General features: G+C 42.0%; 3 protein-coding genes across 4 annotated transcripts in view; all 3 read right to left on the bottom strand.

Moving 5' to 3' along the window:
• Positions 1–17,890: 17,890 nt before the first annotated feature.
• On the bottom strand, positions 17,891–44,084 carry rbm26 (RNA binding motif protein 26). 2 transcript variants are annotated; one of them, XM_080729298.1, is made up of 22 exons: positions 43,640–44,084; positions 43,038–43,156; positions 42,407–42,537; positions 42,196–42,287; positions 40,852–41,126; positions 37,163–37,444; positions 36,086–36,328; positions 33,963–34,109; positions 33,680–33,811; positions 33,138–33,249; positions 31,919–32,078; positions 30,291–30,482; positions 30,092–30,193; positions 29,929–29,997; positions 29,575–29,673; positions 29,371–29,445; positions 27,150–27,317; positions 26,297–26,401; positions 25,792–25,995; positions 25,465–25,551; positions 24,297–24,410; positions 17,891–21,535 (listed from the first exon to the last, which is right to left on the bottom strand). In XM_080729298.1, the coding sequence occupies exons 1-22, from the start codon at positions 43,696–43,698 to the stop codon at positions 21,446–21,448; spliced, it is 3,057 nt and encodes a 1,018-aa protein (XP_080585424.1). In that variant the 5' UTR covers positions 43,699–44,084; the 3' UTR covers positions 17,891–21,445. The 2 variants fall into 2 exon arrangements, with proteins under 2 accessions (XP_080585424.1, XP_080585425.1); XM_080729299.1 differs by having other exon boundaries at positions 30,092–30,190.
• Positions 44,085–47,375: 3,291 nt separating this feature from the next.
• Positions 47,376–67,725, bottom strand: cyp27c1 (cytochrome P450, family 27, subfamily C, polypeptide 1). The gene is made up of 9 exons (XM_080729302.1): positions 67,631–67,725; positions 65,100–65,290; positions 64,244–64,443; positions 63,641–63,850; positions 62,263–62,426; positions 53,742–53,908; positions 53,417–53,495; positions 52,964–53,167; positions 47,376–50,018 (listed from the first exon to the last, which is right to left on the bottom strand). Exons 1-9 carry the CDS (start codon positions 67,706–67,708, stop codon positions 49,884–49,886), a joined length of 1,428 nt encoding a protein of 475 aa, XP_080585428.1. The 5' UTR covers positions 67,709–67,725; the 3' UTR covers positions 47,376–49,883.
• A 3,367-nt stretch (positions 67,726–71,092) lies between these two features.
• The window catches only part of LOC308287958 (general transcription and DNA repair factor IIH helicase/translocase subunit XPB), a 12,850-nt gene continuing 11,853 nt past the window's right edge, over positions 71,093–72,089 (bottom strand). The window contains exons 14-15 of the mRNA XM_080729300.1: positions 71,910–72,056; positions 71,093–71,758 (exon numbers count right to left, since the gene is read on the bottom strand). Of these exons, the coding sequence (XP_080585426.1) occupies positions 71,624–71,758; positions 71,910–72,056 (282 nt within the window). The 3' untranslated portion in view covers positions 71,093–71,623. The remainder of the gene's footprint in view (positions 71,759–71,909; positions 72,057–72,089) is intronic.

The raw sequence follows: 72,089 nt of genomic DNA, 5'->3' as shown, positions 1-72,089 counted from the left end.
CCACTATTCACCAGCAAGCGCGCATTGTACCGCTCAATGTTTCATATAATTCTATTTCATGTCATTCCTGAAATTACAAGCGTAAAATCTGGCGTTGTTTTCCGTAAATAAGTTACATTTTTTGAGACAAAACTGCAATTCAAAGAACATACTGCTCTTTGGAATGCTGGGGTTATGCGTTTGTTTCTTCTGAATGTTCCTTCGTTTCCTCTCAGTTCTCCCATACAACGGTGTATACACAAAGTATTATTGCCATTCATTTTGGTCTGACAGTCGCTGAGAGTGTAACAACTGACTGACCTGTCTGTCAGCCCGTTTGTCTGTCTGTCATCCCTGGTCCACTCCAGTCCACGGTGTCCATCTGCGTGTCACCTCATTTGAACTGATCAACAGGGACTAAAGTTCCATTGTGAGGGCAGGTGTTGTCCAGGGACGAAGGTGACACAGGGACGCCATGACCAATTTGCTGCGAACCCCAATCAATCTCTCTATAAAACACAAAGAAAAGAATGTTAATATGTTACAACACACAGGTTTCAATGATGTTTATGACATTTTGCCACAAGGACAGTTCAGCATTCGCAAAGTATCAAAAATGAATTGCACTGTGGATTATCGTGTAATTACAAATCTTTCCAAAAGTCTGATAGAGGAAAATTGAGCCCTGAATATTTCATAAAGCATATCACCCTCTTTGTAGAGGAAATAATTTAGGAATAGCCGGCTAATTTGCAGAATGGATAAAGGTCCATTCTGTGGCACCATGAGCGCAGTAATTGGAAATCTCCAGTGACTCACAGGAGTCATTCAAAGATGAGCGTGTCTGCTCTATCAACGTGCATTCAACACGCCATTAACCCTGAGCCAGACATCTAAACAACTATCAATGTCATCCACACCTCTCATCAGGGGTGTCGTACCAAATTCTGGGCCCTGGGTACAAGGATTCACTGCGGGCCCCCCATGAATGTTCTTTATAGGGGGAGGGGGTTTAACCCATTTAGACTGGGAACGCATTATTACGCATTACTTTGTGCTTAAGCTATTGAAAAATAGCAGATCTTCAAGCTCACAGCGCGGCACCGAGTGCCACGCTGCGAGCTTGTAGATCTACTATTTTTTTTAAATCACGATTTTCTTTGTCTGTGGTGCTCAAACCTTTTCATGTGAAGGACCCCCAAAATGATATGTATTTGGCCACGGACCCCCATCTCAAAATATTTAGTTCCAGGGACCCCCCTAAAGCAAAATTTGAGTTATGTTCACTTAGAAAATACATAATATAGGCCGGGGGCCAATTCTGAAATTGGCACAAAATGGTACCACCCAAGGTGACCGTAAGTTTTTTACATTTTTGTCTTCGTACATGTCTCTAGTTTAACTTTTGGTATGATAACTCTTCCAATCGCCCAGCTTATTGACAGTTATCACTCCCTAAACAAACCAATATCCATATGAAACAGTGATGAGTATATAGTGTGGTACGATGTGTACTTCTGTAGGATTTTTGTGCTAAAATTGATTTTTTTGCAGATCCTGGTTCTATAGAGTCCAAACTATGAGAAAATGATGGGTGTCAACTTTTCCGGACCCCCACCCCCTATCTGGGGGTCATCTAGTTTGGGGCCTCCCAGAACAGTACGCCAGCCAGTTAATGTCCAATTTTCTTAATATTAGGGTTGTTTTGTAGGTTTTAAAACATTCTGAGTTCATTTATTACAATTTTGAAGCAGCCAGAATAACCTTTCTGACATTTGCTGGGTCACCTGGGACCCCCCAGATGGACCCCTGTGCCTATCTCAGTACTCGCTCTGCTCCTGCTCCAGAACAATGTCATATTAGATCATAATTGAATAAATGTTTTTGTTGCTGGACTCTGAAAACAAAAATGAGTAGTAGCAAATACCAGGGGTCTTCCACAGGGGCTTCGGGACCCCTAGGGGGTCCTCAGAGTTACTACATAGTGTACTTCTAATTATTTTTTTGCGTAACTTTATTTTTTTTACTGCTTTGGCTTTTATAGGGACCAAACTGTCAGAAAATGATGGGTGTCAGATTTTCCCAACCCCTGCCCCTTTTCTGGGTGGTCATCTATTTTAGGACATTGCAGAACAGTATGCCAGCCAGTTAATGTCCAATTTTCATAATATTAGAGTTGTTTTGAAGGTTTTAAAACATTCTAAGTTCATCTATTGCACTTTTGAAGCAGCCAGAATAACCTTTCTGACTTTTGGTGGGGGTCCGGAATGACTCCTGAGCCTATCTCAGTACTCATTACAGTCCTTGCTCTGCTCCTGCTCCAGAACAGTGTCAAATTAGATCATAATTGAAGCATAAAAGCTTTTGTAGCTGGGCTCTGACAACAAAAATGAGTAGCTAATACCAGGGGTCTTCCACAGGGGGTCTGGGACCCCCAGGTGTCCTCAGAGTTACTACAGGGGGCCAGCCAAATCTCTGGTCACCCCAACCTCCCAGTCAGCCAAGACATCTGACTGGAAAATACCCTCCACTCTCTGAATTCCATCCATTTTCTTCAATTGGTGGAAGCTCAGGGCAATTTGTCAAGTATCATTTATACTGCATTGTGATGTAGCTGGCATGGATGATATGTGGTAGCAGTGCAGCTCCAAGTTCTTTGACTGAAATCCCATCCCATTACCCTGCATTATCACAGATGCAGGGTTGTTGGACCAAAGTGCTCCAATTACTCCAATGTTGATGGAAATAAGTAAGCCTTGCCCAGCCCTGAGGCTCATAGGTCAGGAGTCTATGTCCTGTTTCAGTGAGGCAGCTTGATGGACAAGTACCCCTGGACAGTGGACATGATAATAGTTTGTCACAGGGACATACCCCAATCCAGCCTTTCATGCTGAGGTCATACATTCAAGATGTATGACAAGGTGTGTGTGTGTGTGTGTGTGTGTGTGTGTGTGTGTGTGTGTGTGTGTGTGTGTGTGTGTGTGTGTGTGTGTGTGTGTGTGTGTGTGTGTGTGTGTGTGTGTGTGTGTGTGTGTGTGTGTGGACATGTTGCGTGCCCGCTCTGACATCACACTCTGGCTTCACTGTGATGGCACACTAACAGAATCCCTTGAGTTCCTTGATGTCTTCAATATTAAGCCCATATCTAACAGGACTTCATATGGGAATGCCCATATATGGAGGCCACATTGGCCACATACCACACTAACAGAATCCATATATGGCCAAGACTTCATATGGGAATGCCCATATATGGAGGCCACATTGGCCACATACCACACTAACAGAATCCATATATGGCCAGGACAGCTGGCCAAGACAGCCCATATCTGTGTGGCTGGTTCTACAGACAGGGATCTCCATGAAGGGTATGATGTCAGTACATGGATCTGTACATCTGTACACCGATATACATCACTGGTCAGATGGCAAAGAATTGGCGCTGAGGCATCTAGTAAATAATACTGAGAATACTAATAAACCATCAGGTACACTACATAAACCCAGGATGCATAAAACTAACAGTTTCTAATATTAATCAAAAATAGTTAGCAAATTGCAGAACTGGTTGCAAGAATAGGGCCAAAACTGGAATAGTCATTTGGCTGGCCCCCTGTAGTAACTCTGAGGACACCTGGGGGTCCCAGACCTCCTGTGGAAGACCCCTGGTATTAGCTACTCATTTTTGTTGTCAGAGCCCAGCTACAAAAGCTTTTATGCTTCAATTATGATCTAATTTGACACTGTTCTGGAGCAGGAGCAGAGCAAGGACTGTAATGAGTTCTGAGATAGGCTCAGGAGTCCGGGAGTCCCAGGTGAGGAAAGACCCCCATCAAAAGTCAGAAAGGTTATTCTGGCTGCTTCAAAAGTGCAATAGATGAACTTAGAATGTTTTAAAACCTTCAAAACAACTCTAATATTAAGAAAATTGGACATTAACTGGCTGGCATACTGTTCTGCAATGTCCTAAAATAGATGACCCCCCAGAAAAGGGGCAGGGTTTGGGTAAATCTGACACCCATCATTTTCTGACAGTTTGGTCCCTATAAAAGCCAGCAGTAAAAAAATAAAGTTACGCAAAAAAATCATTAGAAGTACACTATGTAGTAACTCTGAGGACCCCCTAGGGGTCCCAAAGCCCCTGTGGAAGACCCCTGGTATTTGCTACTACTCATTTTTGTTTTCAGAGTCCAGCAACAAAAACATTTATTCAATTATGATCTAATATGACATTGTTCTGGAGCAGGAGCAGAGCGAGTACTGAGATAGGCACAGGGGTCCATCTGGGGGGTCCCAGGTGAGGAAAGACCCAAACCAAATGTCAGAAAGGTTATTCTGGCTGCTTCAAAATTGTAATAAATGAACTCAGAATGTTTTAAAACCTACAAAACAACCCTAATATTAAGAAAATTGGACATTAACTGGCTGGCGTACTGTTCTGGGAGGCCCCAAACTAGATGACCCCCAGAAAGGGGGCGGGGGTCCGGAAAAGTTGACATCCATCATTTTCTCATAGTTTGGACTCTATAGAACCAGGATCTATAAAATCTATTTTAGCACAAAAATCCTACGGAAGTACACATCGTACCACACTATATACTCATCACTGTTTCATATGGATATTGGTTTGTTTAGGGAGTGATAACTGTCAATAAGCTGGGCGATTGGAAGAGTTATCATACCAAAATGTAAACTAGAGACATGTACGAAGACGAAAATGTAAAAAACTTACGGTCACCTTGGGTGGTACCAATTTGTGCCAATTTCAGAATTGGCCCCCGGCCTAATACATAATAAGATTTGCACACATTTTCACTACTTTTCAAAAATAGCAGATCTACAAGCTCACAGCGCGGCATTCGGTGCCGCACTGTGAGCTTGTATATCTGCTATTTTTCAATAGATAAATTAATGAAGGCCCCTCCACCTTGAGCCCTAGTAACTCAGTCCCACTTCCCCCTTCCTTGTGACGCCTCTGCCTGTCACATTGGCGATTTGCACAATATATATATATGTTACACACGCAATCATCCTGTCAAATATGCTCTTGTGTTTCTATCTTCAGATGACAGCTACCACACTACTGTACTCTCCCAGCCTCAAACACCAGTGAAGGATCTTGACTTTCAGTCAAGACTCCATAAGGTTTGTTAACCACTTACTGTATATATACACTGTACTTTATTGTGCGACAACTAGTGAAAATAGCCAATCTACAGGCTCACAACGCATTGTGATATGACGCATTGCAAGCTTGTAGATCTGCAATCGCTGTTTTTTGAATATTTTAGCAAAGCTTTACTTTTTGGGGCCTATGAAAATCCCAAAATAGGGGTTCCAGGTTGCAAGTGGTTAAAGAAATCAAGCTAATATTAATTTAAGGTAAAGGATTGTACATTGTCATAATTATAACATTTTCACACATCGGTATATAACACCATAATGTGAAACAGTGAAACAACGCAAACTAAACAATTCTAGGTTAGATAAATTAGCCATTTTACAAGAACACTCTGGGATGTTAAAGGATATTTTTTCACTCTCAGAAAACATATGAAGAAATGCCAGTTTTGAAAAATGTTGTCTTTTAAAAGGCAAATCTAAATGTCAGGGAGACAGATACTTTACACAGCGCGCTGCCTTCTGGGTGCAACACACGAGGCGTGAGAATAACATTTTTCCCAGTTGAAATGAACCGCAATTACCCAGCATCAAGCATACAGAACAGAACAGTGGACTTATATTTACTATAGCCTGGAGACGAGCCCGGTCAGCCTGTGTTCACTCCATTAGTCAGGAAATAAAGAAAGAACAACGCGTTCATTTTAACAGCATGTCTGCTCCTGTCTGCGAATCAAACTGTGCTGAATTGTAATGAATTTATTTCCAATAAATCAAATGTGAAATTAATGATCATATTGGCGCTGGTCTTTTGTCGATATTTTATTTTCAGTCTTTGCCTGTTTTTACGTGAACTATATGCACAGACTCAGCGCAATATTTTCCTGTGAGATACCGTATGTATGTACAGTATATACTATATACACACGCGCGCGCACGCACGCACGCACGCACGCACGCACGCACGCACGCACGCACGCACGCACGCACGCACGCACACACACACACACACACACACACACACACACACACACACACACACACACACACACACACACACACACACACACACACACACACACACACACACAGAGTACATAGGCTATTATACTGTATTATAGTATACTGTATATCGTCATTGTCGGGTGGAAACCTCATATCTCCAAGTTTCAAATGTGTACGTTCTTTTGCAAAGTAAAGCCCTGCTTCATCATGCAAGGCCGTCACACAAAAGAAGTTTAAATCATTTTTGGAGCTGTGTGGAGCTCCCTATACGTGGCCGTGTGTGTGGGTCTGTCTGTCTGTTTGTCTGTTTGTCTGTCTGTCTCCGGGTATGTAGCCTGCAGTAACCTTTTCTGGCCACACATGTTAAGGGAGGGGCGCTGTTGCACACACACACACACACACACACACACACACACACACACACACACACACACACACACACACACACACACACACACACACACACACACACACACACACACACACACACACACACACAGCTCCACTTCGAACAGAGGTTCGATTTTTAAAATGATAAATGCAAAACGAACAGTTTTGGACATACAAGGTTTTCACCCTACAACGACGATATATGCAATGATTTTTCTTTTCTTCTTTTCGTTTCAATACATTGTGTAGATAGCACTGCAAAACCACAGAACGGTTGTGCAGAGTCTCACGAGTGGTGCTCAATTTATGCTCCACCGTACGTCGCGAGTACTGTGTAAATTAGGCTTAAACATGTTCATCCAGTAAGCTGGGGGCTGCACACACACGTGCATCATCTATTTGAGTGCTCACACAGTACTTGTACTGTATGTGCTGTTCTCCAGTTTATCTCTGTGTTGATGAGAGCATGCTATTGGCCAGGAGGAGCCAGGAGGTCACAGAAGAAAAGCACAGATGAAGCAAGTGGAGCAGCAAGCCAGGTGAAGGTCTAAATTCTGCATGCTGGGGAATGTCAATCTCATGAATAAATGAGGGAGAGAGAAAGGCTTCCTTGGTGCTCGGGCGCCCGATTGTTTTTTGAAGTTTGCCTGCAAGGAGAATGCCGGTTCTTCTCAATGGGGGATAGCAGCCAGGGCCTGAGAGGCCTGGCTCACATCCTCCACAGCAAACCCAGCTACAGGTAACGTACCAGAATACTAAGGAAGCCAAGGAGAGGGGGAGGAACGGGAGGGGCAGAAAATGTGGAGGATGTAGATACAGTATGAGCACATGTAAAGCCATGTGCTTATAGGATCCATCCCATTACATACCGAGATATCTATACTAACCATGACCCGAATTGTTAAATTGACAATCTGTATTTTGCTGTGTAGTCATGCAGATACGAACACACACACAATTCTTCTGTGTCCCAGATAGGGATGGAACGATTTCATATCACGATTATTGTGACAAAATAAATTGCGATCTACAATATTATCGCGATAATCAAAATCCATTATCTTGGGGCTGAACATTTGCCCAAAAAATAGCAGATCTACCAGCTCACAACGTGTCGCCTTGCGTTGTGATAGAGAGTGAAAAAAAAAACTGTATCAAGTATGTATATTAAGTACCTTTTACCAATTATAGAGGGTTTAAGTGGTACCGGATATGCAGCTCGGCAAATAAAAGGTGACTTGATCCCAGTTCATGACGGAGGACGATATCACGATAAATTCAATCTCCACGATACGATTATCGTGAGGGTTTTTTATCACGATAAACGATAATATCACGTATCGTCCCATCCCTAGTCCCAGACCCACGTTTTTTTTAACACTCATATAGTTAGCGATAGTTGTGGTCATGCATGTCAGCAGGTCAGGGTGAGCAGAGCTGAGCTCAACCTCACCCCGCAGGGCATTTCGGTATCAGAGAACCACCCGGCTTCTTCTCCCAGAATGCAAATGAGACAGGAACAAATGTCCCATTGCTGCCGGGGCTCCATGTCCCAAAGTGCTTAACGCTCTTCCTGTCAGCCCCCCCCCACCTCCACCCCCCACCCACTTTACCCCAGCCTCCTCAGCACCACCACCATCACTGCACACCTCCTTCACACTTTTTTTTCCTCCCTCTGATGTTCTTTAAATGAGCTTTCCAACTCCACTTCTTTCTCGCAATTCAATTTTACAAGGCCATTATCCCGGGTGTAATGTGGAGGTTAAATATATCAGGGCAGACGTTATGTGAAAATAATTAGCGCTAATGAATAATGCACTCATTCAGCTGATGAGGGATGGTTGTCAGGGTAATGGAGTGCAAGGGATGGGCCCCTCTGACAAATGAAATTAAAATATTTAAACACTGTTTTATGATATTACCAGGGTCCACACGCGATTTCCCCCGTTACCTACCCGACTGCGGGGTGTGGCTCGGCCCTCTGACTGCGTGACATAATACAGGTTAATGTGATTGCCATTAGTCATGGCAAAATCTATCTCAGACGAAGACAGAACTTATACAGCAGAATGAAATGTCACCCTGCACATCATCTCTCCCCTGGTAATCACTACATCAGACACAGTGATCCAATCGACAGCCTGTGTGTCTGACTGCAAGGTTATATTTGCTCTCAAGCTTCTTACGATCTCATTCTGCATCCATCATCTGACAATGAAGGATCCGAGCCATAAATCCACTTGTTTATGGTGCAGTCCCAGCCAATTGGCCCACTAGAATCAATAACGCTGGATGGAGCCCTGTGTGACTGATAAATGGTGCAGTAGTAACTTAATTCATAGGATAGGACGGCCAAAAAGGAGTATAATAAAGTGCATTTGATAGGGAACAAAGATCTCATTGGCCTCAAACTCACATACTCTGAGTAGTTGATCAATTAAAAATAGCAACAAAGAAAACTGCTAGACTAAACATGATTGATGTTTTAAATCAATCGTTGTAATCAGAACATTTTACATGAGGGCTAAATTAAGAGTTATGACTCATTTATTATCAGCCTTTCTCATGCAACTAAGAGAACATAGCCAATCAACTTTGTTTTTTTACAACAAGGGTTCATATTTTAGATAGTCATTAGAGAAAAGAAAAGATGTTTTAAAACATTTTCTTTTACTGCTTTCTATCGCTTTAGTGATTTTAACTATATTGATTTGCATGCATGCCCCCAGGTGACGCAAGTGGCTAAATATGTCCTTTTAGACACAATAAGCCCATTCCCAAGATGCACCACAATCTTTCATGGGCAGATGTGACTTATGGGGGCTGGTGTCAATAGTAACAAAGAAATTGTCAGCTTATTGTGTCTAAAAATACATATTCAGCCACTTGTACGCATGCCCCCAACCACTGAAATCAAAATACTAAAATGGCTAAAATGATAAAGCAGTAAATTAAAACATTTTAACACTCATCTTTTCTTTTCTCGAATTACAATCTAAAATATGAACCCTTGTTGTAAAAAACTAAAGTTGTCCTTTAACTGTTTTTCTTTTATACATTTCCTTGTTTTGAAGATTTCTGCCTATACTGACATGTCCAAAATAGGGACTCCAGGTTGGAGGTGGTTAAGACAATGGGTAGCCATAATATAATACAAAGGTGGCATTAGAAGAGCAGAGATGGGCAGCTTGAATCCTACAGCCGAGACACCTAACATAGCTACAGTAATCTGCTGCATTTGATGGCATTTATTAGCCTCATAATTCCCAGGCTAGAGACATCTGCATTTGACTTGTAAAGCAGACCTAATTACAGGGTCCAAAGTACGCAATCTACACATCAAACAGTAAGTTACAGTAAGAGCCTCTCATCTCTCTCTCCCTCCATCTGTCTACCTACCCCCCCCCCCCCTTTCCATGCACACCAGCAACACTGATTATAACAGGGACATTAAAAGGGAATTACAGCGAAACAATTTACACTTAATGTAGCAGTCATATGTGCAGGGGAAGAAGGATGGACGGAGATATGGCAATATTAATAATACATGCTTTAATTAAGCGACTGGGAATGCGTGCAGCAGGACCCAGGCACGGGGAGACGCGCAGAGGGAACGAGAGATGAGTGGCGAAGGAGAGAAACGACAGGGTGAGTGAAAGAGAGGGTTTAGAGGGAAAAAGGGGAACGAGAGCAAATGACAGAAATGGGTGATATAGAAAGGAGGGGGATGTGGGCTTGGAATATACGTTGCTGTGGGTTTTCCGTGCAGGGGTGTCGCACCAAATTCTGGCCCCTGGGTACCGGTGCCGGAGCTTGTAGATCTGCTATTTTAGAAAAATCCTTTGAATATTTCAAATCCTTCTAAGGTTTTTTGATAAACCTAGGTTTCTATGTCAGTGGTGCTCAAACCTTTTCATGTGAAGGACCCCCAAAATGATATGTATTTGGCCACGGACCCCCATCTCAAAACATTTAGTTCCAGGGACCCCCCCAGAAGCTAAATTTGAGTACAAATGTTAGCTTAAAAAATACATATATTCAAAGATTTGCACACGTTTTCATTACTTTTCAAAAATAGCAGATCACCGAGTGCCGCGCTGCCCCTCCACCTTGGGCCCCAAGTAACTCAGTCCCACTCCCCCGTCTCCCCCCTTGTGACGCCCCTGTTTCTGTGCAACGTGATTCATGGGCAGTAAATATGCAAAGGCTGATGGCCATAAGGCAATCAGAGCAACGCCACTCATCTGCATGTTGCAAAGCGGGCCATAATCCATCTGAGGGCCAAGGAATAATGATAGCAGGAAGCTAGAATAAGAGCAGGGTCTGTTTATTACAATCTCCTACAGATCCATAATGTATGTACAGATGTGGGAGAGGCATTCAGCAAGGCAGCCTCTGGACAGAAAACTCTATAGCAGTGGTTCTCAACCTGTGGGTCCGGGACCCCCAGGGGGGTCCCCAAATTATTTTGGGGAGGGTCCCCAGATGATTAACTTAATGTGCATTGTTGTTTTCTTAGTAAAACAAACCAACATAAGGTTTGAGTGTATAGAAGGTATCTGCACATTCTATAGTGGCAATTTAAGGAGTTTTTAATACCTCTAAAATGACAAATTAAACATTGGCCAAATGGTCAAGTATTAAAGGCAGAAATTGTGAAAATAGCAGATCTACATGCTCACAATGCCTCGCAATGCGAACATTTTGCTGGGCAATTAGCAACTCGGCTTAACAACAGGGTCTCCAGAAAGGCAGAACAGAATATGTGAATATTCTTATAGTGAGAGGTTTAGGTATTCTTAATCTATCACAATAAGGGATTGGTGACTGAGTTTTAGAGCTTAAAGGACAACCAAGGGTTCATATTTTAGATTGTAATTAGAGAAAAGAAAAGATGAGTGTTCAATTGTTTTTATTTACTGCTTTCTATTGATTTAGCAATTTTAATGACTTAGTGTTTGGGGGCATACGTGCAAGTGGCTAAATATGTCTTTTTAGACACAATAAGCCCATTCCCAAGATGCACCATAATCTTTCATGGGCAGATGTGACTTATGGGGGCTAGTAGTGTTACTGTAAAGAAATCGCCGGCTGAGTCTAAAAAGACATATTTAGCCACTTGCATGCATGCCCCCACCCACTGAAATCAAGGTAATTAAAATCGCTAAAACTATAGAAAGAAGTAAATGAAAACAGTTTAACACTCATCTTTTCTTTTCTCTAATTACAATCAAAAATATGAACCCTTGTTGTAAAAAAACAAAGTTGTCCTTTAAAGTAAAATTACACTTAATGTAGATGTTTGGGTTGTGTAGTTATCTTGCCATGGTGTAACTCCCAAAAATCGGGTAAGACAAATAGTCAAGTCGCTTGTGTAATTTCGTTCAATTTTTCTGGGGATTATGAAAAGTATATATTTTTGGAAACTTCAGAGTATAACAAATCAGAAAATCCATGATTCCATTTGCAAAATCCTTAGGGGAATTTTGACAGCTGCTGAAAGTGTGTCTCATTCACTTACTATACACTATACTATAAAGGAGAAAATACCCCCCAAAAAATCTGCTTTAAGTAGCATGTGAGGGGTCAAACTAGGGGTTTTTAATGATTCTGAATTTGCTTTAAAAATGTACTATTAATTATGAATGTTAAGACACCATACACTTGACATGGATTGGATTAATGTGTTGGTATCATCCCATTTACTTGTCTCTTTTACTTGCTACACAATGAAATCCTTTCTGTTAATTTACCCATTTCCCTTACATCCTTGTAAAGCATTTGGTTACATTTGTAAACTCTAAGAGTGAAATGAACATGGATTTCATCATGTGAGAGCACTTGCATGCATGTGCACACAACGCAGACACACAAAAGCACACAATGTAAAAAAACAGATCCCCTCCTGTGCTGTCTCTTTAGAGAAAACATTAACACTGTGTTCCTACTGGTATTGGCCAGAGTAATAAATTGTGGTGAACCTTGATAAACTAATGCAATTACCTGCAGGGGTAACCAAGTCAGCTAATTTAGAGATACCAGGTTCGTTCCCAGTGGTGGGGGGGGTCTGAATGAGCCCCAAGGGTGAAAGATGGCCCCTTTATTACATGTGAGAGGTCAGCTTGGTAGCACTGTATTAGGATTGATCTTTTGATCCCTGCCTAGAACCCCCATACTGTACCTTCCCTATCTAGCTTATCTGATGCAAAGGGTTAACTCCGCCAGCTAGGCAGCCTAATTGAGCGCCACACATCTAAACTACACAGCAGAAACAAGAACCTAGAGGGTCGTAACAAGCCAGGCATGACTTATTCCCATAATAAACCAACCAGATATCTAAATGAGCCATTGAGCTGGCCAGAGGGAGGGAGGCCATTAGGCTATGTGGACCGTGGGTACATATTTGTATATCTACAAATGCCCTATAATTTGCATATCTGGCCAGCAATAGAAATGTTACTCTGTGCTTGCACCCAGGGGTCTAATGACAGAATGGAACAACGCTGTATTCACTCACACAGTCAAAGCCACGTGCCTAGTCTCTCAAAGTATTATGTGCATAATCTAAGTTATGTTCAAAACAAGGCCATCAGGGGTCTGCAACTTTCTGAATTCCCACCAATAGCACAATTGTGCCAACACAATGGCACTCATATTAGTCCTAACCACTCCCCAAAGGTTGTGGGTTCATTTAACACCATAATTCAGTCCATCCTTACAATGAGCCTTTATGGAATAAAGCGTAAAAATAGTTTGGCTAATACTGGGATAAAGAGTTTGTGTCCCACTGGTTGACTTTAGAATTTCTTTGGACAAATTGGACCATTGGACTATTACAGTTAAACAGCAACACTTTCACAATGATTTGATAAACCATCTTGAAGTTAGGAAACATTTTGATTCGATATTTGTAACCCATTTTTTTCACTTAGTGTCAATTATCTAATGTAATCCTTGGCGTTACACTCCCTCTGCCAACCTGGGGAGAGCAACGGACTGCCTCATGCTTCCTTCTATGCATGAGGAGTTCCTTTCCCCTCCATCAGGCGCCCCAGCTGGCCAGGGGGAGGCAGTATAGAGAAACCAGGATTACTGCATGTTTTTGTGAGGATACCTATCCTAGGACAGTGTTTCTCAAATGGGGGTATGTGGGGGTACTTGATAAAAACTAGAAAATGAGAATATGTATTTTACTGTTATGGTTAATGACAGAGTGTGTGAACCTGCTCATCTGTACATTTCTAAACCAAATTACATCAATTACTTGACTGTAGTAACTGTTATTGAATAGAAAACAATGTTTATTTGCCATTATGCCGTTTTATCTTGAACGTGACATTGGAACTGGACGTTTGATGTAAATTTTGCTGTAGTCAGGGGAAGGGGGTACTTGGCTTCGGAAAATCAGTCTAAGGGGGTACTGCAGCCAAAAAAGATTTAAAACCACTGCCCTTGGAGACACGGGGAGAACAGGCAAACTCCACACAGAAAGGCCCTTTTGCCAACCCCACCTAGGGTATGGGCAACGATGACGCAGGAGAGAACACGCCCCCAGCGCCCACAGCATCCCAAGTAGGAATCGAACCCAGGACCTTCTAGCTGTGAGGCGACAGCACTACCGACTGTGCCCCCAACATTCCCCCTATATAACAATCAGGTCCAAACAGGTTTTGTGTCCTTCTATCCTCCCTGGCAAATTTTAGTTTTTAGCCCTGTTGATGACGTGGCTCTAATGGCAGTCGGCTGGTCGGTCCATACTACAATTTACTCACAAAAAAGATATTATAACTACTGACCGGATTGCCACAGAATGTGCATGCCTAAGTACAAATGCTACTATTATTGTATTTTCTTTATATTAAGCACCATCTGTCTTGGTTGTCTGATTTGTTTACCAAGAGTCCAGCTAAAGTAAATACTTCAAATGTGTTCTTGGGTGGTGACTGGTGAGGAACTTAAGCTGGAACTTGACCTCCATGTCACATTGGACTTAATCCTAACATTTAAAATTCAAATTCAAGAACTTATCCAAAATTACTAATTACTATTAGGTTAAATCTACAAAATCATAAACAATTCAGGCCTTTCCTGACAGGCCTACCTGTTGATGCCACTAGGGCGTATTATTGCAATGCCTGATTTTATTACACATTGACTACAGTTTCACAAACAGGTGTGACGACACTCAAAACCATGGAACAGTTTTGAATGTATCCTATATTAAAATTGGCAGCCTGGAGGGTGGGAGGACTGGCTGGACCAGCGGACCACGGCACTTTGACATAAACCCTAAACAAACTATGGCTCTGGACAAGATCCAGTTGTCCAGAGCCATAGATCCGACCGCTATGCCCATATATGGTCATTCGCATATATGGGGAAATTACTCAAGGGATTGCAGTGCCCACTGCTGAGTCCTTTCAGATATGCGGTTGATCAGAACAGCCGATCCGACTGATATGTCCATATATGGGTATACCGGTATATGGATATCCAGCTGTAGAGAACAACCAATCCAACCAATATACCCATATATGGGCATGCCACTATACAGGGTATGGGCATTGGGCATATACTAATGACATCAGGGATCTCCATATATTGGGGGGGTTCATTGTAATGCAATGTTTTTTGTGGGGATTGCGGATGAATTAACATCTTTGCTAAATCTGGTTTATTTACATATCATAATTATGTACTGTTCATTAATATGCACTGTTCCGTTTAAATAAACAAATAAAGTAAAGTATTATACATAAGTTTGTCTTACTGTTTCTCCCTAGTTCTTTCTTAAATTTCTATTCCTCCTATACTGCACTTAACCAGCATTTGATGTTGTACACAGTCAATTAACACTGCACCCTTCCTTCTCATTCTACACTTACAACCTTCTACATATATTAGACATGTCTCTCACGTCAACCGGCTCAAACAATAACAGAATGCTGTCACTAATCCGCAGAGTCCTCTGGTGAGGGGTCAAGGGTCAGTCTATAATGTGACCTCTGACACATAATTAAATTGCCATCTTTAACCTCAGTTACACCCTGTCACAGAGCATTGAATTACATGCTGCAAATCACGGCGCCAATCAATGATAGGAGGAAGGGTGGAAGCAGGGGCGTCACAAGGGGGGGAAGTGGGACTGAGTTACTAGGGCCCCAAGGTGGAGGGGCCTTAATTATTTTATGCTTTACCTATTGAAAAATAGCAGATCTACAAGCTCACAGTGCGGCACCGAGTGCCACGCTGCGAGTTCGTAGATCTGCTATTTTTGTCATGAAAATGTGTGCAAATCAAATCAAAACATTTTTAACTCATATTTTGCTTCTGGGGGGTCCCTGGAACTAAATATTTTGAGATGAGGGTCCGTGGTCAAAGACATATAATTTTGGGGGTCCTTCAAATGAAAAGGTTAGAGCACCACTGACATAGAAAAATAGGTTTTTCAAAAAACCTTAGAAGGATTTGATTAATTCAAAGACTTGCACAAATGTGCAAGATTTTTCAAAAATAGCGGATCTGCCATTTTTCAATAGTTAAAGCTCAAAATGTGAGTGAATCCTTGTACCTGTACCCAGGGCCCAGAACTTGGTGCGACACCCCTGGATGGAAGGCAGGAGTTGGAATGTGGCGCACGGTGCCTGCCTGCTGCTTCACTATGCAAAGAGATTATCATTAATGAGGTTCAACTGTACAGTGATCAGTTTAGTGTGCAGGCTAATTATGTTGTAAAAGACTTACCACAGTACCAAACCTATCCTCACAGGGGACAGGAGGAAGCTCCAGTGCAGATAAGGCAAAAGGAAGAAATATCTGAAACAAATACAAAAAATAGATCACACACTTAGCTCTTCAAGTGTCTAATCTACACACAGTATGATCATTTACACTAGTTTACACTGTATTTAGGCAGAAATTTAGCAGTTGATTTAAAATTAAAGCCACCCTGGTGTGCATAAGAGCATCAGAAAGGATTGAGAGCATACCATGCACTTGCACCAGCTTAGGTTCGGTTTACAACATTCTATGCAACTCTCATTCTCTTTCTCCATTTTCCTGACACATACCACAATAGACTGCACATAAAAATAAGGTTTAAAAAAAGAAGAAGAGAAACTTAAAGATGAGGGCCATTCCATTCTAAGCATACTACTGAAAAACAAATCTTCAAATGTCCCCATGCTTTCAGTTGTAGGCTACTGCTACAGGCCGGGGCAGATGCATCTCTCTGGTGTTGTGAAAGAAAGATTTATCGTGATCTGGTGGGCCAGGGCAGCTACATCTTGATTTATTGATGGCATTGCCCTGACTAGCAGGGTTACCTGGGATGTGTGGTCCAACAAAGGCTAAGTCTCGACCCAGCAGCATTTCCTGTCAACATGCCCACTGAGCAGGCAAAGAGAGATGGAGAGTGTTTTTTAAAAGAAAGGTTTGTGTCTTACGGCAGAAAAATAACAATGGTTTTCTTTGAAGGAAAACCAAATGATTCTGGTAAAGCTAACGACGGAATGCAGTGCTCAGTGCTCACTGCTCACACAGAAAACCTTCCTCCCAAAAACTACAGCTGGTATCACAGAAAAAAATGGGTCCCCAAACTCAAATGATTTGGAATTACTATGTTGATTATGATTTAGGGGCTGCTAGTTTTGTATCAAACTGTGCTCTGCTTTGTGGCTGGGGGCCCTGTGTTGTTTAAAGGGTTGTCGGGGTATAAATACTAAATTAATCATGCTTTGGCTCAACTTGCTGGGGACTGAAATTTGCTTATGGAGGCCCATGATCACATAAAATATTAATGGCTATACAGAGAACTGGCATAGTAGTGATGGGAGCAAGGAGTCTGAAAGCTGCGAGGGCTGTGTTGGGAGGGGTCACTGTTTACTTGAGACCAGCATAACCTAGTTTAAACCTGAGATTTTATCTTACAATGTTCAAATCTACCCAGCCACAAATTGCTTATTTTCTTGAAGGCCTATATTGAAAAGTAAAAACGCCTTAGGCGATGTTTTATTTTCTTAATTTCATGCGATAACCAAATTGCTTAATTGGTGTATTTTCATGTTGTGAAAATGTGACATTATTCAAATAACTTTGAATATTAAAATGCATCACAATTAATGTGCAATTTTATGACTTGCCCCAGTTGCTGAATATCCATTTGACCGAGTTCTAGAGACCCAGAGGGCTTCAACGAAAGAAACAATCATACATTGATCGATAGCTTATTCACAAACAAAAGTGTTACATTTAAACTAGAAAATCCTCATGTCTTATTTTTTCTTTTATTTACTTTTTGTGGCCCATTAAGAATTAACATTTTCTTTCCAGTTTAGTTTTTCATCCAAATTGAATTGCATATTCTGAATAACATGGAAAACATCAAGAGAGCTCGACAGAATTTCATCCCATTTGTCTCTTTGACATAAATCGGAAAGTGAGGATCTATATAACGCATGACAGTGATGCTGTAAACTTGTTAGCCTATATTCTCAGAGCTCACACAGAGCAGAAAAACATCCTCTTCCCACTGAGACTCAAGGGGAGGCAGACTAATCACATCACTGCAGTCAACAGAAGCATACCAACGCACATGCATAGGCCTAGTCAAGATTCCATGAGCCCCGATCAGGGCTCTTTCTCTACATTGATCTGTGCTATCAAATACCTCTGAGAAAAATCAGAAACACAAATATTTGCATTTCAACAGGGGAAAAAAGCTACAGGAACATGGAGCACAGTTTAACACTGGCTCAGGTTGTTTGGTCATCTCCAGTACCTTCCACTGGTGTTTTGAGTAGGCCTATGGCAATGCCCCAGTAGGTAAATGAGGCAACGGGAGGGGGCATTTCATTTAAAATTCCCTTACAAAGAGATGGCAGGGTGGGTGGGTGGTTGGTTGAGTGGGGGAGGAAAGGGCAACATAAAAGGATCAAAATGATAAACAGCTTATAGACCACAAGAACAAATCTTATTTCTCACAATTATCCACACAAGCCCAACAAGCACAAGGGGTGGCCTAGCCATACTGAACATGTAGACAATATCTGGTTATTTGTCCCATTATTCAAATGAGATGCCTGAAGAATGCAGGGAGCTGTGCAGTAGTGCTTCTCTGCAGGTGGATAGTAACTCTTTACAGTCATTCACTGGCTTACAATGTGCAAAAGATTGCAACAGACATAACCTATTGTGTAAACAATGAACAGATTGACCATTTGAAAAACTACAGCCTGATAACATTGTCTAAAGGATTCAGAACAACAAACAGGGGATTTTTTTTCTTCTTCTTTTTGCTGAATGCCATACTAGGAATGCTTGTTACAGTAATGAGAAAAGGATGCAGCCACCCTGGAAGCAGATAAGGAAACTGATAACCAAATGCATCAAACTGCCGTGATAAAATAAATAACTGCTGACCACCTGCCTTCTTGCTTACTGGTCCCTGAGCATTGGCAGGTCATGCAGGCCTGGTCTGGGGTCATCTATTCCTTGCAGACAGCATGGTTTGTTCTCTTGTAGGCAGCCGTAGTGATCACATCTACTGTGAGTGATCCTGACACATTAACATAGTAAGTGCAGAATATGTGTTCAAAAACAAACAAAAGTTCACTAAAATCAAAAAAATACAAAAATGTGTTTGTTCATTTTAAGGGTTGACCTGATGGTGGCACCAGAGGACAGGTCATGGTAGGATGTTGGTCAAAAGTATATAGACCATTCTGTTTGTCTAAATTGAAAATACTAATTTATTATGAAGTTGTTCTAAAGAAATTAGGGTTTACATGAAATGTATCTTTTGGCTCAGATTAGGCAACAGATTAATTGCATGGTCAAATGAACTGATGATATTGCAATACAAGTTTCCAGTAAGACACAGATTATACATAACAGTGATTCTGAGTGCAGAATGCAGACTTCTAACAGTGTATTATTAGCCAATGCTGATGCACATATTAGTTCAAACTTGATTATTACTTATTTTTCTAACTTGTTGACCGTTTTGAAAGATGCCTAAGAATACACTGACTGGACTAGCAGTCTTCATCTCAACAGGCTTTTTTCCAGCTTCATAAACACACATTGATATAAAACTCCTGCTAAAACAGATATTTAGCTATATTGTATTTTTAAGGCACCAATATTGCAAACGGACATGAGGATCCCTACCTTTTGTGTACTAAATAATCTACTAAATAACCTATTAGTTACTTCCAATATTGTGTGTATGGCTATGCCGCTTTAAGAATGTGCAATTCAGATACATTTCAAATTATATACGCTTTTGTTTTTCTTCCTATCCCTGAATCAGTTAAAAATCTGTCAAAGGAAAAACTCCCATGGAAAACCCAAGAAAGAAACCTCAGAATGGATCAGAAATGCAGGGAATCCCTTTCAGGATTGATAGGACTAGGTGAGCAATCCATCAGACAGGTGATGTCTCACCCATAGCGACAGCTTTTAAATATTTAAAAAAATATCTATTTCTGACATGCAGCTTGATATTCTGAGCATTGCCATACTATGTCTATAGTAGTTTATTGAGCATGAGAGCTTTGTTTAACTCCAATGTACCTGCTCTAACCTGCTGCAGATATCACATCAGATCCAGATTCGGCATTTGCCGGTATGGTATACATCTACATTCCAAAAACGTTGAATATCGTGGGATTTCTTTTTTCTTTCCATTATTCACTCAAGATTTGTCATGGGGCACCTTTTAAACAAAATACTACATCAATGCAAGTGTGGCATGGAGGTGATCTGGAGGTTGCTTTGATAGCAGTTTTCAGATAGTCTGTATTGTTTGGTCTGGTGTCTCATCTTCCTCTTGACAATAACCCATAGACACTATGGCGGTTCAGGTCAGGCGAGTTAAATTCTCCATGATATTCAACTTATGGAAATACCTGTCCTGTATGTACACCTATACAGGTCCCAAGTCTGGCACATGTACTAAACAATTACAGCACATACAACGTTCATTCTTCACACGTAATTCTTTGTTCTCGTCATGGTTGAGGCCTCTTGTGATAAGGTGCCATGGTGCTGGTAAAATCCTGCTGATAAGACTGCACCTGTTAACACAATGCACAAAGTTTTCATTAGCTTTGTTGTTATCAAAATTGACGCCATGTCTTTTGTTTAAATGCAATTCCCTTATGACGTTATAAGATTCCAAAAGCTCTAAATAAAGTGCAGTATTTGAGATCAGTGGTGGTGCTATTCTCTTACCTTGACACGAAAATGATACAGAATACCTTCTCTTACGGATTAAAATAAAAAAAGTTTGTGGAATTTCTTTAGGAATTTACTCTTTTTGGGAAAAGGAAGGGTGTTTTTGAAATGGTCTTCATTTTTTCCAACTTTTTTTTCTTAATATCATGTTTTCATTGCCGCATCTTTTTTTTTGTTTTGTTTTTTTGCAGCTGATATTTTTTTCAGACCATTTCAATTCTTTATTTTTTTTTTTACAATTCAAAGAAAAGCCAAAGAATTGAGAAGCATAGCTGTCATACAAATCATTAAAACCCATACATAAAATATTTACACATGAGCAACTATCCAGTGGTCTAAATACTACAGATCAAAACCAATACAGTTGCAACATGGTTTCTTTTGTCTGTTAACCTTGATCGCTTTGTCTGTCATGTCCAAACAAATACCATTTCTTTAAGCAAAAAAAGAAAAAAAAATGTCTATTTCTACAGTGTAAGAATAAAAATTACCATTGCAGTAATTGATAAACACATTGTACTGAATCAAACATACACTTGGTACTTGTGACGGTACATAATTCTGCCAAAAAAAAAAAAAAAAAGTTAAAGTCTATAGCCAAAAATCAAAAGTGCCTAGTCATTTTAAAAACAGGCATTGAAAACGTGTGAAGTCGCTGCATCAGCTGCTCTCTTCCACACAAGTGCAAGCTGCAGAGGGGGTCAAATTATCTTCATCTGCGCCATGGGCGAGGCTCATTGTCGTCTTCCTCCTCGTCATCATCCTGAAGCAACGCGTCGTCACTCAGCGACTCTTCCTGGAACTGTTGGAAGAACACAGACTCAGCTCAGTGGTTCATCTTGCTGCATTCTGTCTTTATCAGTCTGTCTCTGTATCAGTCGGTCTCTCTGTATTTATAGCTGTAGCTAGCTACTTTGACTAAGATCTGTAAGAAGCGTTGATCAGGGTATGATGTGTCTGTAGTGAGGTGAGAAGTATTTAGTGAACAATTACTATTCCAGAATGAGAAGTAGACTAAATGTGTTAATGTTATACTGTTTCCTTTGTTCACTTTAAATGTAAGTCTTTTTAAGACCATTTTATACCATATTTAAGAGCAATTTACCAGTCATTGTTAAATGTCAGCAGTATTCCTTACCATTCATAAAAATGCCAATGAAAATGTGCCAACTTTTTAGGTACAGTATTGGTCGGCCGGGTTATGGCTGAACAGATACTGTATGTGTACTGTACACATAATGTCAACCAGGACATTATACAATAACAAGTCAAAATATAGCAAGCCCAAGTTATTTATCATCATTTAAAGGTTTACTGACAATATTTTGATTATGAGTCACATTGTGTTTCCACCTTGTTTCTGTAAATCTCAAATCGGCTGCCCTTCATGTACTTCTGACTCCCAACTATACAGCACTTGCTTCTTATCTCTTTTTCCGCCGTCTATATCAGCCATACGGTTACAATCTGACAAACTATTATATTTCTACTGGTAATAGCTTAGAGTTACTTATACAATATACTAGAGAATTAGCTATTATCCCAAGTTAAAAACCGCAACAAGCTTGTTTCAACTGTTCTGACTACAAAGTAAAATGGAACTGGAAAAACAGACTTCACATTTACTTTCCACGCTTTTATTGAAGCAAGTTTCATATATTGTTAACTGTCTCTGCTGTACAATACGAGTGTTTCCATGTGCAGTGTGATTCATTTACATGTTTTTGTGTCGAGTACACTGGATCTTAAGTATGCTGTTGTGCACTCGTATGGGCCACAGATCTGTGTTATTAGAATGCCTTATAGTTATTCTTCATGCAAAATAAATTACAATAGTGGCTCAATCCTCAAATAAAATGTTTCTGTGCCCAACATTTGCTTGGTATGGACATGATGCAAATGATGTAGATTTGTATTTATTTTTCAGTTTACACATTTAGAGCTGGACCAATGCAAATGAGGCATACACGAACACATAGTAGGGAACTTACAAACAGATTTGTAAATGAGGCAATGTGATCCATGTGCAGAATGCTCCTTAGCTAAGAAAACAAATGAGGCCCAGTTCCCAAAAGATACAGTGCATTGATTGACATTAGGACTGACCATGTATGCTCATTTATTCATCACACCTAACGAAACTGAGTATTCCTTTAACTAATAGAACAGACACAGGGAAACATTTTTCCTTCAGTACTAGGCTTTGAATCTAGAATGCTCAAATTGTCACTTTAACATGTTGTAACCCTTCAACATATTACAACATTACTCCTTGTCAGTTGTAGATGCCTGTATGCACATAGTGTACCTTGTTGTAAAAGAGACGTTTCTAGAACCCTGTATCAGCCTCTACTTCAAATGGGAGGGATTTTCAGCACCGACTTCCATCAGCTGCAAGACCCACCCCAACCCAAACGTTTCTATTGGATTAAGTTTTGGGGCTTGGTTTGGCCATCCCTTGAACCGCAATTTCATATTTTTGAGCCACTCTTGTTTTTGAGTTTTGGGTCATTGTCATGTTTAAATGTCCATCTTAACCATTCAGCTTCAGCTTTTTGATAGAAGACTCAAAGTTTTGTAGGGTGAGGAATTCATGGATGATGCGATGCTTGCCAGTTTCTGAGGCAGCAAAGCAGCGCTAACTGTAATGCGCTGCCTCGAACATGCTTTACAGTTTTAGGTTTTCACCAAATATGACACAGATTCATCTGTCCAGATCACATTGTCCCACTGCTGCCGTTCTTCACCCAAAGGGCTGTCAAACAAACCTCTGCCATGCATCTATACTCCTTTTTTGACAGCTTCTTCTTCTTGCATGACCTCCTATGTGGATCAAATCTGTGGAGTCTCTTTGTGATGGTGGACTCATGCACTTTGACATTGACTGAGGCCAACGTTGCCTGTAGATACCTCTGCATTACCCTGGGGTTCTTAGAGATTTCTCAGAGTATCTTTTAGTTCTTGGACTGAACTAGACTGGACAGCCTAGAGAGATTTCCAGTTGTCTGAAATCTTCTCTAGAGATGATGTTTCGGACAGTGGAATGATTAACTTCATGACTTATTTCTGGGAAATGGTTTTAAACCCCTCCCATACAAATAAGCATCAGCAATCACTCCTCTCAGGGCCTCCGATAGCTCTTTAGATTTTGGCATGGCGTAACAACACAAGTCAACAGCAACTAAACCAGATTTGCATGATTATGAGGCAGCAAATGTCATAATTACCAAAGGTAGAGCTTGCATACGCATATTCTATCGGGTAATCAGGTAGAGGACAGAATAATAGAGTCGACACACTCAACTCTCTGCCACGTTGTGTTAACTGACAAGAGATTAACAGTTTGTACATTTAGGCTTGACCATATTACTTTCTTTAACGATGCTCTTATCTGCATCTGTTCTGTGCACCTGCTTCAACTTGTAAGAATTTGACATGTTAAATGTGTTAGCCAAGTACTTGATTAGAATATCTTTCTTCATTAGGTTGCATTAGGAATATTTAGAATATCTTTCTTTTGAAGTGGTATTTGCAAAGTCAACCAAACTGAAATCTCCACTGACCTCATCATCCTCTGGCTCCGCTTCATCTACATTCGTGTTGCCAAGCGTCAGTGTAGGCTTATGCCAGGCCAGACGCAGAGGCTGGCTGTTCAACGTCACTCCGTGAAGCGCCGCCTGAAAGGATTTAATACAAGAAATGTAGAAATCGAACATTACGTACAGGTATGGGGCTCTTAAGTCTGACATCATTTTGTAGGCAGAGGAGAACTTTTGGGGCCAAAAGGCCCCAGCACCCATGAATCTTTTTACTATTTTTACTATTTACTAATTTGTCTTCTATTTCTTGTTGACAGGAAAGTGGTAGAATTATACTTTAGTCGTTATTTTTGTCTCGGATCTGTTGAAATAGCGAGGGACACATATTGACAATAAATCTGCTTGGAGGTCTGACTACAAAATGATGTCACGGCTTAAAAAGCCCATATGTGTATGCATCTAAATGAGTAAAGTATTGTAAGAATAATCGGCCAAGAAAATACAAAAGCTTGTGGTGTATGTATACAGGTACATGTATAAGGGGGTATGTGTTCATGTCAAAACATTCCAAAATGTGGATACCTTAAAGGACAACTCCGCCCTAAATAAAATCAATACTGTGACGCTACACTGCGCAGCCGCCCGCAGCCGGTGTGTGCTCCCCTTTACACTGCCTGCATTATGTGTGGTTCAAAGCAGAGGTAGTGCGATATGGATCTTTCAAGGCAGATACCAATTCTGATATTTTATATAACAGGAATGACGATAGGCTGATATCAACCAATGATTTTCTTTATTCTTCCTAGCAAAGACTCCAATATAACGGTACATAATTAAAGCAAGAATGTTGTACTATAAAAGGCATCCGATTCCACTGTCTGTGCATTTGCCTTTCATTCTAGACAAATATTTTCTTCTTTATAAATTCAAAATACATGTTGGAAAAATTTTATTACAACAGATAATTCAATTGTTTTAACAATGTGCATAAATGTCTACTTTTAACAAAAAAATGTAACAAATGGAAAATACATTTGAATAAATCTGCCATTATCTGCAGCCTTAGCGGCCGATGTACTGATATGGTATAAAATGTTCGGTTAATCCAATATATCAGATTCCCTTGAATACACTAGTTCAAACCAAGTATTTCCTGTGTATGTGCATCATGTGCATGATGTTGGGAGCTCACCTGCTCTGCTTCAGCTCTGGACCTGTAAGTGATGACTGCATTTGGCGCATGTTCATCAATCTGGCAGTCTTCAATCTCTCCAAATTGCTTCAGAAAGGAGGAAAGCATGAAAAAACAAATGAAGATCACATGTAGCCTAATCAAACTAGCTATACACTTGTGCGGTTCCTGCTCAATAAAAGTAAGACCATCATTGAAAATCACTTATTTACCCCCTCGATCAATCAAACAACCCCTAAAGTGGGGTTTTCCATCAAAAGGCCATATTGGTTCATAACTGGATATCAACCCTTCCACTCCCAGTAATGCAGTTTGAAGGTCACTTACAGCAAAATGTGGCAGCAGGTCTACGCGGTCTGCATCAGTGAAACCAGAGATCTCCAGCGCCCGTGGTCGATGGTCCACAGTTGAATGCAGCGACATGCCTCTTCCCCGTCCTCTGGAACCCCTTCCCCGCCCTCTGAGGGAACCGCGACCCCGAGTTTGGACTCCCCTGCCTCGACCTGGAGCCAGGATACCCCTTTTGGCCGCCTGGGGCAAGAGAGGAGGTGAATGGAAGACAAAATTAAAACAAAGAACACAAATGCCTTGGCTTTTACCAGCAAACCTAAGTTATTTTAGTCAAGGTGGCTCAGCTACAACATTCATTAAAAGCACAAAATGAATTGTGATAAAATGCAGTTTAGCGCCAACATTCTTTTGGTTGCTTTAAAAAACATTTTCAAGCTCATTGATTAGCGCATGAGCGCCCCCAAGTGGCTGCAATGTGAGTAGCCATGCTTTTCACACAAAAAATGTGTAAAGCACTGCCCTCTATTTTGACACTCCTTACCTCAATCTGCAACTGAGTGTATTTAAGCTTTAACATAGCAGTGTCCTCTCCAGCTTGCCCCTTATTGTACAGGTCCAGTTCTGCATCCAGCAGTTCCTTCTGGGCCTGAACACAACAATACCATGTACAATCACAAGTAGGATGATTGACTTAAAACTCAAGACAATGATATATAGAAACAATATTGATTTATTTTTGACTTGTTGTATTCAGGTCAGTAGCCTAATTTTTCAAATAGATTAAACTAACTTCCATTTTAGTGCATTCAATTTTGTCATTTCAAGTAATTACAGTACAAGCGAAATCTTTGTTAATTCCTTTACAACAACTGGCTTTTGGGTAGAATATTTGAACTGCTCTTATTCTAATTCGGATTTAACATGAATTAGGGATGGGACGATGCGCAATATTATCGTTTATCGTGATAAAAAACACTCACGATAATCGTATTGTGTAGATTTAATTTATTGTGATATTGTCCTCCGTCATGCACTGGGATCAATTCCCATTTTATTTGCCGAGCTGAATATCTGGTACCATTTAAACCCTCTATAATTAGTAAAACTACATGGAAATAACGTACTCGATAGTCTTTTTTTCACTCTCTACCAAATGTCTTTGCCGATCTACAAGCTCACAACGTGCCGCGTTGCGACGCGTTGTGAGCTTGTAGATCTGCAATTTTTGGCAAATGTTCCTCCTCCGGATAATGGATGTTGGTGATTTTTTGATCATCGTGACAATATCGTAAATCACGATTTCTTTGTTCACAATAATCGTGATATGAAACTTTCATATCGCCCCATCCCTAACATGAACACAGTGCTGGGACAAGCCAAGCCTCCTACAGTACCTGGGCCTTGCTCTTGGCTACGCGCAGAGGGTTGCTGCTACCAGAGATGGCCTTCATCTCCTCCTGCAGTTTGGTGATGCTGTTGCTCAGAGTGCCCAGTGTCCCCATGATCTTTGCCTTGTCCTCTGCTTTCATTGCTTTGTTCTTCTCTAGCCGGGCAATGAGCAGCTATGGAAGATGAGAACAAAACTAACGTCACAAGGTGTTTTTACTTCAAATGTAGACATCCCAATGTAATCTTAACCCATTTAGGCATAGAATTATTGAATGCTTTAACTATTGAAAAGTAGCAGATATACAAGCTTGTAGATCTGCTATTTTTGAAAAATCGTGAAGATATGTGCACATTTTTCAATATATATTTTTCAAAGGAAACTTTTGAGATGTAGTGCGGGGCGTTAAGGGGAGCAAATGCTAATTTCGTGCAAATTTGTCTTAAAGCGCCAAATTTTGCACAGAAGTAGCCCAGGGCATGCTCTAATGATTTAGCTAGGGCGCCCGATTTTGCGACCTTCGGGGTCGCCACAGTGGCCAAATCAAGTTGGGCTCCAGGAAAATACCCAGAAAAACATTTATTTTCTGGGTATTTAAGTAGGATGGGAGGGGTCTAACTAGGGGTTTGTCATGATGCTTTAATCCATTGCAAGCATTTCTTTGTTTTGCACAAAAAACATTCCTTGGGCTACAAATGGCCCCAGAAAACGATGGTTTAGTGATGAAAAGTGATGACTTATCACTAGGGTTGGAGGCGGTAACCGCCGTACCGCGGTATGCCGAGGTCTACCGCGGTGTCATTGTGCTTACCGCGGTAAAAAGACAAAAAAAAGGTCTATTTTTTATTGGAAAACAAGCGAGTTTTAAAACGGGGGAGAAGCGAGGACCGCATGCGCTCCATGCCGCTCTGCTCTGGGCCGTGTACCACACGTTGGAAGCCACATACGTCACTCACACACAGACCTGCACAGTGCACACAGTGCACGCAGGGCAGTAGAGTACGGAGCACAACTCTATGACGGAGCAGCATAAACTTTCTCTGTAATCCACTCGACACAAGGATGTTAATACATACCTTGTGTTGTGGCATATCTTTTTTTATTCATACGGATTACTGGCGGAGCGCGGGCTGCGTGGACTAAAACCGAAAATGAAACTATTTTACTTTCTCCACCGCGTCGCACGTTGTGCTCCGTCCAGCGGCGCGTCGGCGATTTTATAACCTTTCTGTCAAGTCTTGTAACTAAAACCTGTATATAGCAGCACTCAATCACTGCGATTTGAGACGTGACGTGAGTTTACAGAATCACTGTACACGATCTGACTACCCGTCCTCTTCTGGTTTGTTCACACAGCTGTGTCTGAAAAGCCCAAGTAGCTAGCCTACGTTACTATGGTAACCCGACAGTGCAGATCTAAAAGCTCAGAACGCATCGCGGATGCGATGTGTTGTGAGCTTGTAGATCTGCTCCTTTGAAAGCCAGACCCGCTGTGCTGTACGGAGAAGTATAACTCGGGCAGTCAGGCTGTGTCGCCTCTCCACTGTGGAGAGGCGACTTTTGGGAAGATGATTGCAATATTTTGGCTTATCGCCGAACCTTAATTAATAGATACGGGGGTGCGGTAATTACCGCAGTACCGGCGGTAAATGGGAAGACGGTAATCGCGGTAACAAAATGTCCATACCGCCCCAGGCCTACTCATCACTTTTCATCATTAATCACAGTTTTGTGGGCGTTTTCTGGGGCCATTTGTAGCCCAAGGAATGTTTTTTTGTGCAAAAAAAATTGCACGAAATTAGCATTTGCTCCCATTAACGCCCCAGGGTCTGAGGGTCTGCGGCCAAATAAATGTAATTTCGGGGGTCCTTGACATGAAAAAGTTTGAGAACCACTGATTTAGAGGAAGGATTTAGAAGTGGGGTCAAAGATCCGGGCACTCGGTGCCGTGCTGTGAGCTTGTATATCTGCTATTTTTCAATAGTTAAATCATAAAATAATGGTTAAAGTGGTTCAAATCTAATGTGACTCAGGCGCATTCCAGGTCTTTGAGGGTTAAACAGATTTCCGTGTCTCTCTTATGTACCTGTGATAAGACCTAACAAGTACCTTGGACCTAATATGGTTGTATAAAACCTCCAACATTAAGTCAGCAACAGTTTTGGTCATGGTCCCACCAGAACAATGATAAATATCTGCTCAGACGCAATGATCTCAGAGGAGCTCACCTTCTGCGCCTCGATGTGCTTCTCAAGGATCTCCTGCTTCTTCTTCCTCACGTCCTGCTGGAGCCTCAGCGCTTCCTGTGAAGGGAACCATGGGAAGTCCAAAAGTGGAGAAAGGAGGATTTTATGAGAATACGTGCGGACAAGCCCTGAGTGGAAAAGAATTGCACGTGCATGAGCAGAGCATTTAAGCCGGTATGCTCTCACCCGTTTCTTCTTCAGGGCTTCCAAAGTGGTCTTCTGAGCAACCTTCAGGGCAGCAGGGTTGTACACAGTCTTTGTTAGACCTGTAGAGGTGGAAAACACCTGAGAAGGGGATAATATTAAGAAAAGTGGTTATCGAACATGTAACAGGGGCAATGAGGACATTTCTGCTCACTCCCAATTAAAAGACAATTGCACCCGTTTTCAGGAAAAGAGCTGGAGACAGACACAGAGACAGATAGAGAGACAAAGAAGCAAGTAAAATAAGCCATGGTGGTTATGATGATAGGTTAAGCCTGTACTGTTACCAAAAGGTTTTGGATGGCCAGAGACTGACAAATGAAGGGAATTCATTACCTTCTCAACAGGAGCGGTTGGTTTGGCAGAGAATCCCAGACGCTCCTTCACTGACATTTTGGTAGCATTCTGAACCAAAAGAGAATATCATCATGTTCTGCAAGTTTTGACAAACACAAATGAAAAAGTGCACCAATATACACCTGCACACACATACACACACCTGGGAGGCTATGGCTGACTCTTGGGGGGTCTCCGAGTGTCCAGTGATCAGGGGTCCAAGGCGGTCTTTGACAGATTGTTTCAATGTGGTGGCTGCGGGCTGCTAGATGTTATGTTATGTTATGGGAGACAGGGGGTTTAATGTTAATAATATATCACTTCCAGTGTAGCCAAGTATCTAAATAAGGAGAGATCCTTACCATGAGCGTCTGTGGCTGAGGCTGGTTCTGTGTGTGAGACTGCCCTTGTCCCTCACCTCCATCCTCGCGGTACCAGTGTAATCTGATGAAGCGGTTGTTGAGTACAGCCTCGGGGCTCTGGATGGCTCGCTTAGCCTCTGAAGGGCAGGCAAACTGGATCAGCGCCCCCTCTGGGTCATTCTGATAGGCCACCTGTCAGACGGAGTAAATTAATAGGGGTCGGTATAACAAGGCATGAATATGGAAGAAGTGTCATTGACACAATGGTGGCTTACATAATGCAGTTTAGATACCACTTATAAATTAATCTTCCCGGTTCCTCATTTTATTTAAAAGATATACATTGTAAAAGGGTCTCAGGAATACATGAAGTGTAATGGTTAATTTAAGAGTACTATAGTGACAGCAGGGAGCAGGTAGAGGAAAATCTAAAGGTGGAGATATGCCATGGAAAGGTGAGGAATGAAGTGGAACAGTGCGGTTACAGGGAGAAGAGATAAAGCAGGTGGAGGATTTTATGTACATAGGGTCAACATTCCAGAGCAAAGGAGTGTGGAAAAGAGGTGAAGAAACAAGTGCAAGCAGGTTGGAATGGGTGGAGAAAAGTGTGTGATGTGCGATAGGAAGGTATCAGCAAGAATGAAAGGAAAGGTGTACGAGACGGTGGTGAGAACTGAGAACAGCTAGGTTATATTGTTGTTAGAGAAAGTCTCACTGAGGAAAAGACAGGAAACTGAGCTGGATGTAGGCTGGAGATGGAGGCAAAGGTTTTTAAGATCCTCTCTGGGAGTAACAAGGATGGATAGGATCAGGAACGAGTACATCAGAGGGACAGTATATAAAATACTGTATGTATTACAATGATGCAGGATGAATTAAACTAGTGAAGGAAACTTGATAGGGAGGACAATAAGATAAGGAAATAAGATATTATGGATGAAATGGATTACATGTATTGTACAAACCTGCAATAAAGTGTATAAAGAAAATAGTGGGTGGTTAGTTGCGGACCGTTCACAAAAATATCTACAATATGTAGACAATCTGTCCAGACTTGGCAACCTTGGGAAGATGTTTCGAGTACCACATTCATGCGCAGCTTCTGCTTATAACAGCCTTCATATTATCAAGTTATTGGACATGAATCAGCCTTTTGTTCTTGGTAATAGAAATACTGAATATGTGATTGATACCATTATCTGTCACAATATTATGTTGATACTAGGTTATACGGATTCATCACCCCAAATAAATGTTTATCAGTCTTATGCAGCCCGAATGTACATGTACAGTATGCCTATTGCCTACATGTATGTACAAGATAAGTCAGTGAAGTACAGTTAGACTTCTCACCAGCTCATAAAACTGGAATCAAACACATTAGACACCACAAAGGCAGTCATGCACGTGCGCACACAGATACTTGAGGGCTTTGTAATACCGGTTTTCATTTTTTATTGTGGCCAGCCATGGCTGATGTATTTCTGTTGCCAAGCAACACAAATACATCAGCACAGGAACATTATCAGACAGGCAGAGATCACCACGTACATGGCGCTTCATTTTCTCATTCAGCCAAGTGGTGGCATTATAGTGAACAGATACATTGAGAAGGATAAGCGTCTGACCTGGAGGTTGACGATGGTGCCGAACTTGCTGAAGTGCTCGTTCAGCTTGCTGATGTTGTTGAGCTCAGGGGGGATCATGCGGACCAACAGCTTGGCGTTAGCAGAGTTGAACGGGACCCTCTTGTGGTAACCCTGGTGGTTTGGTTTACTGAAATTGGGTCTGCGAGGAAGTCAGGCATTTTTAAATCAGTTAGAGAACATTAAACTGTACATCTATTGCAGTATAGTGGTGTAAGGGTACATGTATCCACACTGATTAATAGTTAACAAATAGTTTGACCATTACATCTTTACATTACGCTAATAGCTACACCAGGTAAGCAGTTGTTTGACAACCTGTAGTACTATCCAAGTGTTTTGCAGTGCGAGTAGAACTGACATGCATCAAATTCTTTTAATCAATGCAAAACAGAAACCAGAGCAAGAAGATACTCCCATATCTCACACATTATCTAACAAATGTTAAATGTTAAAAGAATGTAAAGCAATTCCATGTTTTGCATTTCCTGTCTTTCCTGAACCGATATTTTTACTAAACCGTGATCCCCACAACGGAGGTACAAAACAATGAGTTCTGAGAACCATTTGCACTTCCAAGTTCCAACATATGCTACAGGTTTGTTTCACTTCCATTTGATCTTTTTCTTTCTTACTTAACATTTTTATCCCACGATTTTGCAACCCAGTTTTCACCCAGTGCCAATTATCTAATGTAATCCTGGTCGCAACACTCCCTCTGCCAACCAGGGGAGAGCAACGGACTGACCTTCCTTCTATTCATGAGTAGTCCAAGGCGCTTCTTTTCACCTGACAGGGGAGAGATTCCCCGGCTGGACGGAGCACGTGGAACGAACACGTTATTCCAACCAGTTCCTTTCCCCTCCATCAGGCCTCCCGGCTGGCCAAGGGGAAGCACTATAGAGACCAGGATTACCGCATGTTTTTTGTGAGGGTACCTACCCTAGGACACACGGGGAGAACATGCAAACTCCACACAGAAGGGCCCTTTTGCCAACCCCACGTAGGGTATGGGCACTGATGACGCGGAGGCTCCAGCTGTGAGGCGACAGTCTAGCTGTGAGGCGACAGTCTAGCTGTGAGGCGACAGTCTAGCTGTGAGGCGACAGTGCTACCGACTGCGCCACCGTGCCCCCCCATTTGATCTTTTCTTTAATAGGACATTTTTCAGTTGCATCTTTGCAGTGGTACATTAGCTTACTTGTCAAACCAAGGTTTCTTGGAGGGCATGCTCCCATCATGCGAGGGGGGCGGTCTCTTTCTAGGGTCAGACTCCATGACAACCCTCATATTGTTGTTGTTTAAATTCTTATCTGGGAAGGAGAAATGGCAACATCAGTATACAGTTGATTGAGAGAAACAGCACAAGACCTACAGATCATGGTTTTTACATACAGTACGATCTATGTAGAAACCATGACTGCAGGGCTAGAGGCAGATGGATAAAGGCAACACTTACTGCACTCAAGTACAGTGTTTCATACTAAGGTGTGCATTTCAGTGCAGACGCAATAGTAGCATGTATGAACCGACCCACTGCGACTAAGTACTAGTGTATCAATGACTCCTGGCATTCTCTCGGTTTCCGTTCCAAATAAACTCGAGAAGGTTTCTCCGCTCTGCTCTTCTGTCAAACGTTATCAATGGAGCTCAAAATGATGAGACACGACAGGTTAGACTAAGAGAGAACGACTGTTGGTTCATTCTTCAGCCTGTGCTGTGGTAAAGAAAACAGGCAAATACCTCGGGGTGGCTGGTCCATTTCCACAATGGAAATCAGGTTGGGTCTCTGAGCATTGACCCGGCGGTATATAGGCCTGGAGGTACTGGTGATGCTGGGAGCCTCTGGGTTGTACACATCGGTCTCATAGGCGTCTGGTCAACGGAAAAAGGAGAACTAAACATGTTAAAAGAGCTCAATTTAATAGAAGTCGAGAGGCATGAACGGAAACCCACCCCATCCCTATACGCTAAGGCTTGTGATGTGTTTTTATCACCCACAAGGCAGTCCTTCTGTCAGTCTTACCGGGAGTGAAGGGCGGCCGCGGAGCAGAGGCCTGGGGAAGCGAGGAACGGATTCCAGAGGTGACGATGGTGGGAACTGAGCTAGTAACAGAATTGGGGGGGCCGTCCATGCCTGAGGCTTGCAATGGAGGAAGGGGAGGAGGGGGGCCTGTACGGAATGGAGAACAAAAAGGAAATGTAATATGGTGGGTAGACTCAATCAAGCAATATAATGAATAATGAAACAGCCATTATAGCCATACTTTGAGGCTTTAAAAGCACAGCAGGTCTAAGGTGCATGCTAAGTAGGTGACTAGTTTTTCAGCTGCTGTAACAAACTTGTTAATACATAATTATTTCATTCTTATATACATACTTTAATGTAAGTCTTCACAATATATCATTTCAACACTGACACTAAACGTGCAAATAATGACTCATTGTACTATACCACTTTCACTACTTGACAGAAAAGGTAAAACTATCAAGTTCTGCATTTTTCAAGTAGAATCTGCTAGAAAAACAGTATAGTCCATCTGATAAATAACAATGATTGAATCACTTCCTGGTAACTAGTCTTGCACACACAATCCATGAGCACATGGGAAGGCGTTGGCGAGGGAAGGGCTGAATGAACCATTTCCACTGTTTAGTATCACTGCATGCACTGTGCGAACGACGGCTACCGCCTAATTGTTTATAGATCAGAGGTTCCCAACAACCGGTATGTACCACCAGTCCGCGAGAAGACGGCCGGGAATTCCAAGTTTATATAGATTGTACAAATATGCGCAGCAGCGCAGGCAACGTGAGTCTGCAGTATAACCTCGTGCCACCACAAGGATTTTACACACAGCGGACCGGCTACTTCCGTGTTGCATAACAGTGACATCACTGATGAATCCTTGGCATCTTTATAACAACCTTCGAGTAGTAATCAAGGTATAATTGCATAGGTCTGTGTTACTTCAGTCTCTACTATCTTTCTCCTAGCCTCGTCTCAACGTGCAGCGGTGCCAGCCAGGCCACTACAAGCTGTGTTCTGCCCTAATGAAACACTAAACAGGATTATTATTTCACGTCAACATTCAAGTACAACTATCAGGAGATGTACGTTTGTAACCCAGGCAAGTAATGCGTCACTCAGCAAGTTTAACTAAACTTTTCCACCTGTCCAAAGTCAAGTGAAACCCACCTGATACAGACGTAACCTTTTAATTATATCACTACATTATGTAATATAATAATATAAATAGCAGCTTGTCATCGACTGGCTCTCAACGTCTGTATTTTGTTATGATTGATGCGCGATTACGACTACAATTCTTTTTTTCTTTACTGTTTTTGGCATATATTGTTAAGAATGTTCTCATTATGGCCACTGATATGCTCTAGTAGTGTGAAAACTCACCCACAACCCTGTCGCTTTTTGTGTTTGTCCTATTAAAGTGTTTTTTGAGTGCTTTTTAGGCTTTGACAACTGCGATTTTGCAACACACAGCAATAAAATCACTTTTGGTGTGAGTGCACCTTTACAAATAAAAAAAGTGCATGTTAACTCGGAATTCATAGAACAAAGTGCATGTTAACAAATACAGCTCATATTCAGAATTCAATCAACTTCATTGTTGTCCAAAAACGTATTTAAAAAAAAGTCCCAGGACTTTACTGTTGCTTTGGTCAATGGAGATCAACTTTATGAAGCATTGGTGGCAATGAGTCCCTTTTTTCCACCACAAGATGGCACTATGACTCAATCATAATATTAAATTGGGATTGACTCAATGGATGCTATAAAAATGGCATTATGTGCGTTTTTAAATAGATCTGTTTCACGTTATGGTAAAGTAAAGCATGTTATAAGTGGGGTACACTGCGTTTCAATTTCAGTTCAATTTTATTTGTATAAAAACATGTGTTCAGCAAGCTGGAGAAATGAGCTTTTTAACACATTTGTGTTAAAAAAATTGAAATATAAATTAAATATGTACTTTGCTGTGCTGTAAATTGTGCAGCTACAGGATGACCATAGTTACTGAATTGTGTCACATTAATACGATAGAATACAGCAATTCAACATACAACATGAGATTGCATGGCTTTATGCTGTGAACGGCTGTTAACTGCGGTCATGAATATCCCTACCTGCAATAGGTGGAAGGCTTGGTGGCAAGGTGCCTGGTGGGGGCACGGGAGGCCGGAGGTTCACAGGAGGAGGGCTCAAGAGGGGAGGAGGGGGCGGAAGGCCTGGTGGAGGCTGTGGGTCCACACCAGGGATGGGTGGGGGTTGGAAGGGGAGCATGCTGGGTAAATTAACATCCTCCACCACAACTGGGTCACTGCCATGGTCAAAGGGGCACATGTCCCCTCGCATGCAGAAGCCCTTCTCTGAAAAAGGGAGAGAGAAATAAAAAGAATATGAGTGACAGCACAGACACGTGCAACTGAAATACTGGAGAACAGTGTCTAAAAAGAAATATATTTTCAAAAGCTGCTACTTTGAAAATGTCATATCACGATTATTGTCAGAAAAGAAATCACAATTTACGATATTATTGCGATAATCAAAATCCATTAACCTGGGGCAATATTTTTGGCAAAGACATTTGATAGAAAGTGAAAAGAATACTGTAACAAGTATATTAAGTAAGCTTTACCAATTATAGAGGGTTTAAATGGTACCAGCTCGGCAAATAAAAGTTGAATATGACGTGACGGAGGACAATATCACGATAAATTAAAGGGATATTCCACTTTCAAAAAAGCTTTTGGTCACTTTATCGTCTAATCAGGCTTTTATGAACACCCTGAACAGTTTTTAATTTGCTTGATTCAATATTTAGATATTTGATGTAAATGTTATCAGCCCCCCCAGGCTCAGGGCCTCTCCACACACACACACCCTGAGCCTGGAGGGCCTGATAACATTTACATCAAATATCTAAACATTGAATCAAGTAAATTAAAAACTGTCCAGGGTGTTCATAAAAGCCTGAATAGACAATAAAATGACCAAAAGTTTTTTTGAAAGTGGAATATCCTTTAAATCCCCACGATACGCTTATCGTGTGTTTTTTATCACGATAAACAATAATAATGCTTATCGTCCCTGAAGTCCCATCCATAAGCAGTAATAGCCTTAAATGCTAATATTTGGGACAATCCAACAGCTGATAAAAGTGACCAGCGATTTCCAACACAGTCCCGTCCAGTCATCCTCACCATCGTAGTCACGGCAACGCTTCCTCGGCTGAGGGGGTGGGCCCCGGATGAAGGGGCCGCGCTCCCCAGGGTGTTCTGGCCGGAAGTCTGACCAGCTCTCTGTGGTGGTGTTGTTGCCATGGTGATGGGTGGGCGCGATAACCGTGATGGTGCTGCTCAGTGTTGGCACAGGGAAGTGTGAGGTGGTCGCTGGGGACACCAGGGTAGCAGGGGTGTAGCCCTCACTGCCCTCAGACCGGTCCACTCTGTCGTGGTCATACTTCAACTTGGCAGGATCACGCTCTGTATTAAGTGATGGGGAGACAAAACCCACTGTTTGTTAACAATAAATCAAAGGACCCTGATACGTCCCATGGATGGAATGATATTTTACAGACAGTATGAGTTGGATGGGAGCCATCAGTTAATCGGGTTTGAGACCATACACCATACGGTGTCAATATAGACAATAAAATCCTTGTGTACAACTGTAATCAAAGGGAATTTACAAAATTAACAGTGAAGATTTTACAGTGTTTGTGACATGTCCTTGTCTATTCACAGGTATGGCCATATATCATAAATAAACTTTTTTTTTTTTGCATTAATGGCTTCATTCTTAAATGTCACAATTTCTTTTACATTATCTCCTAAAGTCATTCAAATGTATGTTACCAATCTAATCTTACCTGAATAACTACTGAGTCAATGTTGGCTTAACATCGCTGCATGCTTATATTAGTAAGTCATAGATATTTGAAGTTCATTCAAAAATCTATTATTAACAAACTACTTTATCCGTCCTGTTATCAGTCATTTCACTCACTGCAAAGCTGAGCTGCGTGATGTGCTCACTGTGCTGGTCGTCTCCACTCCACAGAGGTGATTTAGATCGCCTTGTAAATCCATGCTCCTGTTTTTTATTAACTACAAACAAGTAGCTATTTGCAGCTATTTGTAAAGTCCTTTGTTTGTTATGTTTTCACCGTTGATGCATGCGTGTGTCGTCGCGAATCGCGGTGAAATCGTGTCTATTTTGCGTCTATTTCATAATTGGCTTAGTTATAAAACCATGATATTTTTGTTAAGCTAAAATATCGAATAGGATGATATCTGCATTGTAAAATACAGAGTATACTTCTGTAAAAAAGAAAGCTTAAACTTGTATCATAAGTAACAAACTTCCTGACTGCTGTGGTCATAAGGTAATTTGTTTTCCCCCCAGTTTCTGTTGGTAAGGCATCACAAGATTTCTTTTCATATCTGATAAATAAAATAAATAGAGGTGAGGTGTCCTGAACCTTATAAGGACTTCTTGAAGACCTTTTTAATAGCCTACCGCAATGAAAACATTATCCAAATTGTTTTGAAAATAGCCGATCTACAAGCTCACAACACTCAAAAACATTTTATGGGAACCCGTAAAACATTTCTGGGACCCATTTGAATGACCCGACCCATCATCACACCAACTATTTTGAGGTAAAAAATGTTAATTGTTTGATATAAATATGCTATGAAAATCCTAGATTAGGCTACATCTATCTTTCTATCTGCAGCATGAAATGAATAGATCAATAGAATATCTGTGTATTTGTATAATTGTTATTAACCCTTTCAGTGCCACCTTTTCACCACTAGAGGGCGCCCAATGGCCATAGAATCCAAGCCGTGCACAGCCATGACGCGCCTGAACACTTTCCTTTGTGCATGAACAGGAACAGGATGAAGTTAACTTGAAGTTAGCTATTGGCTACCAAGCATTTTAGAAGCCCTATTTTCGGCGATTTAGCCATGATTAAACCTTGCACACCTCATGGATATGCATGGAACAGAGAAAATGAGCTCTAAAGATCCTGGATTGCATTGGAGTGGATGGTAAATATCGGCGGCGCGACGCTCTCGCGGGCCGTGTAAACAGATGACGGCCAGCGGCCCAGCTCGAAAAAAAAAAGAAAAAAAAATTATATATATTTTTTCTTTTTTTAAAGCCGAACTAGTTCGGGATAGGCACCCTGATACGGTCCAAATAAAGCCGAAATAGTTCGGGATTGGCACAATAGGAGTTAATAATCATAATAAACCTAAAAACTAGCATAAAACAGTATCATGATAATGTTGTGTATCGTGATACTGCATGAAGAGTATCGTGATAATGATTTTTTCCAGTATCGCCCACCCCTACCAAACCGTACTTTGTACTTACATCTAGGCTTGTCACCAGAACCGATACTTCGGTACCTAGTCGATGCCAAAATGTGACGGTACTGTACGGTACTGACTTTTCTACAAGTACGGTAGTACCGAGGTACCGTTGGTACCGAGATGCCAGATCTGGCCGCTTCTTTTGTGTTGTTTTTGGGCTGTAAATGAGCGGTTATCTGGCAACCCTCACCCTCTGATGCTGTGTACGTGACGACGTGGAGTCGTGGAGTACCAGTACCACGCTTTAAGAAGTAAAACAACAACATGCAACATGGCGGCGCCACACGCATCTGCGTCGCGTCGTCTTTTACCAGCAGCGACAGCTGTCCCTCCATTAGTTGAGAAGAAAAACTAACCAAAAGTCGCGTATAGTATTTTGCATTCGAGGATGAGCGGGGATTAATAGTTGGTCGTCAAAAAAACTGTATGCCGTAACCGTTTCCAGACGAAAGGGAGGAACACATCCAACTAGCGAAACATCTAAAAAGACCGACATCCAGACTTGTACAAAGAATTCAAGGTGAGTGCATTTGAATTCTTGTGTAATCATTGTTGCCCATATCTAATAACGTTACTATGGTGAGTCCACACAGTAAATGAGCTGCCTGGCAAAGTAACGTTATGTCCAGCTCCAGCCTCGTCACGGAGAGCAGCCCCCGTCTGTCCCCCATAATAAAGTTATATAAAGTTGCCAGGCAGCTCATTTACTGAACCGCCTAACGTAACGTTAAACAACCCTGGAAATTGAATAATACATACGTTCTTTGTTTGAGAAGGCTGGCATTGCCGTTTAGCCAGTGTTCTTTTGAGTTTCCTTTTTTTTTTCGCTAGGATTGTGTGTGTGTGTGTGTGTGTGTGTGTGTGTGTGTGTGTGTGTGTGTGTGCGTATGGGCGTGCGGTCGTAATAGACTGTGTGTGCGCGCGCGGTTGTATAGGCTATGATTTGTAATAAATAAATATAACTAAAAAGGGTTTCACCACGTCATTAAATTACTGCTTGCACTCTGTGTGTGTGTGTGTGTGTGTGTGTGTGTGTGTGTGTGTGTGTGTGTGTGTGTGTGTGTGTTGCTGTAGTCTAAGCTACACCTACTAACTGAAATCTCTATGTTCTTTTCACAGTATCAGCCAGAGGAGGACTTTGACAGGGAGGACAGGCCAGAGCAAAGCCAGCAGCAGCAGCAGCAACACACACAGCCAACACTTTTATTTTATTAATGATACATTTTTTAAGGCTAAATGCACAGTATTTTATTTTAATCATTTAAAGATACATGCAACTTCTGTTTAATCATACAGTATTGTTGTTTGTTGTTCACTTCTAATAAAGGAGTGTATGTTGAACTACTTGGGATTTATTGTTTATTTTTTATTTTTACCGTGGTATCGAAATGGTATCGAGAATCGTGGAATTTCAATGATATTGGCATCGACTACTAAAATTCTGGTATCGTGACATCCCTACTTACATCTGAAGTCAGTTCATAGTTGGTCAGCTCATCGCTTACCTCTACTTCTGCTGTGGCTCCTGCTGTGTGACCTGCTCCTGGTGCGGTCTCTGCCCCTGTCTCTATCCCTGTCTCTCTCTCTTTCCCGGTCCCTTTCTCTGTCCCGATCTCGAGCATGGTCCTTGCTCCAGCTCCGGCTACGACTACGGCTGTAACTGCGACTGCGGCCCCTCCTTCGGTTGTAGCGATCCCGGTATGAGTCCCTTCTTGGGGGATTGCGGTCATAATCCCTTTTCCTGGAGCGATCGTCCCTCTTGTTCCTTTCATCAACTCTCCTGAGAATTCAAGTAAGAAAGAGGCAGGACTTGTCTGCTTAAACCAGGCCATGAAACGTGTTATAACATAACATTAACTGATGGATTTTAAAGTTCAGACAATAGCAAATTGGATTTAAAAAAAGAACAGTGCAACACAATGATGTAACCACCAACCAAATACTGGTAGACATATTTAACAGTTCCAATGCCAAAAATGTCCAGGAACGTGATAAGAATTACCGCGGTGCAGCGCCACAGCCCCGTTATCACGTCCAGGGACGTGTTAGCTGGTTAGGTAAACAGGTGGAGCAAAAAGAAAAAAAAAACTCATTTCCCCTGATGCTTCGTGAAAGTAGCTCCTGCTCGACCGACTTCACTTCCTCATTCACATCCATTCATCTTGGTTCGGTAAAATGGCTTTTTCTTCATTTGTTTATCCCCCATTGCTTGTTTGGTCAAGACGGAGCCATTTTCTATAGACTGTATCTCAATCATGCATCGCAGCGGTTGTATTTTTTCTTCCCCGTGTGAAAGACAAGGCGCTGAACGGCCGTGAACGAGGGCCGCCGCACGCACGCCGCCACCGAAAATCAGGTAAATTTGGTGCCAAGCATTTTTACGAGTAGCAAACACACTAAAAACAGCCAAAACTCAGCTGGAATTGATACGAGTTTTAAACTCTGTAAAGGGATGTAAAATGTTAAGCTTACATCGACAACAAGCGTTGAAATCAAATCAAATTGCGTGGATCTCAGGATCCACATGGGAACGCTGTGGCTATGATCGATGTGGACCTCAGAGGTCATGTGGGTAGCCAAGAAATCAATTTGAGAGGTGATACAGTACGTGTGCGTGGGAATTTAGTTTTATTTGAAGGATGGAATCCCTGCACCACAGACAAAGCAAGTGGTGTCCAAAACTGTCCATATTGCTTTCTATTCATGTGGTAGACAAACTTATCCAGTTACTGGTTAGTGACCCAATTTGTATACCAACTTCTTTTGGAAACCACTTTCATTCACAGATTGACGCTTACAAAGATACATGACGATGAGTCAAAAAGATGGGAAGAATCACAAACACGTACCTGCTATCTCTGCTGTAGCGAGAGCCTGATTGTGGAGGGCTGTGATTCAGTCGCCGAGAAAATGTCTTCTCTCTGTCTTCGTCCCGATTTGGCTACATGGAGGAGAGACCACCAAATCAGCATGGTAATAACAGAAATTACAAAAATGATGGGTGACGTTTATCTAATAAAAATATGACTTTACCAAGTGGCGACATGATCAGCAAATTACCTCATCCTTTTTCTGCTCTTCTTTCTCTACTTTAATCTCAGCTTTGACCACAGGGGCCGGCTGTTCCAGGAGTGGGAGGTAGCTTTTGTTGTTCACAGCTTCAAACAGCCGATCCACGAATGTCTGGGTCTCTAATAGAACACGGAGGTGGAACACACACAAAACGTTGACTCAAATATCTATGGCAGACAGTGGTTCTAAACCTGTGGTCAAATTATTTTGGGGGGTCCTCAGATTAACTTAATGTGCAACATTGTTTTCTCACTCAACAGTAAACATTAAACAAACCAATATAAAGTTTAAGTGTATAGACTATAGTGGGTATCTGCACATTTCTAAAGTGACACATTTAAGAACTTTTTAATACCTCTGAAATGAGAATCAGACATTGGCCAAATGTTCAAATATTAGAGGCAGAAATTGTGAAAATAGCCGATCTACATGCTCACTGTTGTGACTGAGCATGTAGATCTGCTATTTTCACAATAGAACCGTGTTATACAAAATGTAATGCCTCAACTCTTAGTGCTCATCATCAGGGTGGGGGGTCCCCAGATCAAATATGATTATTTAGGGGGTCACAGCCTGAAAAGGTTGAGAACCACTTATCTATGGAAATGGAAATTAATACCTTTCTGAAGAAATACATCCAATTGGTCGATACACAGGGCTTTAAGTTCCTTTTCAGTCTTGTCTTTCTTCACCAAAGCTACAACATACTTGGCGAGGGCAGAGGGATCTGCATCACAGCTGTAAAAAAGTGAAGGACAAAAACAACGTTGTTGACATTTGCACAACCGTAAGAGGGAGGGAGGTAGTTATAGTTAGCCTGCCAACTGTAATGATTTACAAGAGGCTCATGTCCACATGCATAAATGACACACACTACAAGACACAAACAGAAGTTAATATCTGATGTCTAATTCAATGGTTATTCAAAGTGGATATGTGGGTATCTCATATAACATTGAAAGACAGACGGATAGAACATAGTAACTTTATCTAGGATAACATCTATTTCAAAAGCAGAAAAAGCATAACATCAAATACAAAGGCAGACAAAAGTCTGCAACTCTGACAGTGTACAAATGGATCCATTCGTACACTGTCAAAGTTAAGGGGAGACCTTTAAATGTCAAAGTTTTGGAACCACTGGTCTTAATTAATCCATGCTAATCAATTAATCTCAGTTTGGCATTTATTTAGCAAGTGAGTGTGAGTAGGCATACTTACATTGGCTCAAGGGTTTTGGAAAGCCATGTTTTCAAGGCATCAAGGTTTTCAATAATCATTTTTAGAATATAAAACCGAATCTTTTCCCCCCCACACTACAGAGGACAGAGGTATTAACGTTAGCTTAGCGTAACGTTTGTTATCTGTCTGCACAGAGAGCCGACATTAGCTGAGGACCAGGCGAGTTTTAATGCTCTTTTGGCCCAAGTTGTGCTGCTAATGGCAACGTTAGCTTAGCCGCTAGCCGTTAGCTGGCTAGCAGATGCCTTAAAAACGTGCTCAGCGATTCTCTCCAACCTCTGGCGACTCCTTTATTAAAGAAATGCAGACTGAGAGACTGTTAGTTACCGACAGCTACTCCAATTAATATCAGAATGCCAACAACTGCTGATCTTTTAGCGTAATTAAAGGCGCATCATTTCCCACACTTCACTACTGTCACTTATCTCTCTCTTAGCTTAACGTGCCTGAACAAAATATTTACTTCCGGTTATGTTCTCGTTTAGGATTACACAAGCATCGCGAGAAAACGTGGAGTGAGACGATGCCTTGGTCACAAGCTCAATCGCAAGCATCATTGCGACCGTAGGTCGCATTTACTACCAAAACCTCCACCGGCTGTCTGTCCGTCCGTCCGTCCGTCAGTGAGTGAGTGAGTCAGTCACACGTCACACGTCACACTTTTGCCCTGCTCATATCTCCACAACCGTTGCCCCCATCCATGCCAAATTTTGCACACACACTCCTTACCTGCCAAACTACAACCTCCAAGGACCCCCGGAGCTCCAGGGACCCCCAGGTCCCTGGGGGACCCCCAGGTGTAAAAAAATGTCCCTCCGTGAGTCACACGTCACACGTCACACTTTTGCCCTGCTCATATCTCCACAACCGTTGCCCCCATCCATGCCACATTTTGCTCACACACTCCTTACCTGGCAAACTACAACCTCCAAGGACCCCCGGAGCTCCAGGGACCCCCAGGTCCCTGGGGGACCCCCAGGTGTAAAAAATGACCAAATGTGCAAAAATGACCAAATGACCACCCCAACGGGGCTGCTCATGGGGAATTCCTGGGGACCACCCACTCCTGGTGCTCCAGAACGGATGCAAAAGTGGTGGCGCCCCCAGTGGAGGACCCCCTCCACTGCAGCTCACATAAAATGCCGTAACTCGGGCTAGGAGCGTCCGGGAGAGCCGGGGCCGGTACCTATTCGTCCGCCAAGGCAACGCGGAGACCCCACCCCTCATTTCTCACATGGCCCTCTTCTAGCGCCACCATGAGGCCGATTTTTAAAACACATTTTTGGACACTGCTCCTACAGTTTTTGCCCTAAAATCACGCAAATCGCTACACAGTATGTCTACACTCATCCCATCAACATGAATCTGTCCCATATAGCCCCACCTTCAGGCCGATTTTTAAAAACACATTTTTGGACACTGCTCCTCCAGATTTTGCTCTAAAATCACGAAAATCACTACACAGCATGTCTCTACTCATGTCATCAACATGGATCAGGAAGATTTTGGAAAAACAAATTTTTGCCCTATTTGTGGAGATAAGCGACCTACGGTCGCTTATCTCCCGGGAGTATTACTGGTATCTAATGTAATTAATATAATGTGTATGTAACTATATGATTTAAAGGAGTAGTTCATCCCCAAAATGACTTTTTTTCTATTGATTAGTCACGCCATGGAGACTAGAGTTCAATAATAGTTTTGTTTTTTTGTCACATTCTTAAGACAAAAATTTGATTCGAGTAAATTTACCTCCATTGATTCCGGATGGGGACCCGTTTCGAAACGGGTCCCCATCCGGAACGAATGGGGGTAAATTTATTGTTATCACATTTAAGTCTTAGGAATGCAACAAAAAACTAAAAATATTATTGAACTCTAGTCTCCATGGCGTGACTAATCAATAGAAAAAAAAGTCATTTTGAGGGTGAACTACGCCTTTAACCTCGTGTCACAAGGCTTTTCAAACCTTCCATTTGGGGGGGGGGGGGGGGATATCTATCGATGACCACACAAAATTCCATTCCATTTATTCCTTAAACCTCTTGACATATTTTGCCTTTAAATACAAACAGTAATTCATTTAGAATACTTTCAGTTGTGTTTAGGAGAAGATGTGAAAAATATATTGTATACCCACATAGAAACTGATTACTTTCCAGAATTATCATGGCCTGGAAATTCAACACACACCTGGATCCCTGAACAGGCCTGTCAATCCCAGGGCCAGGCCCAGCAAAATTACATTTGAGATATCTCATGTGTAAGGGGAGGGGATGGAGGTATTTCAGTTGTCAGAAATGTATTTCTTCCAGAAAATCTACATCTGAGAGGATGAAGTGGGTATCACATTTTAAAACTCCCTATTTTTATAGTTATTATTATTTTTAAATAAGAAATGCTTTCTATTCTCTCAATGGGAACTTTCTCTGCCATTATTGACTGCATCTCTTAGGGCTAGGGTTAGATAGACAACTCACAGACTGGCAAATCGCTACAGATTTAATGTACAGGGCTACACAGAGAAAGTGTAGAAGTATGTCATTATTTCTCCATGTCTACCTTTGTTATGGTGTCTCATTCTCAGTAATCTGCTGCTGTGATTTTTCACCATACTTTTATAATGTATATATTGTCTATAAAACAATGGTAAAATGCACACCTATGTGCTTGTGTGAAGTAATGGAGTTGAGACCTCAAGCAGGTGCTCATGATCATGAACAATGCTGTAATCTTTGGAATGGCTGCCTATGTGACAGAATTGTCGTTCTATTATATGAACTAGCCCTTACTCGTTCAAAGATATGAGCTCTGAAATGATGTGCAGTGTGTGGGTTATGGGGTGTGCACTGTGCACACAGTATATGAGGGATGGAAAGTAACTTTAACTGGTGCTTGCATGATAATATGTAGGAGCATCAATGTAAGAAATACCCGTTTCGTTTAATGGCTACAGAGATACTGTGTACCGATCTGCATGATTTTTGGACAACATCTGTAACAGGGCCAGACCCTCCCCCCCCCCCCCCCCCCCCCCCCCCCCACACACACACACACACACACACACACACACACACACACAGACAGACACACACACACACACACACACACACAGAGCTGGTTAAACATGTTGCCTCATGCTAGATGCAGAATAGATAAGCCTCATGCTAGATGCAGAATAGATACACCATAAAAACGCTAATATACAGCATACGATTTGTGAAAGTGACAAACCGGCTTCACAGTTATGTCAGGTATGTTCATATGCTAATGGTGATGCGATTTCAGATCAATTGCTCCAGCCATTGAGGAGAAACGCTGTGACAGACAGACAGACACTCACTCAGACAGACAGACACTCACTCAGACAGACAGACAGACAGACAGACAGACAGACAGACATTTGGAAAATTATATGTTTGATATTATAAACTACAAATACTGACCCTGTGTATGGGGGGGAAAGAAAAACAAGTTAACAAACAATGTTTAAAAGAATCATTGGATCTTTTTTTATTGGTTCCCAGTTTCACTGGAACTACAGTAGAAATATATATGTTACAAAAAGGATACATCATGAGGACACAATAATAGATCATATTGTAGTGTCTAATAAATGTTTCCATTGTCCTTGAATATACAAACACATTAGACAATTTAAACAACAAATCAAGTAACATATACAACCAACATACAGTATACATGACATGTGTGTATAGTGGTTTAGTTCAATACATTTTAAGTTATATATAGCTTATAATAGGCCCATCTATTTTGGTGTAAGCAACATTTCTTTTCACTGCAACCATACATCATTGTAAAAGGTTGAGTTCAGTAAAACATCAGTTTGACATTTTACAAACACAAGTTTCTTTCTTGCTTTCTTGGAGATTTTACTTATTAGAGGTTCGGGCCGCTACGTGGCCCTTACATCTAGAGTTCGCACTTTTATGTCGCACCGCCAATCCGACCGATATGCCCTTATATGGAGATCTCTGTATCAGTCAGTTCTTGTCCCTTCTATGCCCATATTATGGACATGACCCCTTATGTGCCCATATATGGAGCTGACTGATTTGTTTGCACCTGATGCCATGACTACACATTGAGGTTAGACAACACACTCCATATTTGGGTGTAGCTGCATCGGGAACTCCTTATATGGTTATGGTCATAGTCATAGTGCCGGTCCTCCATTAAAACAATTTTAATATAGGATTCGTTGCAATGTGTGTGTTTTGACTATATTGACTCAAGTTATTATTTATGTACAATAGCAAGACGGACATCATATTAATCAAGAGGTCATGTACTTTCTCCCTATAGTTGGGGAAACCTACTTACATCTAACATTCCTTTGCACTCCTATGGTGTAACATAATGCAAACCTTTCTCTGACAGTCAAAGGTAGACTTAAAGGAGTATTTCACCCATGTTCAACCAATCTACATTTTGGTCCTAATTCATTCTGGTACCAGGGGATGTGATGTGGCTTTTTTAGCTGTTACATTGTTATTCTATAAAGAAAAAGGTTTGAAATCTTATTTGAAATGACAAAACCTGCCTACCGATGATGTCATCGGTAATGACCACAGCCCACTTATGAGACACAGAGTGACTATAGACAGAAATGGTGCCATTTTATAATGTGCAGTGCTGGCCCAATTACAGTGTATAAAGTTAAGGTTGAAAATGGGTGAAAGTGATCCGTTAAGGTTATTATGGATATACCTTTAAGGTTTACCCTCATAAAAGACCACCAAAGAAAGATGCCTTTAAACATACTTAATAAAACATACTTTAAAGTCCTCAGTACATTCAGTGACTGTTTGACATTCCAAGAGATCACTTTCACAATACACCAGGGAGGAAAGCACACAAAATGAGTCTGTAACAAAATACTTCTGTGTGTGTCTGCATGTGCACATACTGTACATGCACAATTGTACAGTGTAAAATATTTTATAGCGCCTCACAATTTCATGAATGGAAAGAGTAACAGCCCAAAAACAAAATGCTGTGGTGCACAGTTACTACACATAAACAAATACTGTATGTAATTACACAGTGAAATCCTGACTGTGAATTTAACTGAGTGTAACAAAGACTGACTTTAAAAGCCTGACTAGTGGCCCCAGGGGCCCAACCGTACCAAAGAGGTTTGAACTGACACTGCCCTCCTCACATCCCTGCAATCTTACAAATGGGGATAAAATGTAAACGAAAAGGAAGATTTCAAATTATTATTCCACTGAAGCATTAAAAGTAAAATCATTAATGTGAAATAAAATGCTAAAATAAGCGAACATTTTGCACTACGGTTGGTGCTAGAATCTCCAAAACCAGTAGGGTTCATCCGGAAAATCTGCCTATTAAATGAGGACTTATATTGTGTACAAACTCGACATGCTAGTGCTAGAGAAAAGGTCATTGGCTCATTTCATTTTGAGATATCTTGTGTGTAAGTCAAAGTCTTGGCCTACGGGTGGCGCTAGTGGGTCAAGATCAGTAGGCTTCACCTTCCAGGGAGCATGGAGGTGCTCTGCCTTTAGTGAGGCTAAAACGGACCCTTACGGTTCCTTACAGGACAGTTTTTACACTCTTCAAGTAAAATGCATCCTCAGGATTTTACAGTGTATGTTATTGGCTGGGAACAATACTTCTACGACCACTTCTATTTGACAAAAACCATACTGCATTTCATGCTTAAAGTAAAACCTCAGTTGAAGACTGGCGAGAATCATTTGAGACCTAATAGGTGGTGGGGGGGTCTTCTTCCAGTAATGGTGGGCTGCAAACAGTAGTGAAAAACTGAAAAATAGACCTCTTCTGAAGAAGAAGAAGAAGAAGAAGAAGAAGAACTTGACGCTTGGTGGTTTATCAATAAATGTTCATAGGAACACTGTCCAGTGTGCAGACTTTATTTTTCAGTTTTTCACATTCTTCTGTCCAGCACCTGTTTATCATTTGGAAATGCGTGCTTTTGTAAACTTTCTGTAACAGGAGTGAAACATACACAGTAAAATCAGTAAAAGTTAATTTAACTCGGAGAGTGTACAAACGTAACCAAAGCTGGGTACTAGTGTCAATATGCACTGTCAAATCCTCAGCGCACAGATGTAACCAAGTGGACCCCGTAATGGTTCATTTTGTTACATTTGTACACATTTGTACATTTGTTACAAATGGATAAATTAACGCCGAAGATGGGAAGATACATTATCTAGTGTTGCCTGTCAATGAACTGCAGATTGATGGGGCCAGCAGGGCAGAGCAGGCCGTGGGTTTTGGCCTTGACGTCAGCAGCAGCAGTGATAGGGGAGTCGGGGGACACAGCAATCTGGAACCTCTGTATGAGCTAAGAGAAAAAGAACACACATAATCACACAGCTGGCAAATTACGTGCATGACTCACTGTCATAAGCATACTCAGAAATGATCTATGAATGCGTTTGTGATGTTTCTGGGCACAATGTCAACTTGGGTTGGCTGAGTTGTGTACAAGCGAGTGTGCATGATTTGTGTGTGTGTGTGTGTGTGTGTGTGTGTGTGTGTGTGTGTGTGTGTGTGTGTGTGTGTGTGTGTGTGTGTGTGTGTGTGTGTGTGTGTGTGTGTGTGTGTGTGTGTGTGTGCAGGGATGTGCAGAGAATGTTAGAGAGGCAGGGGCTGGAATTTCTAAAATGGCTTTTGGTGGAAATAGCGAAAATAGCGAAAATAATATTTTCAGTGCTTGATACCACACTGAACTAGAAAATATTGTTCCTTCGAAACAATTGTGGGCTCGCTTCAAGCCAAAAAACAATGGCTATAAAAGTACAAAATGTCAAGATCACAGGCAGTGCTCTATTTGACGTTACTGACGCAATCGGACGCTGCATGCGTGATTTGAGGCATTTTGTTCCAAAAATGTGTTATGCAAAAGTTGACCCACTGGTGGCTCTATAACAGGCCAATGTGAGAGGGGTGGCATCTGTTCCTTGACCTATTGGGAATGTGCGTGCAAAATTTCACGCACATCACAAGCTGTGTTCATGATTTGAGGCGTTTTTGGCCACTTTATCGCTGCTTGATAAAGGTCCTTAGATTGCGTGTAGAATGTTTCATTCAAATTGCTCAAAAATCCCAGGATAAAAACGGGTTTAAGCGTTTTACAAACTGCTCAAAATGATATAGCGCGCCCCTTTGGTCATTTGGTGTGAGATTGGTTTCAGTGATATTTGGACTAACCCTCTACAGTAGTTCATCATGAAAATTTGACTTTGTATGTATGTTTTAGAGGCAGAAGAATAATTTGCATAAAACTGCAATATTCATTGAATTATTAAAAAAGAATGTTTCAATTTAAAAAGAAAATCCGATCTGACAGATCTTTAGATATTTAAGCATTTTACAAACTTCTAAGGCGGAGCTTACTTAACAAAGACACAGATGGCTTCCGCTTGAGTCAAGGCACGAGCGTGTAAGCAACTTGCATGTCTTTAAACAAAATGAGGCATGACTTATGCCCGTTTAAAGTTTGAATTTTCAACGCTTCGTATAGCACCCCCCTTTGGCCAATTGGAATAAGATTGGTTTCAGTGATATTTGGACTAACCCTCTACATCTTTGCCAAATGCCAAGAGCGTGTCACTTTGCATGTATGATTTAGAGGCAGAAGAATGATTTGTTTAACGTACAAACTTCTCACATACACACTAAAAACTGCTGGGTAGATTCATCTACCCAAAATCTGAGTAAAAAATGGTTTACCCATTATGGGTTATTATAATGGTGTTTGTATGTATAATGGGTTGTTTTGTACAGCTCATACATTACCCAGCTGCTGAGTAAAATTGTTTTACTCAGTATGGGTAGTTTTAAACTTAAGCTGGTCACCTGGTATGCAAAGCATGCTGGGAAAAGCATTTCTCTAGGTTTTCAGGGATATTTTCTAAGCTTTTGGTAGCTAAAAATGCTAAATGTATCATATCCATGTGTCTGCCTTGGCAAGCTGACTGTCATATGTCAGAATCTCATTTGTCAGTTTTTGAGCCAAAACCCTAACCGTAACTGCTAGGCTGCTAGCTTATGCTTGAGCTCCCTCCCCCTGCTGTTCTGAAAGAGAAGAACTCAAAATAAGTTTGTTGATCTACTTTAAACTTCTCTGATTATAGCTTTTCAACATTGTTGCATAATTTACAATTATGTACCTTTACGTTGATATTGCTATACTTGGAACAAATTATCCGAGAAAAAAAAACCTGAAACAAATCTTATCTTATGTTAATGTTAAATATAATTTGCATGGTCATTTACGATGAGTAAAATATACTTCCCACATGTGGATAAAATATATACTAAATAATAGTGGTTGACCCAGAGTGAGTAAAAAATTCTACCCAGATGTGGTAGAATATCTTACTACGGTGCTGGGTAGAAAGGACCTACCCATTTTGCTGTGTAAGATTTACTACTGTTGGGTAGGTCCAATAGTTACCCAGGGGTGGGTTATAATACAACCCAGATCGGGTTATTTTCAACCCAGCCGTTTTTAGTGTGTAGCCTGTGTAGATATAAGTTCAAATTTCATGTGAAAAAAGTTTCGTGCCCGTAACGCAAAAGTCCCAGGAGGAGATAGATTTTTACTGTTTTTCATATAATTCAAAATAGTGGGAGATCTAAAGGTCAGAGGTCAAAAGTCAGAGTGTGTCCAGGTTTCGTCAAACAGAGCTATACCTGTTCAAAAGTTTGCACTTTCGAAGGCTTCCTACAGCGCCACCATATGGCCGATTGCTGTCAAAAGTAATAGCACACGTCGCCACAGTAACACATTGATGTATGAATATCGATTTTCGGTGAAAGTATGTTGGAGTAGAAAGGTGCCAAAGTTTTGAGGAGAACTTGCACTGACTGACTGACTAGTATAGACTGATAGATAGATAAATAATGACAATAACATGTGCTCGCCAGCGAGTCCACAACTAAGCAGAATCAAGTCAATACTGGAGATGTGGCGTAATGGCATGGATTTCTTTCAATTCTTTCAACATAAGATGCTGCATTCAAGTTCAAGAGACTTTGGAAAAGGCAATTCTCTTGAATGCTGCCTTCAGGTATGGCATGGAAAGGAGGCATTTGCATTTCTTTCAGCATATAAAAACTGCATTCATGGTCTGGAGAGGGCACTTTTTACAGACAGATAAAAGGGCAGGGGCTCAAGCCCCCTTTGATGTCTATCTGTGCACGTGCCTGTGTGCATGTGTGCATGTGTGTGTGTGTGTGTGTGTGTGTGTGTGTGTGTGTGTGTGTGTGTCCTTCCTTTACCCGTGTGAGTGCCAGGTGCATCTCCAGCTCTGCTATCCTTCTGCCAACACAGCTCCTGATGCCATAGCCAAAGGGGATTGATCCAAAGTTATCAACATGGTCCTTGGTGTCTTTACGTATCCAGCGATCTGGCTTGAATTTTTCAGCATCCGGGAAATTGTCCTCATGCCGAGATGTGGAGTAGTGACAAAGAGCCAACTGAGTCTAACAGTGTATGTGTGTGTGTGTGTGTGTGTGTGGGGGGGGGGGGGGGGGGGGGGGGGGGGGGTGAGAGAGAGAGAGAGAGAGAGAGAGAAACATGTGCATGAGTAATGTAGAATCATGTTACATTTAATTTTGATACCATTGTAATGGTTTTGGCAGAGTAGCAGACAGTGTTTTTTTCCTTCCATGCACGCACACATGCCTGACTCATGGCTATTATGTTGCCCAGTGGCACTGTATCAGCCTTACCCCTTTGGGGATGAAGTAATCGCCCACTACCAAATCATCCTGGGTAATCCGTCCGTTGCCGGGGAGTACTGGAAAAAGCCTGCCAGGAAGGGCGAAGGGTTCCGGACAAAGAGTGTTATTCAACAGCACATACATCATGCTGTGAGTGACTTACTATGTGCAAGAGGAACAGAAGGTAACTGTGAGCGAGAAAGACATGCAGAAAAGACAGGCTCTGTTTACCAATCAATCTAAATGATTCTAATGTTTTAATCAAACAAAAGATGGAAAACTAAATAGACAGCAAGTCGGGAGTTGAGAATCGGTCCAGAGTCAGACTATATACCTGAGTGTTTCTTTGACCAGGCCCCGGATGAGAGGCAGACGAGCCACATCATCAGCCCCAGGGTGCGTTCCATGTCCGAGGGTACTCACCACTTCCTCATAGATCTGCTGCTGTACCTGAGGGTGACGCGCCAATAGGTAGCTGGCCCACGACAGAGTGAAAGACGTCTGAGAGAGAGAGAGAGAGAGAGAGAGAGAGAGATAGGGTGGGCAAGAAAGAGGCAAAGCAGTTTGTTAGGGAAATGTGCAGTCGTTTGGGTTGAGGTGTGGAAGGCGGCCTCTCCACAAATATCCAACATATCGCCGTTGTCGGGTGACAACCTTGTATGTCCAAAACCGTTCGTTATGCATTTATCATTTAAAAAATGTAAACTAGTGAAAACAGCCGATCTACAAGCATACAACGCCTCGCTCCACGAGGCGTTGTGTGCTTGTAGATCTGCTGTTTTCACTACTTTTGTGCGACGGCCTTGTACGATGAAGCAGGGCTTTACTTTGCGAACTTGAAGATACTTGGAGATACGAGGTTTCCACCGGACAACGGCGATATATTTCCCAACATTTTGCTGTCTCTCAACAACTCACATCTTATCTATTCCCATCTAGAGATTATTGCTTCCCACTGATCTCAAAATGCTCCTTCCTGATATTTTCTCATTTCCTTTTTGCGTTTATTCAAACCATCCCTAACTCAACATAACGTTTAAGTGTATAGAGGGTATCTGCACATTTCTAAAGTGACAATTTAAGGACTTTTTAATATATCTAAAATGACACACAGGTTTACTATGTATTTTTGTTGGATTTTTTGGGGGGATTAGTAAAACTATACATTTTTGGAATCTTCAGAGCATGGGGAATCCAAAAATCATTGTTGCCATTTGCTCAGACACCTGCAAAGTCGCCATTTTGGCGACTCAAGTTATTTGACAGAAATAGTTCCCATCTAAGTAAGCACAGGTTTGTTGGACCTTTTGAACAGTAAACATGGTATGTAAAATGCTCCAATGACTGCAATGCTGATGGAAGCTCACCATTAATAAGCTTAGGAGGAATGGAAACCTTCCAAGGTCCTTGAAGTGGTTAATGGCTTTGTCATCAGTTTACAGTTTACAGTTTAGGCATGACGCTTTTAATCCAAAGCAATTTACAATAAGCAGATAATACATTACTATAATAACAAGATAACATGTCAGAACATCAACAACAATATAACACATGCATATGAATATCAATCTAAAACAATAAAATCAGTAAAGAGAAAAACAAAAACAAAAAAAATGTTGATTAGCTTCATGTTTGGTCATTGAGTGTTTCAGTAGTGCTATGGGTCAAGGTGGAGTCTGAAAAGGTGAGTCTTCAGTCCACGGCGAAAGCTAGCGAGTGAGTCCGTTGTTCTAAGTGTCATCATTATCAGGCTTCAAGTAGGCGTTGACCGATGTCTTTTTGGGAAAATCCCAGTTGGGCGGTGTCCCAGTTGGCCGGCGGTGTAGCGTTAGGCGGCAAGCGTACAGCAGCTATGAGACCCCATTGATTTCTCGCCGAAAATTTGATGAGCAATACAATGGTTATGTCACAGTTATCGTCCACGACATTGCAAGCGGCGCGAAGGTCAGCAGACCTTGGCCGTGCGAGTTACGAAGCCGTGGTGAATGCAATCGTTATATTTATGCCCAGGCCGTAAGGCCTGGGCATAAACTGGGACACCGCCCAACTGGGACTAGCCCGTCTTTTTGGAGATTCCAACAAATGTTCTTCCCCAGTCAGCACCAGAAAAATTGTGTAGGCCAAGGAACCCTTGACATTTGTGACATCCAATAACTTGAACTCGCTCGAATATATCTATTTCCTTTTTTTATGTACCTTTGACTGTTGCAAATTTCAGAGAAGTAACAGCAGGAGGACATCAGTGTCGGGTGACACCTGCAAAGTCGCCATTTTGGCCGTTCAAAATGGCAGACATTATAATACATCATTTGTGCTATATTGGCTTCTAGACAACCGGAAACGTAATTAAACATGCCAATCCTATGTTTTCTGGGTCAAGGAATAGAATGAGTAAATGATGGGTGTAAAATATTTCAGACCCCCCCCCCCCCCCTTTCTGGGGGTTATCTATTTTGGGACCTCCCAGAACAGTACGCCAGCCAGTTAATGTCTGATTTTCATAATTGCGACCGTCAGGTCGCACTTACTATCAAAACCTCCACAAACTGTGAGTCAGTCAGTCAGTCCGTCCGTCCGTCCGTCCGTCCGTCAGTCTGTCTGTCACACCTCACACGTCACACTATTGCCCTGCTCATATCTCCGCAACCGTTGCCCCGATCCATGGCAAATTTTGCACACACGCTCCTTGCCTGCCAAACTACAACCTCCAAGGACCCCCGGAGCTCCAGGGACCCCCAGGTCCCTGGGGGACCCCCAGATGTAAAAAATGACCAAATGTGCAAAAATGACCAAATGACCACCCCAACGGGGCTGCTCACGGGGAATTCCCGGGGACCACCGACTCCTGGTGCTTCAGAACGGATGCCAAAGTGGTGGCGCCCCCAGTGGAGGACCCCCTCCACTGCAGCTCACATAAATTGCCGTAACTCGGGCTAGGAGCGTCCGGGAGAGCCGGGGCCGGTACCTATTCGTCCGCCAAGGCAACGCGGAGACCCCACCCCTCATTTCTCACATGGCCCTCTTCTAGCGCCACCATGAGGCCGATTCTTGCAAAACACATTTTTGGACACTGCTCCTACAGATTTTGCCCTAAAATCACACAAATCGGTACACACTATGTCTACACTCATGTCATCAACATGGATCTGTCACATATAGCGCCACCATCGGGCCGATTTTTTCAAACACATTTTTGGACACTGCTCCTACAGATTTTGCCCTAAAATCACGCAAATCGGTACACAGTATGTCTACACTCATCTCATCAATATGGATGTCCCATATAGCGCCACCATCAGGCAGATTTTTTGAACCACATTTTTGGACACTGCTCCTACACATTTTGCCCTAAAATCACGCTGCGACCTGACGGTCGCTTATCTCCTGATTAGGGAGTCTTACTGGTGTTAAGAGTTGTTTTGTAGGTTTTAAAACATCATTCATTCATTTATTACACTTTTAATAAATGATTTAACATCGTTCATTTATTACACTTTTAAAGCAGCCAGAATAACCTTTCTGACTTTTGTTTGGGGTCTTTCCTCACCTGGGACCCCCCAGACAGACCCCTGAGCCTATCTCAGTAATCGCTCTGCTCCTGCTCCAGAACAATGTCAAATTAGATCATAATTGAAGCATATAAGTTGTTGTAGCTGGGCTCTGAAAATAAAAATGTATAGTAGAAAATACCAGGGGTCTTCCACGGGGGGTCCAGGGAGTTACTACAGGGGGCCCGCCATATCTTGATGGGATCTTTTTTTTATTCTTTGTTTTTAACATTTTTGAAACTTTGAATGTTTTTATGAGGGGTTTATGTATTGTACTTTGATGGTTATTAGTATTCTCAGTATTATTTATAACATTTTGGTGTTAGACAGCAGAGATGGGGACTCGAGTTAAAGACTCGTCACTCGAGTCGAATCGAGTGACACTTTTGGCGACTCGTCACTCGACTCGGACTCGCCCCTCAAAGACTCGAGACTCCACTCGACTCGTGATCATAAGACTCGTGAAGTTCACGAGTCTTAAAATATTTTAAGCACTATAATGCATGACAAGCCCGACAAATATTGTCCTTTCCTTCTCCTTTCTTCTTTCTTTCTTCTCTGGTGCGCGGCTGAGCGCCGCTGTACGGCTGAGCGCTGCGCAAGGACACAGGGGCGACCGGGTTGTTTTTCCCAACGTACTTAAGCGCAACGGTGGGGGCCCAGGAGCGCTTCGCTGTGTTCACTTGGACCGCGCAGAGCGGCCCGTTGGGAAAAACGCAGTCTGTCTCGCAAAGCGTGGCAGACACAGCCGTCTGCATGGACCTTTCATCGTAAGATTTAAATATTAAAACGGCGAAATAAAACACACATGTTTAGCTCATCATAAGCTATTGTACTTCAGCTAACTTGGCATTTGTTTAATAATTTGATAAAATGATAGGATTATCTGTGAGAACCTGCTTATCTAATGTCGGGTTTCTCTCCGAGCGCATCCTCCTCTCGTCTTGTTCCACCAGCTGCAGGCAGCTATAGTCTAATAGCTGAGCTCATTAACCCCTCGTACTTATTGTTTAAAGCATTAACGTGAGGTTACGCCCCATGCCCTGTAAGCCCTACTGTTACACTGCTAGAGGATTATTAAATTGTTTTTGTATCTGTTGCGCTCGCGCGTATATAGTGCGTCTTTTCAAAAGAGAAGATCTATATCTAGACGCGCCATGACACGGTGGATTAATAGCTTGCAACTCTGATTTTTTGGGAGCCTTATAGGCTAAACAATATAAGCCATCTAGTTGATTTTGTTAGGCTTATAGGCTGAACAATAAACCTATAGGCTATTACTGTAGTTCATATAGGTTGTTGTCACTAAATTGCTATTGAATATTATGCTGTATCAATGACTAAGTAATGTAATCAATCCTGACATATTGTCTGCTTATATTAATACAGTAAAAGAGTGATTATGAATGAAACAATCATGCAGTTGCCAGTACATAATTTAATTAATATACGCCGGTAACTAACGTCAGTGATGTAAAATGTATTCCCACTAAGAGTACACGTCGCTATGGTAACCCGTATCGATACGTTTTACGTAACTGCCATAAAGTGTTATGTTGCATACTGTCCAGCTGGCGGCTGCTTCAAATAGAGATATTGTGATTGCTTCGCAATTCATATTTAAAACAACATTTGAATACTGTATAGCTCAAACTCTCTTAGGAAAAGGTTAGTACAGAAAGCTACAAAGGTCTACTAAAAGGATTTAAACACAAGAAAGCACAATGGCTTGTTTACATTGTCATTGAGGTCCTTTCGTACTGCATTCAAAAAAGTGTCAAGCAACTGAAGCAAGTGTGGCTGGCTTTGGGATTATTTTATTAACAAAGAAAGTCGTCGGATGATGATCGGGATTCGGGACGGGGACCCTGCTACTATTGGACATAACTGCGTTGCTTCCAAGGAACTTTCACCGAGGATGGAGGCAGGAGGTCTACTTCAGAGATGTTTCCTGGGGGAAATGGATCCATTATTATTAATCGTGGAACTTTTAACTGCCTCCGTAGCGTGACTGTAAGTACATACATTCATGTGTCTTTCCTAATTTAGCCTGCCATGGCTGCCGCTTTAGCTGTATCTGTGAGTACCGGGTGATCATGATGCGCCATGTAACTTTTTTAGCTGGAGGCTAGATCATTATAAAAAATAATTAAAAAAGATATATATGTATATAAAGACTCGTAACTCGACTCGGACTCGCCACTTAAAGACTTGAGACTCGACTCGACTCGTCCCCCAAACTGCCCAAAGACTCGTAACTCGACTCGGACTCGCCACTTAAAGACTCTTGACTCGACTCGACTCGTGATCACGAGACTCGTGGGCATCTCTGTTAGACAGTTATGGTTGACAGCTGTAACTGCAGAGATTGAAATAATGAAAGTATTGCAACTTCTCACTTTGGGTGTGAAGACTAACGTGTCCATTTATTGCACTGCACTCACACTGACAACACAACACACACACACACACCTCTTTGTTATTGTCACCCCAGAACCTCACCTATCCTCTTAAAGAGCCCATGGTCAATTATGCCCAAAGAGATTCACCACAATACAGTAATTTCAGACATGCAGGATCTATTCGTCTTCATCATCGTCATCTTCAATGTCTAACCTAATAGTGTTGACACAGTCTCCACCATAGCATAGAGTGAAAGGCAGGTTATTTGAGGGCAAGACAACTGACTGGAACATACCCTCCACTCTCGAATTCCATCTATTTTCTTCGATTGGTGGAAGCTCAGGGCAATTTGTCAGGTATGATTTATCCCACATTGTGACGTAGTACAGGGGATATAATAGGCAAGTGCAGCACGAGTTGGAGGTAGCATCTCACCCTCCAAGTTTTTTGACAGAAATAGTTCCCATCTAAGTAAGCACAGGTTTGTTGGACCTTTTGAACAGTAAACATGGTATGTAAAATGCTCCAATGACTGCAATGCTGATGGAAGCTCACCTAATGGTGAGCTTGCCAAGGTCCTTGAAGTGGTTAATGGCTTTGTCATCAGTTTACAGTTTACAGTTTAGGCATTTAGAAGACGCTTTTAATCCAAAGCAAACACTTCAAAATTTGAATAAAGTTTCATTATTCGCAAAAACATTTATGCGCTTGGAGTAGGTGGATTTTGAGGCTTTATCGAAAAAACTAAATGCGCATTAGTGAATGGAAACGGGTCAGCCAATAAAAAATGAATAAATGAGGGGGGCACATAACTCGGTAACGGCGCTGAGTTGGCTCATGCGACCGTCGCTAATTCGAATGACACCCGCAAATGGAAACAGGCTAAATTCGCTTTGTCTTAATGCGAATTTCTGATAATTCGCCTCGTATTTTCGAATAAGCTTATGAAACGCAACTTTTGTTTCCCTGCCCAGTGAGCCCCCTTTCCTCTCCTTAAGTCCACCCAATCCCCCTCTAATCAATCCCAGCTTGCACATGATCCGGCAACACCTCAGACAAAGCTTCAGAGGCCTCATGTGATGGACTCACCCAAACACAGCTGTAGATAGCATCCAACCCCCCCGTTCCCCCCATCCCCCAGAATCTTTCTTCTCATCTCACGCCCTTCTCACACTCCTCTACAAGCCCCCGCCCTAATTGCGACTGCTTCGCCGACATTGTCCCACTCTCTTCAGCCTCCCCTTGTCTCACCTCTGTGGAGCCTGTGCCATAACTCTGACTATGGCTAACAGATCCTGACAGCTTCTGTGTGCACCAAGTAAAGGCTAATGCACCCGAGGTCAGGTAATGCTCAGCTAAAGCCAACCCCCTGTCAGGATGTGGCCGTTGTGAGTACAACAAAAACACACACACACACACACACACACACACACACACACAGACACAGACTTTCATCCCCACCCAGCAAAGGCGGGGGGGGTCTTTGCCAGGGGCTGGGGTGGTGGGGATGAAAAAAAGATTGTTTTGGGTGCTGTCAAGTGTAGGGAGGCTACACTGATATGTTAATTCACATTAACATGACAGCACGAAAACAATCTTGGTATTAGCTTAGGGTGACCATATTTTCAGCCGCTCAAACCGGTCCGGTATGTGAACTGTTCCCTAAAACCAGGACCCCAGGACCTGTTACCGTGCACGCGTGTGCCCATTCTCTAGTGTTCGTGCATACACACCACAGGGTTGCATATAGGCAGTGAGTGATTGGCAAACAGTCTCATTGTTGAATTCAGACACGCAATGAATTTGTTTCTGTTTTCTGATTGGTTAGGTGAGCATGTTTTCATGAAAAGAACATGATAAATGTCTATGCAAACACTGAAAACAGCTACTATTATTTTAATTCTGGCGAAAACCCGGACAATTTTGTAGTGAATGTTGAAAACCGGGACATATTAGTGTTTTAGAGACATTTGTCGGGACACCGGGACACGCAGCTTGAAAACGGCCTAACTGGGACGTCTTGTGCCCATACTGTGCACACAAAACACCCATACGATACTGTACCAGACCTGGGGCAAACAGGGTTGTCCTTTTTATGAATTACAAGCAAATTACACCTTTTGGGGGTTTGTTTTGCAAATGATTAGTACATACTTGAGTGAACTTTGTTGAGCAACAGTTTCTGACCATTAAGCAACTTTACCCAACATTACCGACATCATTTTACCCAGTCTGACACGCACACGCATGCACACACACGCGCACACACACACACACACACACACACACACACACACACACACACACACACACACACACACACACACACACACACACACACACACACACACACACACACACACACTAAAACAGATGTCTGGACTCTGGTATAGAAAAGGACAAAAGCCCCCCTGTGTCGATCTAACAGACGGAGACAAATGAGAAGAAACTAAATCTGAGTGAGAACAACTTTGTCAATGGAATATGGGTGTAAACCCCCTGGTTCACTGCTTTGACCCCACGCTGGCAACGCTACACAGGCTTAGATATGGCGCCAGAAACCCAAGCCTTGAAACTCAACACTGACACTGACGCACTCACAGATTCACCCACACACGTGCATGCTCACGTGCACGAATGCATGCATGCATAGACAGACACATGCACGTGCACACTCACACACTTCACAGCCCACCCCTACATATTACACACATATTACACTTCTTTGCACCTCCACTGCACATCCCGCCACACATATACTGTACACCGACCCATCTCGCTGCTTACACAATACACAAGCACGCACGCGCACACACTCACGCACGCGCACACACGCACGCACGCACGGACACACATACACACACACACACACACACACACACACACACACACACACACACGTACCGTGTCGATTCCGGCCAACAGCATCTCTGTCATATTGGCATAGATCTCCTCTAGGTTCATCTCCTTGGTAACTAGCAAATGTGTCAGCAGCCCCCCCTCCACTCTCTCTCCCCGCTCCAGCTGTGCCTTGATCTCCCCCAGTTTCTTATCAACGTGGACTTGGCCTGGGAGTGGACAGAGAATGAAAAGGGTATAGGATGAATGGAGAGAGAAATAATGGAGAGGAAGTGAGGAATGGGGCTTGAAGGACGGGTGTAAAAAAGGAGGGAGGGCAGAGGGAGGACAAGTTATGTAACATAGGTACCCCCACACACACACATGGCCAGAACAGGCGGTATCGTATAGGATCCTATGCAGTTCCACATTCCATTCTGTTAATGGTCAACTGTTTAGCCACGAGAATTCAGCCAACTGAAGAACTAACACAGTGTTCATTCAGTTACAAATGGATAAATAAACACTGGGGATTTTACTGTGAAGCGTGTATGGTTCATAATCTATAAATTGAATCACGTGTATCTCGGAATCCAAATGGGAACGGCGTGGCTCTCATATGGATCTCAGACTTCATGTGGCCAGCCTGTGACTTAAACCGTCTATGATGTATCTGACATTGACTCCAAATTTGGGCAATGTTTCAGCTCAATTCAAGTCCCACTTTCTGATTATTAAAAATGTAAGTTAAACATTTCAAAAGGTTTGAATCATAGGTGAAAAGGATTTACTACTACCAAGTACTAAGTTAGCTAGACTGCTGAAGTGTGCACAACAAATTTGGCAAAGGAGGCCAGCCGGGCCCGTCTCGCAAACTGATAGATCGATCTAACAGTTTGCGAGATTAGCTCCAGACAATCACACACAGACACACAGCCAGTCAGCCACATAGCCTGCCAGCCGTCTAGAGGGTCGGGCTGAATGTCGGACCTGAGGGTCGGGCTTAATGGCATTTTGCGAGCTAATCTCTCAAACTGCTGGAACCGATCTAGCAGTTTGCGAGATTATCTCCAGAAAATCACACACAGACACACAGCACGACCCTCTTATAGACGGCTGGCCTCCGGGCAGAGCCATGCCATAAAACGGCGAGGCTGATAACATTGTTATGTTTGTTTACGCATGTAGGGACCATTTGCAAGGAGCTTTTCAAATGATCTGGTCAAGAGCTGTCCTTTGTTGATAGTATTTATATTCATCTGGTTCTAAAGCTTTGTTATGACTTTATTAACCACATCACACATACCATACCTAGTCTTCATTTGAGAATATTACAGTACTTGACAGAATAATGTATTGCTCAGTATACACTACAAACTCCAAAGGCATCATCTTTAATGTACCCATATTTACGTTGTATAACGAATAACTGCAAAACACTCACTAAATTTGAAGAGGCCATCCCAAGATTTACAGAATTCTTCCCATGGCTTAGGGATGATGGGGCGCAGCCATTTGGGGATGGCCCCAGCATACATGGTGGTCTTGAAGGAGCTGAACATGAGGTGCAGTGCCGTGATGTAGTCCTGTGTGTGCTGGGGAATTTCATTCTCCAAACAACCCAGCCGAGTCTCGTACAAAATGACCGATATACCTGTGAAGAGGGAGGTTGATAAGTGGCTTAGAAATAGGAATAGTAAGCTATGTGTACATTTGGCGGGGTGGGCAGCAATTTCTACACCTTTGCATCATGTATGACAGTCTAATCACTTAACATTTGACTATGAGCACCAAGTGACAATATTTAGTGATAATATTAGAATATAAGACTCTTTATTAAATACCAAATGCAATGCAATGCTCCTTCACATTTACTTTCTCTACATCTTTTTGGGGGCTTTTTGGCCTTTATTTACGTATAGTTTTTCACAGCTTGTAACTGCATGAGTAAGTGACGAATAAATCCCTCTTGATTCTTGATTCCAAGTTTCTCTTTTCCTATCACGTGACTCAACCTTTCCTGTGCGTTATTCAAGCTGATACCTACCCTCCATAGCATATTTGAAGAAGAGGTCATTAACGCTGGTGACAGTTGCACCATCAGCTTCCTGGCTGCGTAGCATGCACACTCTCTTCACCAGGTCATCCACTACTTTGTTCACATCATCTGCGTACACTGCGACGTCACGTGGGCGCATGATGAGCTGTCTGAGCACACTTCGCATCTTTAGCCAGTCTTCCGCCTCACTGGAAAACAGGATATAGGGAATCAGGTTTTATCTTCAACATTTAAAGTTCTGAAAATATTGAACATTCTGGAAGAGGTTAATATGTTGTTTCAATGGTCATCGGTATACCAATGAGAATAACTGTGAAAAGAGCTATAAACACTGTAGCTTTATACTAAGGTTGCATGCAGAGCACATCATTGACCAGGCTTCACTGCCAATAAACACAGAACATTGGGCTTACAACAATGCTTTTCTTTGAGACCTAGAACCCTAGTGTTGATAATGTAATTCTCAGTGAGAAAAAGAGAGACCCACAGAGAGAGAGTTGAGAGACAATAGCCGCTTTCCAATCCGAGGGGTTCGCACTTTGAAGTGCGCATTTGAAGGGCTATGACGTCACTGGGCCGCGCCAAATAGCGTATCTACAAGCTCACAATGCGTTGCGTTGCGACGCATTGTGAGCTTGTAGATCTGTGACTAGTGACGTCATAGCCCTTGAAATGCGCACTTCAAAGTGTGAATCCCTCGGATTGGAAAGCGGCTAAAGAAAGAGAGATAGAGACAGACAGACAGACAGACAGAGAGAGATAATCTAATCAATCATTCCACCTTCCATTCCTAGTATTTTATTTTGGACACTAGGCCAAAGATCAAAGGTCATAGGTGACTCACGCAGAGATGAGCCCAGTGGAACGTCCTCTCATATCTCTGTACTCCTTCCAGGACTCCATGTTGGCCCTCTGTGGGGCCACACCCTCTGCCCTCAGCACCTGAGCCATCAGGTCACGATCTGCAATAGATACCACCAGCTGAGGTCCGAAACGGGATTTGAAGATTTTCCCATACTTCTGCATGTGCTCCATCTGCAAAGCATAAGCACAAACGTTATTAAAACTGCCTATAAACACAAATTATTAAGTGTAGTCACACTTCACTTCAGATTGTTCTTGTTTATAACCATATATTGCTCATCAGGAACCAGTAAATGTACATTTGAGCAGTGTTGTTGGGAATAGGCATACCTTCATTGGAATAAATCTAGCTTAAAATACACACTGTTCATGAGCCACTTATACAGCCTCAATTTAGCAGATTAATTTGTTCTACAGATGTAAGCACTTTATAATTTACTGTAATAAGGAATAACTCTTTTAGGTAGTGGAGTACATTTTGGCATCACAATGACATAATAAATCTATCACAGTTGTATATACAAGGATATTTGTGTCTTAACGATGTACTTAACTCATATAGAGTTACGTAAGTTAGATGTAAATAAGTTATACATCTGTGAATAGTTCATTAATAGTAAGCTAAGCCAAACCTGGCCTTTGATAACCCTGCTTGCCATCACTGTTTTCTTGCTTTTCCGCAAACAAAACAATTGTACGTGTTTACAGTTATCAGTATCACTAGCAGGAAGGAAAAGGCCTGAGTTCTTATGGTGACAGCAGAGCTCTAGGACAGTTAGCTGACAACTTAAAAGCTATTATTGTTGACAAAAGTGAAAAAGGTCTTTGTTTCCTATATATATTGATTGTATAGGCCTAGTATACTACTACTACTACTACTATTATTATTATTAATAATAATAATAAACATTGTACAAGGCCAATTATTCATCATGGCATTGCATAATGGAGATTTGACTTTTCCATCCCACTTCCATTGACTATAATAAACAATACGTTTCCTACTTTAATTCTGTGCCATCAATAATTTTGTATTTTTTTGCAGAAAGAATTTTGGTAGATACAAATTGGTAATGGCTAGAACAACATTTTCTAGGTAGTGGTAGCTATACCTCTTTTGATCAGTGTAAGTGCTGAATGAAAGGAGTAGCTTTATAGTCCAGTAATTTTAGGCCAAAATTAGGCTAAACCTAAAACAAATTGCAATAGTAGCAAACTCAACTGATTCTGTATCCTCATTATGTCCTTAGTGAGGGAAAACAAGTCCCAAGGTATACACTACACTATAAAGGAAAAATGACTCCCAAAAAAATCTGCTTTAAGTGGGATGTGAGGGGTCAAACTAGGGGTTTTTAATTATTCTGAATCCATTGCAAGCATTTGTTTTGCATGAAAAACATTCCTTGGGCAAGAAATGGCCCCTCAAAATGATGGTTTAGTGATGAGTCATCAATTTTCACAGTCTTTTGGGGTCCGTTTTTAGCCCAAGGGATGTTTTTCATGCAAAACAAATGCTTGCAATGGATTCAGAATAATTAAAACCCCCTAGTTTGACCCCTCACATCCCACTTAAAGCAGATTTTTTGGGAGTCATTTTTCCTTTATAGTGTAGTGCAGGGGTAGGCAACCTTAGGCACGGGTGCCAACATTGGCACAGGGGAGGGTGATCACTGGCACACTGACTGAAGTGTGAGAGAGAGATTTTATTTTATTTTAAAAACAAATCTTTTTTTAAACGTCAATTAAATGGATTTAGCTCATTTATAGCAAATTACATCTTGCACAAAATTCTACATTCATTAAAACTCTGAACTCTGACTGCTGAGGGAGTCGGGGAGATAGGTGGATTATTGCTCCGAGTTTAATGATCGTTATGTCCTGCCAATCAAAATAGGTCAAAATATTTGTCATTACAATGTATGTTGACATGGCACACTGACACTCTAGAAAATAAAAACATGGCACTTCATTTCAAAAAGGTTGCTGGCCCCTATAGTAAGTGAAGGTAGGTAGGTCGTTTTCAAAACTTTGCCCCGATGGGATTCCTTGGGACTTTTTTTCCCTCACTAAGGACATAATGAGGATACAGAATCAGTTGAGTTTGCTACTATTGCAATTTGTTTTAGGTTTTTTCATATAATGACTGGACTATTAATAGACCTACTACTTTTATGTTTCCGATGGTAGCCTTGTATTGTATTGTAGGCTAGCTTTTCCCTTCATTTTCGAGCAGAAACGCATTTCTGTCTAGTGTTCTGACTGAGTCTAGAATTACGTTATTGCTAAATCCATGTGAATCAACAAACATGTTGTAGGCTAGTTGACTGGTCCATGTTGTCAAAAGTTCCCAAACGTGCGCTTTTACGCAAACAGTCCATGCGTGCCATTTACGCAGTTGAACACCGGTCATCAAACTAAAATCATTGTCATGGGGAAGAGAATACACCATACACCCTGGATGGATAGATTTGCATGCAGAAAAAGAATAAAGAAGACGGGCTGATGGATTACCTGGATTTCGTGGATTCTGCTAAAACCATCACGATAAAAGAACTCAACCAAGTTGCCGACGGCGCCCGGTCCAGGCATCTCCTTCAGCGACTTGACTGGAGTTTTCCTGCCAACATCCACCGGTGTGATCAAGCTCTCAGGCAAAGCTTCGTCCTCGGCTGCTGACATTGGTATTGCCTCGCTGGCTGCGGACTTGTGCAGAGCCCGCAAGATAAGGGACAACTGTTTGTGAAGCATTTCGCTTTGAAAGCTCTTGCCGCATAAGCGCATATTATTCTGCAGGGCCATTTTTTAGATTTTATAACTGCTTTGTTTTGCTTAAAAATATATATAAATAAAATCCACACAAATTCTTATAACACGTAGTTCAAGTCTGCTTCTCGTAATAAGGATGCATGTTCCCTGCACGTGAGCAATCTGTCCTTAAATAGCATTGAATTGTTGAATATGTGTAAAGAGTTGCTTGTGCAACCAAAGGAGTGGAAAAGGATTGGGTGTTCGCTTCAAAAGAAGGAGGGATAACAACTCTGTGCTCGGGTGTGGGCGTATCCTCGCTCCAAAAAACGGTTCATTCTTCCTTTGGGAAGGAGGAGTGTGAACACATGCAGCGTGTCAAAACAGTTACATTACAATTCAATTGATTGGGAGAACTTCGTGAGTTCGTGGAAGTGCGGGAAGCAGCGGGATGCAAAGCCCTCTGGAGCAGTGGTTCTCAACCTGTGGGTCGGGACCACCAGGGGGGTCCCCAAATTATTTTGAGGGATACCCAGATGATTAACTTTAATGTGCAACATTGTTTTCTCACTCAACAGTAAACAAACCAACATAAAGTTTAAGTGTATCTGCACATTTCTAAAGTAGGCCTAGGTCTAACAATTAAGGACTTTTTAATACCTCTAAAATGACAAATTAAACATTATTGGCCAAATTGTCTAATATTAGAGGCAGAAATTGTGAAAATAGCCGATCTACATGCTCACAACGCCTCGCAACACAAAGTGTAATGCCTCAACTCTTAGAACTCGTTAGATCCACAATAGGTATCTTTACCTGAGAAATGCAAAATTATTATGAAACCAAACATTATTACACATGATGGTTATTAGCTGATGATTAATAGCCTATAATTAAATCATGTTTCAAGAATCATATAAAATGGTAAATGGTGCATTTATATAGCGCTTTTGATCCAAAGCGCTTTACAGAGATTGTGCATTACATTCACCCATTCACGCACACATTCATACACCGGTGGCGGAGGAAACCATGCAAGGCACCAACCAGCTCACCGGGAGCAAAGTGGGGTTCAGAGTCTTGCCCAAGGACCCTTCCACATTAACTCAGGGGGAGCCCGGATTCGAACTGGGAACCCTTCGTGCTCTAATAACGGTTTCTCTACCCCTGAGCTATGCCGCCCCACATTGCACCCTGCTAGAAAAACCAGCACAGACCAGCACAATTTTCATGCTGGTCTGTGCTGATCTATGCTGGTGCTGGTCTGTGCTGGTTCATTCTGGTGGACCAGCATGGGACCAGCACAGACCAGCTCCAGCACAGACCAGCTCCAGCACAGACCAGCATAAACCAACATAGACCAGCAAAGACCAGCACAGACCAGCATGAACCAGCATAGACCAGCACAGACCAGCATGAACCAGCATAGACCAGCACAGACCAACATAGACCACCATCTAAACCAGCATGAACAAGCACAATAGTGTACATATTAAATATTTACATTGAATACAATTATAATCATCTGCTACCCCGGCCCAAATGTGGGCTAAGCAGCAATATCAAATTAGATTAAAGGAGTTCACCCCCAAAATGACTTTTTCTGTTGATTAATCACACCATGGAGACTTGAGTTCAATAATATTTTTTTTGTATTTGTCGCATTCCTAAGACAACAAAATGTGTAGTAAATTTACCCCCATTGATTCTGGATGGGAACCCAAATGCATGCATGGGCCTGGATGGGGACCCAAAATGTACAAGGCCCTGGATGGGACTAATCCACATCTATAATTATACCACGTTAGAATTATTTTAAATAACCTTTTTATTCGCTGTTTGAAGAAAAATAAATGAAGCCGGAAACAGCTCTTGTCTATAAAGTGCTCCTCATGTGCCTATTCAATATATATTGATTCAATAAAATCATTTTAATAGCTATTTATCAATACAGCTAGAGTGGGTACTCGGGACCAGCCTGGTTCCCCCGGGGGGTCCCTGGAATGCCTTGCCGGGCCCCGGTGGTCGGCTAGGGACCACTGGAAGGCCCCCCTGGAGGAGCGGCGGCCTAGTGGTGCGCCGGCAGCCGGCCAGAGTGCGTGGAGCCCCCGGCCGGGTCCGGGGCGACGAGCCGGACGCGTGGGCGCCTGGCTCGAGTCCGAGGCCCGCACGGCAGTGGATAAAAGCACTATATAAACGCACCATTTCCCAGTATTCAGCTGCTTTGAGTATAGTCTACAAGTGGATATGGTTTTTCCTGTCTCGGGATGTGGGCATTTATAAGGGTCAGGGTGTGTACCGTATAGCACATTGTGTGACAAATGTGCTGTATGGATAAATCATAAGAACACTGGAAATATAGACATTTGGTTTTTGATAGAAAAAAAGACAAAGACAAGTATCTGAACTCACTTAAAAAACAAAATTGTTTAGGTTGTTACATTGGCTCTTGGGTTATATCGTGTCTATTGCGTGATGGGTACTCCCTCCCAACTCCCTAAACCCATTTTGAGCAACCTCTCCATTCCCATCTAAACTATAACACAACGGTTCCATCTTTTGTCCTCCAATAAGATCACGTGTGGCCTGGTCCAAACCTCCTCCAGAACCAATGAGGGTTTTTTTCTTCAACGCTACGTCAAATCCAGGGATTAAATCAAAGGGGCCAGGGGGAAGAGTGGCTTTTCACAGGAGAGACTCTCTTCTAGTCACAGTGTGGCTCTGAGATAGAGGTGGCTATTTTCCCACGCTCACTCTTTGAAAGCTGGCATAAGACACCAGGCTGCGGATGGTTGTTTTGGAACACCTTCAAGTCTTCCAAGAAGTGAATAAAGTGGATGTATACTTAGTTATGCACGGAAAATAGCCAATCTACGAGCTCACAACCTGTGAACTTGTAGATCTGCTATTTTCGTCGGAGGACACTGTGTGCAACAGAGTATAAACAAGGCCTGCATCTCTCCTTCCCATCACTGGCTACTTATGTCGAATCTAAATGAAACAAAACCTCTGCTCCTTGTGCAAAACTATGAAACTCTACAAGAGCTACACCAACTTTCAAAAATAATTAAGGATATGCATATTTACTCACAGCATATATAAAATACAGTACCAGCTTTCTGCCTAACATCAATGAAGCCTTCTAAATGTAATTCATTTGATAACATTTCTTCCTTTATTTTTCTTTCTACAGTTTCTCCCCCTTACGCTTGAGAAAGAAAATCCAACTGAAGTTATATATATATTTTATTAAATATATATTTTGTATTTTTACACAAAATTGCTTAGCACTTTCAAAAGTTTCCCAGTTTTACATCATTTGGAAAAAACACAGCATCATTCATGACGACGATGCTGCTTTTACAAAAAACTAAACATTAATGTATTTACATCAGAACTACTCCACTGACAATGTGGGTTTAGGGATTGAATGTTTCAAATATTACAAAGGACAGATTAAATCAATCAAGTCACAAGTGTATACTTGCCCTTTTAACACTAATATACATTTCAGTCTGCAGTACATACACAGAGAGTAGTTACAGGACATCAAGCTCACAGGATAGAGTTTGTCATCGACAGAGAGAGCAATCATTCCTAGCTTCATCTCCAGCGGTCTCATCCTGCTTCAAACCTTCCAAGTCAACTTTCCTGATACTACGGGCTACTAGTCTGTGCATATTGCTAGTCTCTGCATCAGTCCTGTTACCCTGTAATTCCTGAGTAACCCAGTAGGAGGCGAAGATGGAGCCAGTGCAGCTACTTGCGGAAGCGCTTGAACAGTGGATGGATGTTCTTGCCTGCCAGGGCGGCTTTGCTACCCCTGTGGTACTCCATGTAGACTGCATCGTCTGCACCCGACATGGAGCTCATGGTGCCTGGTCGCCTTGAGAACTAATTGGGAGAGATGGAAAGAGGTAGGGATGGGAAGTGCGGAAGGTACAGGATAAAGAAAGAAGCAATAAAAATGAATAACAGAATGCAACACAAACTAGGCATGAATACCGGGATCTGTTGTGTAACTCAGAAGGAGAGGGGCTCTCACCTGTGGTCGTCCGCCCTCCCCTATCACCACTTCCTCCTCGGCATCCATGTCTGACGCAGCCATGACCTTCTGTAGCAGTTGATACTGCTCTTCTCTAGACGAGAACATCAGGTCTTCCTCGTCCATACCTGCCATCTTAGTAATCACCTAGGACACGAAAGAAAAAGCAAAGGTGTGTGT

The sequence above is a fragment of the Nannobrachium achirus genome, assembly GCF_963921795.1.
Source record: "Nannobrachium achirus genome assembly, chromosome: 7".
Taxonomy (NCBI): domain Eukaryota; kingdom Metazoa; phylum Chordata; class Actinopteri; order Myctophiformes; family Myctophidae; genus Nannobrachium; species Nannobrachium achirus.
The sequence above is the reverse complement of the archived record's forward strand: the minus strand, read 5'-3'. Positions and strand labels throughout refer to the sequence as shown.

Excerpts from the sequence above, each read along its gene's own strand:
- rbm26 (XM_080729298.1), bottom strand. The coding sequence starts at position 43,698 with ATGATTATTGAAAACCTTGATGCCTTGAAAACATGGCTTTCCAAAACC. Across the intron at positions 32,079-33,137 it reads AAGAAACCTTGGTTTGACAA|ACCCAATTTCAGTAAACCAA; the intron begins GTAAGCTAATGT and ends ACTTCCTCGCAG. Across the intron at positions 30,194-30,290 it reads CTCAGCCACAGACGCTCATG|CAGCCCGCAGCCACCACATT; the intron begins GTAAGGATCTCT and ends CATAACATCTAG.
- cyp27c1 (XM_080729302.1), bottom strand. The coding sequence starts at position 67,708 with ATGCCTGGACCGGGCGCCGTCGGCAACTTGGTTGAGTTCTTTTATCGT. Across the intron at positions 64,444-65,099 it reads TCCACTGGGCTCATCTCTGC|TGAGGCGGAAGACTGGCTAA; the intron begins GTGAGTCACCTA and ends CCTGTTTTCCAG. Across the intron at positions 53,909-62,262 it reads TGTTGGCCGGAATCGACACG|ACGTCTTTCACTCTGTCGTG; the intron begins GTACGTGTGTGT and ends TCTCTCTCTCAG.